The 72,089-nt window shown below is 35.1% G+C and overlaps 5 protein-coding genes, 1 non-coding gene and 2 pseudogenes across 6 annotated transcripts; 2 read left to right on the top strand and 6 right to left on the bottom strand.

Moving 5' to 3' along the window:
- Positions 1 to 4,048: 4,048 nt before the first annotated feature.
- On the bottom strand, positions 4,049 to 6,028 carry LOC143537030 (putative pentatricopeptide repeat-containing protein At3g23330 pseudogene; annotated as a pseudogene).
- Positions 6,029 to 17,622: 11,594 nt separating this feature from the next.
- Positions 17,623 to 20,628, bottom strand: LOC143537010 (pentatricopeptide repeat-containing protein At1g73710-like; annotated as a pseudogene).
- Positions 20,629 to 21,583: 955 nt separating this feature from the next.
- Positions 21,584 to 24,633, bottom strand: LOC143536979 (translocase of chloroplast 34, chloroplastic-like). The gene is made up of 8 exons (XM_077030850.1): positions 24,612 to 24,633; positions 24,041 to 24,144; positions 23,856 to 23,963; positions 23,430 to 23,554; positions 23,048 to 23,312; positions 22,892 to 22,960; positions 22,050 to 22,211; positions 21,584 to 21,860 (listed from the first exon to the last, which is right to left on the bottom strand). Exons 2-8 carry the CDS (start codon positions 24,137 to 24,139, stop codon positions 21,783 to 21,785), a joined length of 906 nt encoding a protein of 301 aa, XP_076886965.1. The 5' UTR covers positions 24,140 to 24,144; positions 24,612 to 24,633; the 3' UTR covers positions 21,584 to 21,782.
- Positions 24,634 to 26,225: 1,592 nt separating this feature from the next.
- Positions 26,226 to 27,754, bottom strand: LOC143536978 (protein WHAT'S THIS FACTOR 1, chloroplastic-like). Its single transcript, XM_077030849.1, has one exon. The coding sequence runs from the start codon at positions 27,742 to 27,744 to the stop codon at positions 26,311 to 26,313; it is 1,434 nt and encodes a 477-aa protein (XP_076886964.1). The 5' UTR covers positions 27,745 to 27,754; the 3' UTR covers positions 26,226 to 26,310.
- Positions 27,755 to 28,230: 476 nt separating this feature from the next.
- TRNAG-UCC (transfer RNA glycine (anticodon UCC)) lies at positions 28,231 to 28,302 on the bottom strand. Its single transcript has one exon. It is a non-coding gene; the product is annotated as a tRNA-Gly (tRNA).
- A 980-nt stretch (positions 28,303 to 29,282) lies between these two features.
- On the bottom strand, positions 29,283 to 34,389 carry LOC143537009 (uncharacterized). Its single transcript, XM_077030883.1, has 14 exons — positions 33,986 to 34,389; positions 33,790 to 33,878; positions 33,145 to 33,364; positions 32,861 to 33,049; positions 32,717 to 32,774; positions 32,419 to 32,598; positions 32,095 to 32,225; positions 31,815 to 31,998; positions 31,360 to 31,419; positions 31,044 to 31,280; positions 30,667 to 30,925; positions 30,235 to 30,440; positions 30,072 to 30,122; positions 29,283 to 30,008 (listed from the first exon to the last, which is right to left on the bottom strand). Exons 1-14 carry the CDS (start codon positions 34,177 to 34,179, stop codon positions 29,718 to 29,720), a joined length of 2,349 nt encoding a protein of 782 aa, XP_076886998.1. The 5' UTR covers positions 34,180 to 34,389; the 3' UTR covers positions 29,283 to 29,717.
- Positions 34,390 to 44,987: 10,598 nt separating this feature from the next.
- LOC143536977 (fanconi-associated nuclease 1 homolog) lies at positions 44,988 to 51,463 on the top strand. Its single transcript, XM_077030848.1, has 15 exons — positions 44,988 to 45,128; positions 45,243 to 45,399; positions 45,825 to 46,333; positions 46,413 to 46,517; positions 46,607 to 46,871; positions 46,964 to 47,026; positions 47,151 to 47,225; positions 47,303 to 47,421; positions 47,750 to 47,820; positions 47,901 to 47,988; positions 48,389 to 48,529; positions 48,602 to 48,798; positions 49,209 to 49,482; positions 50,004 to 50,240; positions 50,947 to 51,463. Exons 1-15 carry the CDS (start codon positions 44,988 to 44,990, stop codon positions 51,388 to 51,390), a joined length of 2,886 nt encoding a protein of 961 aa, XP_076886963.1. The 3' UTR covers positions 51,391 to 51,463.
- Positions 51,464 to 58,415: 6,952 nt separating this feature from the next.
- Positions 58,416 to 65,059, top strand: LOC143537029 (fanconi-associated nuclease 1 homolog). The gene is made up of 8 exons (XM_077030902.1): positions 58,416 to 58,511; positions 61,264 to 61,334; positions 61,415 to 61,502; positions 61,927 to 62,043; positions 62,116 to 62,312; positions 62,723 to 62,996; positions 63,518 to 63,754; positions 64,547 to 65,059. Exons 1-8 carry the CDS (start codon positions 58,416 to 58,418, stop codon positions 64,988 to 64,990), a joined length of 1,524 nt encoding a protein of 507 aa, XP_076887017.1. The 3' UTR covers positions 64,991 to 65,059.
- The last annotated feature ends 7,030 nt before the right edge of the window (positions 65,060 to 72,089 follow it).

Genomic DNA, 72,089 nt, shown 5'->3' with positions numbered 1-72,089 from the left:
TATGATGGCCTATTTAAAAAAGCAAAAATGAATAAGGTGTTGTTTGCTCTTTTAGAGATAAAATATTTGCAGTCTGTGGATCACATCTGCAAAAAAGGTGAACCAAAACTCTTTAGTTTGCAAAAGGAATACTGTTTTTTAACGTTTGCATACTTACTGCTAAAATAAACTAAACTTTCTACAAAAAAACTAATAATAATTCAACAAATCAATTTCTAAAAACTAATAAGAATTCAACAAATCAATTCTAAAGACTAATAAGAATTCAACAAATCAATTTTTACCAAAATAATAATAATAATAATAATTCAAAAATCAATTTTTAAAAACCAACAATAATTTAACAAATCAATTACCTGTAGTTGGGATGTGCGTCAGGGCGTTAGACATGAGGCGGGTGGGAATGGCGGAGGTGCGGTAGGAAGGGTGGTGGTGGCATGGGGTGGTCGGCGTTAGCGTAGGGCGCCCGACAGAGGCAGAGGAGGGGTCGGAGGTGTGACGATGGAGAGGAGAGGGGTGGAGGGGTTACTAAGGTTTCTAGAAAGTGTTTGATGAATATGATAGGATATGAGATGGGAAGAGTTTAAAAGATCTTAGAAACTTATGGTTCAAGTTTTTTAATGAAAGGTCTTTCGAAAAATAAACACATTGCAGACTTAAACGTTTGTGTGTGGTCTGCGCGATGCAAATAAAAATAGAGAACGAAGTAACTAGAAAGGTTGTTAGAATCGCCTTCTTCTAAAGGGATCATCTAGAAAGCGAGTCGTTTTGATTTGAATATATTAAATAATGATGACATTGATCTTATGGGTATCCAATTTTTTTGGTAAGATGGGTATCATTTTTTGTAAGTTGATTCACATATTAAACCTAACAATTTATCCATTTTCCATAAAGGAGCCGAATGAAACCAAACTTTCATGTTCGGTTTTGAATTATAGACATTCAAAATGATGAATCAACGTCGACTATAACCCCTAGCCTTCCAAGCTAATGATGCGGGTTCAATTCACGCTACCCGCTCTCTCTCCTTTTATTTTAGTATGTTATCTTACTATATTTTCACTATTTAATTAAAATAGAAGGCAAGGATATAACCAAGCATTGATGTTCCTCACCATATTCATTGAATCTAAAAATTCGGATTTACTTAAATGGGATATCTTTGTACGTCCAGTTTTTGTGTATATCATTGGCTCGAACTACATGCAAAGTGCGATATCTTTGTTATCCATCTAAATGTTATTACAACATTACAAATAAAATTGAATGACTTAGTCATTTTTACCTTTTTGTTAATGTCATAGATGTCTTCAATGTGGGTATTGGACTCTTCCAATGACTCATATTTGTAAACTTTAAGTTTCGTGCACCACATCAACTTACTCATATTTTTCTTTGAATAGACAATAAAACTTAAGAATATGATAAAAACTCACGTAATAGTGGTTGCCTTTAGCACAAATGGCTAATTCCTCAATCTTTATATTTACTATAATTTAACGTTCTCTAGCTTCCTCAGAAAGATGTTGGTGAACAAAATAAATTCAGTTTTGACTCGATTTTAACCCAAAACCAAAACCATTCTCATTCTTGCACACCCATACATGTTGGCACAATCATGTAACTTGTGTAACTGAGCAAAACGATCGCAAACGCCTAACTGTGGATCATACCGAGAGGCTCCTGCTTTTAACATTTTTTCCTGCATATTCAAGTTTTATATATTAGTCGTATTATATTTTTTAGTATACATATGACCATAACGAATGAGATTACCTGTATAAAGATATCATCACAGTAAACTTCCAACAGATAATAGTTGTGGTTATACAAAGAGAGCATAGATCGTCAAGAATTTACCGGCGATTGTCGATTTGCATTGTGTCAGTGGGTCATTAGTCTTTAGTTTATCGTGTTTGTAATAAAACTACTGTTCGTTATGTTTGTTTTTGTTTAGGCGAACTTGCTGTGAAGTTTTGTTATAAGCGATGTTAATAAAATGGGCGAAGTTAGGGACAACTTCGCCTAGGGATGTTAGGCGAAGTTGTCGTTCTTATATAACCTAACTTGGCCGTAGGGTTTGGGTGGTTTTTGGAGATAACTTCTAAACGCTTTGGTTTTTACGTGTTACGAGCACTGTGTTGCTAATAACATATAAGCATTTGAGTTACTTGTTTGCTCATTGTTCGTTTCCGATTCTTATATTCGTATACACTCGTAATCTTATACAAAGAAGATTCCGCACCCTTTTTCTTCGAGATATTCCTGTGAAGATCCGGCTGAGAACCTACAAAAGAGATGCTAGAAAGTGTCGGACTATAAACTCATATAACATTTGTAACAAAATATTTGTTAGCTAATTATTAACAAAATTTTCACTTACAATACAATATTGCAATATTAATACAATATTGCAATATTAGTTTACTAACAAGAACTTACTTGTTGGTCTTTATCCCATAAATGCTCTTTGGGTGGATGTTTTGTTGGATGGATTGGAGGATGTGCAACAATGATACAATATTCTAACAAATCGGATACTTCACCATCTTCCTGTATGAGTTATTTGCAATAACGATCTCAAAGGGGATTACTTTCTTGTGCTCTTAGAATATGCTAGAACCATAGAAAATATATTAGCAATAAGAATCATATCATAAGACCAAAGGACAACAATAAAAACTAAATCGCCAGCCTCCTACTTATTACTCTTGAAAAAGGACAGAAAACAAATGTTCATAATACTCAAAAACATGGAAGAAATCTTAAATAAATAAGACACCTTCCTAATAGAAAAACATTGTATTCCATATTTAAGAGATGTCCCACCCTAAATTTTATTCTTTCCCGTATTTGTTACAAGTATAACTACAAGGACCTAATATGCCAAGTATTGATTCTATAGTTTGGGTCATTTATGTAATACTTGTAAGTATGAGGACTGTTTGTGTCATGTTAATAATTTGTTAGCTGGTTAGTTGATTGTATCGGTTTAAGTAACAAAGTTGGCAATTGAATAAACTAGCTAAGAGTTTGATGATTTCTTCTCTAGACTTTCTAATTTCTGTTAGCTATCAGAATTAATCAATAGTATACAATCACACCCACAAAGAAAAGTAAGAAAAAAAGTATACAATGGCCGCTAGCTGACCCAACCTACTCGTGCGAAGCCCTAATGGGCATCCAAGTATCCCTGGCTTCGGGGAAAACCCACCCATCCGAAGGCCCACTTGTGTTAAAACCTGGACACCCTTAGGATCATCGGACTAGAGATCGCAAAGATCTCAGTCTTCCTTCACTAAGCCACTCATTTCTGGGTTTTTTTTATTTTGTTTGTAAGTTTGTTTTTTGTTACCACTTTCGAATTAGGGGCTCAATTGACCAATATTTAATCCCTAGAGTTGTTTAAAATTATCAAACCTAACAAAATATTCAATTCTTTTTTTTATTCGATTTCTTTGGGCAATAATCTTGTTTATTGCAAACTTAATCGGTCAATATTAAGTCTTAAATGAAAGTTCTTGTGGTGGAAGAATTTTTGGATTGATTTGTTTGGTGTTAATGTTATTGATTTCATTTCTTGTTTGTTATCCTATAAAGATCTCACGTCAGGAAAAAAATTGTTTGTTAATAAATGTGTTTGTTTTATATGAGTTTTTGATAACTCATATAAAAGACTCGGCACTCGGGGAGTACTCGAAGAGTACTCGGAAATGGTAACTAGAAAGAAAATTAAATTTTAGATAATTATATATATGTCAAATATCAGAAGTTTACTAATATTTATAACAAAATAAGTGAATATCAATATAAATAAAATAAACACATTTTTTAATACTAAAATCATTAGGTAAAAAAATTGATGTTCTTTTCTTAACATTATAGAAATATGAATTATGTTTTACTTTTTAAGTCAAAATCAGCCCAAGTTAACCGACTAGATGTGGTTTCGGCTGAAGTTGACAAATTTTGATCGGTCCTTAATAATTAAGCGGAGTTAAAGAAACTTTTCTCGGCACCATACCTTGTAGCGAGTACTCGGACTTGTAGACCTACTTTTACAACATTGATCTTGGTTTATGATTTGTTTTCTTTATTTTATGGTATTCTATATTTTTTTTTTAACCACGAAGAAACAGATAATTGGAGACGTAATCACTCAATGGTCATTATTAAGTTTAAACTAGAAAACAAATAAAGGAATACAAATTATAGGAATAAAAGACATGTTATAAGGTATAAACCTGTATCCAATTCATTAACTATCTACAACATAAACTTCTTTTTCAATATGTCCAAAAAAAATATTCAATACATTAACGATACCATTATAACTCGAGTGCGATTCATCTCCAACAATAAACGCATGAACGTTGTCCCCGATTCTATCCAACTACAAGCGGGTTCCTTTTTAATCATATTCTTACTCAACATGCGTCTCACATTTGCTGCATCTTTATATCTTCCAGCAGAAGAATATATGTTCGATAACAAAACATGCGCACCAACATTATCGCTATCAAACTCGCATATATGCATAACCACCTTTTCAGCCAATTCAACGTTCTTGTGGACCCCACAAGCAGCTAGCAACGGTAACCAAGCACCAACTGTTTTATTTTCTGGCATACTGCATATGAGCCCAAAAGCGCCCTCTAATCTCCCTGCCCGGCCCAAAAGATCCGCCACACAAGCATAATGCTCAAAGTCAGGTACTATTTCATAATCATTGACCATTCTGTTAAAAAAAGTCAAACCTTCATTGACCATTCCTGCATGACTACAAGCAGTCAAAACCGCCACAAAAGCCAGAGTTTGGTATAAAACCTTCCATTTCCATTTGCTTGAATAAAGAGATGGCATCATGAGCATAACCATGTGAAGCGCATCCCATTATCATGGCGGTCCACGACACCAAATCATGACGTTTCATGCCATCGAAAACACGTTCTGCAAGCTTGATGTCACCACATTTAGCATACATGTTAACAAGTGAGCTCGATATAAACATATTATCATCAAAACAATGCCTAATTATGTACCCGTGAAGTTGTTGTCCTAACGGTAAACTGGTTAAGTGTGCACAAGCAGGAATAACGGTGGAAAATAAAACTGGGTTCGGTTTAATATTATCACTCAACATTCGCCTAAACAATCTTAATCCCTCATCAAATAAACCATTTTGCACACATGCTGTAATCATAGAGCACCACGAAACACAATCCTTTTCAGGTAATGAACAAAATAACCGATACGAATGTTCCACCATATTGCACTTTGCATACACATCAGTCAATCCGCTTGTAATGAACCCGTTTCTTTCAAGCCCGTGTCTTATTCCATACCCATGGATCTCTTTTCCCTTCCAAACATCCATATGTCCCGCAACAACTGGAAGAACATTCGATAACGTAAACGCATCGGGCTTCAACGTAGCGTAATTATACATCTCCCGAATCATCATCATAGCTTCGTTGTACATATTATTTTGCGCATATCCCAAAATAAGTGTGTTATACGAAACCAAATCTTTCCCCGGCATTGTTTCGAAAACTTTTATCACACTTCGCATCTGCACGTTTCTTTGATCTTGATTGTTACTCACTTGATTCAAAGCACTTGGGTTTCGACAGTTTTCACTAACTTTGTTGTATGCTTCATAAATGTCATCATTATTATGTCCACTAAACCTCTGCACATTTCTTCGTTCTCGATCACTCATTTCATTCAAAGCACTCGGCGTTCGACAGTTCCGACTAATATCCGTACATGATTCATAACTTATATTATTATTATAACTATTATGATCCAACTTTCTCTCAGGGCTTTCATCAAACTCCTGGCGTGCACTACCTCTCTGCAACTTGGAATACATACTCAGCAACGCATTTCCAACAAAAACATCAAACTCCAAGCCGACCCGAATAACAGACCCATGAAGAGCTTCTCCAAACTTAAACCACATCAAATGGGTGCAAGCTTTTAATACGGAAGGGAAGACATTGTGGTCTGGGTGTATTCCCATGGCTCGCATTCAGACGAAACATTTTAAAGAATGGAAGAAACAAGCGTTGGATGAGTAGCATTTGATGATTGATTTCCAAGCTTCAAGTGAAGATGAGTAAGGGAGATTTTTTATTATTTGAGCATGGATTTGTTTGGCTTGTGATTCCATTGAAACAAATGTTGAAATGTGCACAGTCTTTAGTTATCCCCTGAGATGAAAATTTAAAAGTTTAATTATCGCTATTAGATCTCATAATGTCTTTCAATATTAGTATGAAAAAACTCATTGAATAATTTTAGCATTCCACCATGATATATAATCATTAATTGACTAAATTAAACTAGTAATATTCATACATGAAGCTTAGAAATACATACATCACAATGACGCTCGATTAAGGCTTCCACTGGCCTGAGTCGTCGTCTTCTTCATCTTAACATACTACACAAAAGAAACAAAGCAGACCTGCAAATATTAGTTGTAGAACACACTAGAGATGAGAGAATGAGTTTATTCTTAGCTTAAATCAACTCCGGGTAACAAACCCTCCCTTATTCCGCAGACGACCGGTGACCGAGACGGTGGTCGATCGTCAGATGAGAGAATAACGGTGGTTTTGAATTTGTGTTTTCAGTGATTTTGGAGTGAGTTGAAGGGGTAATTTATTGTGCGTGAGGAGGTTATTATTGGCCGGAGGATAAGTTAAATTGTCTCCTTGTTTTCTTTTTTACTTTACTGACCACCAACAAATACACAGCTACCAATATATCAATAATAAACTTTATTATTATAATAAGACAAAATGGCAAAACAGGTCCTTTATGTTTGCACGGTTTTTCAATTGACATCCTTTAGCAAACTTAATGGCAGAAAACGTATTTCATGTTTCAAATTCTGTTCACGTTACGTCCTTTGGTACTAACACAGTTAAGTATTTTCGTTAAACCTGGTCATGTGCAAGGCACATAAGGGCAGTGTGGTCATTTTACCCCTTTAAGGATTGTTTGTGTAATTAGACTAAAGATTTGACCTTTTGAAAAAAATACTCATCTCTCTCTCTCTCATCCCACCAATCTTCATCCTCTGACGACTATTAAATCCGACCACCTGACCACCACAATCACCGCTGCCTGACCATGCCACTGTCACAACAGGCCATCAACGCCACATCTCCGTCTATGCTTTCTTTCTCATCCACAACCAACACCAAGCATCACCGCTACCCCACCCCAACTCTTCAGCGACTGCGCAAATCTGACGTCAATAAATCACCACCACAACTTAAAGATGTCGGCGACCACCAATCACCGCCACGTTCAGACCTTCTCTATCCTCTCTCCCTCCCTCTCTCTCTCTCTTTCATCCCAAAAATCAATCAATGGCTCAGAAGATAGAGATAGAAGAAACTGAGCCGAAACCCTAACCTTATGCTCACCGTCAATCTCCGACCGTATATCCGATCTCAAATCCACCGTTACCGTTGACTTTCATCCTAACTCCGCCATCGTGCCGGAAACTGAAATCGAAACCTCAGATCTGTCCAGAACACGACGGTTTGAGGTGGCGGTTGCGAGCGCGTGCCCAGTCCTAAGCGGCGCGTGGTGAATCGATGCTTAAGTTGCAACGGAAGGTTGGATTGATTGGATTCAGGTGCCGTTGCGGCGACATGTTCTGCTCCGAGCTCCGTTACTCCGGTGGCTAGTGGTGGTTGCGCGGGAGAAAGTGATGGTGTTGGCATGTGGTGGCTGGTGGTGGTTGTTTAGTAAGTCTGTATGTTGAAGAGAGAGAGAGAGAGAGAGAGAGAGAGAGAGGGTCAAAATGTTATTTAATAAATAAATATGTAAAGTTACAAAAATACCCTCATGTGCCTTGCACATGACCAGGTTTAACGAAAATACTTAACTGGGTTAGTACCAAAGGACGTAATGTGAACAGAATTTGAAACATGAAATATGTTTTCTGCCATTAAGTTTGCTAAAGGACGTCAATTGAAAAACCGTGCAAACATAAAGGACCTGTTTTGCCATTTTGTCTTATAATAAATTCCTAAAAGTATTGTCATTTAGTGCACCGGTATTAAATTAATGTTGGTTTCATTAGGGGGGGGGGTGTGGAAATCTCCTCACACACCCCACCCAATTAAATTGTGTCACATCACCGACCCTAAATCCATCACATTTTGATGGAATTTGGTAGGAGTGGTGTGGTGTGATAGGTTTTGGTATACATATATATATATATACTAGTTTTTATCCCCCGTATTACGGGGGTTGTTTTATATTGTTGTTATAATATTTATTTATTTTTTGTATTTATATTTTTTTATTGTATGAAAGTTAATAATATACTTATGGTTTGATAATAAATTGTTTGACAAATAAATGAGATGTTATAACCCGGTTTAAAAGCTATATGGTTTTGATGAGACCCAAGACCCGTTTATTTTTTTTTACTATGAATTTGGTTTTTTAATTATAAATAATATTTATGAAAATTAATAATATATTTATGGTTTGATGAGACCCAAGACCCGTTTATTTTTTTTTACTATCAAATTGGTTTTTTAATTTAAATAATATATATATCTTTTTTAAAATAAATAAGATATTATTTTTTTATTATGTCCTATTTTATAGGATTTTTACATATATAATTTGGTGAGAATAATAATTTTTAATTTAATGAGATGTTATAACCCGTTTAAGAAATATCTGGGTTTGGTAAGACCCATACCCATGAATTCGGGTCAAATGCATGAGAAGTCTTCATTTAAAAATCAAGCAAATCCGGTGTCTCCAAAAAAAGGGGAAGCAACCACATCGCGACACGTAGGATTTTTATGTCTTCGTTTATATATATTATAGATATAGGTTTTTGTGTGAGTGAGAGGAGTGTATTTGGGGTATATATATATATATATATATAGAGAGAGAGAGAGAGAGAGAGAGAGAGAGTTCCATCACTCAAACCCACTTAACGCGTGATGGCCATCACGCGTGATGGTTTTCCTATCACGCACCACCCCCTCCCCCCCCCCCCCCCCTTACGGTACCAACACTAAACCCAAAAAATAAATAAGTAAACATATTCAGAATGGTATCGGCATTTGTATAACGTATAGATTCGTTACGATTCCGATACTAAACCCAAAACTAAATTAGTAAAAACGTTTTAATAGTAATGGAAATTAGTAAAAACGTTAATATCGTATAGATTTGTTACGGTCCTGGTATTAAACTCAAAATAAATGAGTCAACCAGTTACGTCGTTACAGGTAGAAGCATAAAAAGTCGAGTTAAACTAAAACAACGCTAAATTCGACCTTCACACGATTACATGACTCTGAAGCTCAATTGAGCTTTTATATTTTCGAATTGAGCTTGAGCTTCGAGTTTTGATTTCTACTTGCCTCGATGATCATGATTAAAACCCTAATGAGTAAGAAATGTTAGTATTCATTAAATAATTATATTTAATATTGTTATTCATTCTCTATTTTCCATATACCATAATTATATAAAACATATACCAATACTAGAGAATAGGGACAAATTTTTCCCTGGATACTTATGCATGTATTTATACCACCAATACCCGTATCAACTAAGCATATTCATTACAGATACGGATACAAGTATTTAGATATTTGTTATCCGTCTAGAATATGTTTTATTGGGAACTTTCATAGTATTGTTTACTCAAATATTATGGTTTATTGGTTTTATTTTTGGTTTTGATAGTATGTTTCGGTTAAGGTATTATGCTTTCTTGAATGTTGGTAGTGTACCATTACCCATACCGATTCAGTTTATTTGTTACTCGTTTTAATAGAAATATCATGATCATTGGAGATTTGGAAAAAAACAAAATAAAATGATACCAAAGCGGGTACCATACCGTATCAATAAATTTGGCATTATATGATACTCATAACTCTTATTGTTACATGTACATGTACAGTGCCAATATATGATACTCATTCCTAAATGATAATATACAAGGTAAAACTGTGAACCAAAACAAATCATCAAGGCTCAAAAGCCTTTACAAGCCGAGGATATCTTGTTACATTATAATAGATATATTCGTCTCCTCTCTCATAAGACCCCGTAAAATTTATTGTTCAATGAAAGTTTTATATAATTTACTATAAAACGAAAAACGATTACAATAAAGTGACAGGCAAACGGGCAACAAGTTGCGCCGCAACCCCCTTAATATGAATGCTCATTAGCTCTCCGGCGTAATATGAATGCTCTCCGGCGTATTCAAGGGCATCGTCCGTTACCAGCATTAAATCGCTCCTTCAAGAGGCCGTTCAATTCAGGCATCAGTTTCATTTGTAAACACGCCACAAACCCTACTTCCAGCCTTATTTCTATCAACCTCCCTTGGGCTACCAGCGTCCCTAATTGATATAACGTATTCATCTTCTTCCTTCTACAAAATCTCTTCATTTGCAATCATCATCTAAATCTCCAGGTTTGCTTCATCCTCTTTCATATCGTTTTTATTGTGTTCGAGTTTAATTCTGTTTTGCGAAGCTATGATTCTTAATCTGTAATTGTGATTGTAAGTTTTCAGTGAGATTTTGAATTGAATTTGCACAAGCAACTTACACACACTACTTTCATAAACTGAAATCAATGTAATTTGAGCCTTATTTGCACCGGAATCAACTAAATTTTTTATTTAAATGGATTACATTAACCATAATAACTATGAATATGTGTGTTATTTCTGTTTGTATTGATGAAGATTCAGAAAACAAGAAAGTGAAGCTTTGTCTGGTTTCAATTTCTTTGGAAATTCTGAATTATATGTTCCCTTCTAATTGATTCTTATATGAGTGTTCTTGGTTTATGGGTACATATATTTGAAAGGATAAATATGTTATCTATATCTATACTTTCTATGTCTATACTATCCTATATTATAAAGCATGACAGAGGGATGATGTAAGAACTTTCTAAAGGGCGATCTTGTCCATACAACCTTATCATTAAACATTAAGGCGGTATCATTATCATTAACCGGTTTAAATTCGTTTGCAGTTTCATGAGCTAAAAGTAGGCAATAAGTAAGAGTGTATTGGCCTCTACCATTAACACACAATTCAATTACTTTAATCATTCACCATTAACACAACAATCAATTCCGATCGGTTTCAAGGTTGGTTTTGAATTTAGATATTTGAAAATCAGGCCAATTTTATACTTTCTTGTTTGTCTGTAGGTTGTGAAACTGGCCCAAGAATTTGTGAAAATGTTTCACCTCTTCACAGGTTGTGAATACTGCCCAACTTTTTTTTACTTAATGCATAGATTCTACTACTATTTGTTTGTTATATTATTCAATGCTACTTTTGTGTTTTTGATGTGTTCATTGCAGTGAATAAGGCACGAGGATCAATAAATTGAAGGTTTCACCCTGGTTAGATCTTATTGCACTACATGTTGTTGGAACATTCATTTGGAGAATTAGAGAATTTACTTTTTTGTTAATTTATTAAACACCTATATTTATGTACTTTTATATTATGATTCCATGTTGAAATATGAATGCACTTGCAGGTTTTTGATGCAAGATTTGAATTTGAACCAAAAACTATTAAAAAATGGAGCGTCTTGCGTTAACCACGTTGAATAGAGGATGCAACCGGTTCAGTCAACTCATATTATGCTTAAAAATGGTACTTTACTGTTACACATTTTCTTATATATACTTAAGGGTGCAAACGAGCCGATCTGAGGCCGACCTTGAAAAACTATGGTATATAAAATTATGACAAAATTAACTACTATAAAAATATGTATGTATATAAGATTGTGACAAAAATAATCAAATATGATATATTATGCTATATATAACAATTATAAAGAAAATATAGATATAGGTATATTTAAAATGTATATAAAATAAGTAATGAATAATAAACGGTTCGGGCTCGAACTTATAAAACTACTCACGTGCTGAGCTCGAGATTTAGAAAAAACAGTTCAACTGAGTCGGGCTTGAGCTTAGTCAAACTTTGGGGTCGCCTCGATTATATTAGTACGCCTACTTTATATATATGTAAAGTGTTTATTATACAGACGGGGGTAAAATTATCATTGCACAATATTAGGATTAGATAATGCAGAGTATGTTTTTTAAAATATATTAAAAAGTAATTGCCCTTTGTTCCAAAAAGCATATTGCTAAACGATAAAATAAAGGATTAAAAAATTCAAGCGTGTAGTTTGTAAATGTTAAAAGTTATTTACAGTTACAGCAAAGTGCGGGTCAGATTTAATTACCTGTATGTGTTAGATATGTTTCATTTGTTCATTTGTGTTCATTCGTTTATTTTTATTTTATATTCATTAAATTGTTTTAGATCTATAACAATTTAGTTAGTTTTATAAAATTAAAATATGACTCATTTCAAACAACATTCGACTTCTTAAATCGTTTTCATCTTCATATTACTAGCATAATAATATCGTTTTTCATCAGGTACTTGTTTTTTAAACTACATCATTCTGACTTAAAATGGTGACAAAGGATACGCGATTGATGAATATAAAGAGCAATCAAATATAGAACTTTGAATCGAGGTATAATATTAATATGTATAATTTTTTTTTTCCTTTTTAACACATAGTTTATTTATAATTTCTAGAAAACTGGGACATATTTTGATTAATTCTTGTTCTTTTGTTTACGGAACTTGGCAGAAAGGATTATTGGTCATCGATGTACTGCTTCAACTTCAAAGGCGAAGCTGCTATGAGAAGTGTTGATCATGGGCTTGAACAAGTAAACTATTGGAAATTTTCTCCCAGACTAATCTCGGTTCATTGTCCCAACGACCCGTTCTACCATATTTCAAGGGACCCAACTACCCATGACAGTCATGGTTAATACCTGCAGTGAGTATGTCAAGTTTCAAATTTTACAAAAATGCCCTTCTATCCCTACACAAAGAAGCATTCTGGTTAAAGATGGCATGGTATAGTTCAGGGGAGAATTCAATTGCACTTCTTGGTTGTTAATGTTTTCCTTGTCCAAGACTCGTAGTGCAACAGGTCCACATCAATTTTCAACCTTACTAAATAACCCGTTCAACTCGTGACCAGACTCATTAACTTGCCCATCTTGCAGCCACTATTATTTACTTATTTATTGTGTAACACGATGGAGGGTCGGGTGGGCTATAGGCCAGTCTTGCATTACACCTGCCATCAGAAACATTCATACTAAAGTTTATGATTATGCTCGTGCACTGTTTCAGGAAGTTGCTTTGACTGCATTAACGAGTCCACCAGAATATTGCACATCTTTGAGAACAATAATGATTTTATATAATTTAATCGTCTCCAGGGAACTACTTTTATGTGTTTTATTTCTTACAACGGGCGTGCTGGTACCCAGGTGTATGGGTCAACGAGATTTAGTCTTTAAGTTACTTGGTGAGATGGGTTTGAAGGTTGAGTTTAAATTTTTTGGTTCTTTTGGAGTCTCTTTTATGTTATACTCAAGTTTTAGAAGAAAATGCTTATAATAATGTTGGATTTTGTAGTTTGAATTTGTGGAGGGAACTGATTAAAGTGGCTAGAGGACTTGCTGTTCCTATCCTAGATGTGGTTTTGTTCATGGGAAACATGATTATCATAATAGGTTCTTCATATTTGCTTTTTCTTGGATGATGCTACGTTGAGCTCGGCATCATGAGTTGATAAGTGTGTACCAAAATGTAACAATATTATGAATCTTTTGGTCATTTAAGAATATTTATTCAGCTTTATTGTTATTATAATTGTGTTTTGATGTAAATTGGTATCTTAACCAATCGTCATATTAAAAGATGGTATTCGATAAAACCAAATCACACGAATGGTCTAAAAGATGTGATCACCTTACGGTTTTCAACTTTTTTTTAATTTTGTTTTATGGGCATTTACATATTTCCCTTTGTGAGAAAAGATAATATTTAATTGACTTTTTTATTAAGAAAATATGTAATTGATGGTGTCTAACAAGGAGAAATATGTTAAAATCCATTATTTATAAATGTGCGTTTTTTTAGTGCTCTGCATACGTAACACGTTTGTTTATTTTCACTAATGTAAAATAATTATTATACTTCTTTAGTTAAAAAAAAAATCAACTGCCATGTATTCAGTAAGTTCATTGGATTGTATAAATTTAAGTAGATTTAACATATATAAATACAAAATCAAATTTCAAAAATACTTGTAGAGTTGGAAAGAAAAACGCTTTGTGATCCAAAAGCGGTTTTCAAACTGAACCGAATGGGTAGCAAAAATGATTTTTGGTGAGACAGATTCTATTTAAACTTGAACCTTCAATTCTGACTGGTTTAGAATCCTAGCCGTTAAAACCGGTTTGCGGGTTTTTTTTTTTTGAATTTTTGCCCTACTTTTGTTGGTATACATAGGCATTGGATATTTGGATGTGTTAGTTTAATCACATCATTTAAAAAACACAGCCGAGTCTCTTCCATTAGTGTTGGATCCTCATCATCCTACTTAAAGGTTCATGCAATTAAAATACATAAGTAAAAAAAAACATATGATTCGTTTCCATTGTCATCGCAACCGCAACCGGTACTTATTGGTGGAGATTATTTTCATCAAAATAGGTTAACCGTTGATGTTATTGAAATGTCGAGAGAGAGAGAGAGAAGGGGGGGGGGGGGGGTTACAAGTAATTGACCAAGTTAAGTGGGTAAATGCTGGTAATTTGAAGCTCAACCTGGAAGGAGTTTTTAAGTTTTGTATTGAAAAGCGCCTTCAATGGGCTTTTTCTGGGAATGATCCTTACAGCAAAAGAGACAACTCTAAGGCTACCAACAAAAGTAAGTTTCATACTTTTATCTCTTATTATATGTACGAAAAATATATCATCATTATCATCATCGTACTCAGTATATCCCACCAATAGCAAAGCTATAGTAGGGTCTGAGGAGGGTAAGATGTAGACAGCCTTACCTCTACCCCATAAGGATAGAGAGGCTGCTTCCGGTGAGACCCCCGGCTCGATAGTAGTTTTGCATCAAGCCTTGGACATAAGGCACATAGCACTCAATCATCGGGACACCGGCTGATCGGTGCATGTACCCTTGTCTTTCGGCTATCAACGCCACTACATGATGCCTGATTAACCGTCCGTCACTTTTAACGTTATTTTCACGATATTAGTAAAATAACGTCAAAATTAGTGCAATTTCACTTTTGCCCACCCGAGGGTTCACACATATATACATCATATGTGCGCACCGCAAGCAGGGCTAGTACGAAAAATATATCGAACATAAATTTTGCTATATCAAATGACAAATGGTGGTACTACAACAAACCGAATCACAACTTGATCGAACTCCCGTTGTGTCCCGCTGCGAAGCGCGGGCTCTTCTACTAGTTAAAAGTATAAGTGTATAACTCAATTATAAGTTAACAAAACTAACACTTGGTATACTAAACTAATTCTAACATAATTTTGATTAAATTTGTATAAACTTTAAAGTTGTCTCACTAGTCCTTCCATTAGTATGGCCGTTAATGTAATTTCAATTAATTTTAAAACTTAAATGACATGCAATGCCCGCATATTTGTACATTTTCAATAATACATATTTATTTGTTAAATATATAATAATAGGGGAAGCTTCACGTACATTTTGATCTTAACATGAGTACGTAGGAAATAATGTCAATTTATTTAAAAATGTGAACGTAAGAAACAATACCAACTACAATGCCAATCTACATAAACAATGACTTATAATAATAAAGAAAAGAACCTAAAAACTACAACAAAAGAATCAAAATCAAGATCTAAATAATAACAGCATATACCAACAAATACTTATAACAGCAAAAGAAAACATCTAATAATAACAAAAAAATATAAATAAGCAAATACTTATAACGTCTCATAATCGAAAATTAGCAAATACTAACAAAAAAATAGCAGCAAACACCTATAAAAATAAACCTAATCATAACAACAAATTGGTTCTCACTGTTTTCATGTTAAGAATAAAATGTATTTGATCATGTTTCTATAATAATATAACTTGTAAAATTTTATATAGTAAGCAATGTGTTATAACAAAGCCTATTACATACTGTCAATCCAAAAATACAAACAACATCAATAGAGTTGACAGTTGAAGATTTTCCAACTCCATCTTTTCCCATTACAAGGATTGTCAATTTGTTCTTATTCTGCAAAATATTATATGAACATAAATCATCAAAATTATCCAAACAAATATGAAAAATGCAAACATAACAGACAGAATATAATTTGCACCAAAATTCGGTAAAACAAACGGTTATATTATACGCCCTGCTTGCGGTGCGCGCATATAATGTATATATGTGTGAACCCTCGGGTGGGCAAAAGTAAAAGTGCACTAATTTTTACGTTATTTTACTAATCTCGTGAAAATAACGTTAAAAGTGGCGGAAGGTTAATCATGCATCATGTGGTGGCGTTGATAGCCGAAAGACAATGGCACATGCACCAATCAGCCGGTGTCCCTAATGATTGAGTGCTATGTGCCTTATGTCCAAGGCTTGATGCAAAACTACTATCGAGCCGGGGGTCTCACCGGAAGCAACCTCTCTATCCCTATGGGATAGAGGTAAGACTGTCTACATCTTACCCTCCTCAGACCCTACCTTAGCATTGCTATTGGTGGGATATACTGAGTACGATGATGATGATGATGAAACGGTTATATTATATAATGTGAATTTAACAAAAACATGAAATGATGACAGATAAGTAATAATAATAATAATGAAATGTGAGAGTAGTGTCCCGCTTGCGGTGCGCGCATATATGTGTGAACCCTCGGGTGGGCAAACGTGAAATTGCACTAATTTTGACGTTATTTTACTAATCTCGTGAAAATAATGTTAAAAGTGGCGGAAGGTTAATCAAGCATCATGTGGTGGCGTTGATAGCCGAAAGACAAGGGTGCATGCACCAATCAGTCGGTGTCCCGATGATTGAGTGCTATGTGCCCTATGTCCAAGGCCTGATGCAAAACTATTATCGAGCCGGAGGGTTTCACCGGAAGCAGCCTCTCTATCCCCATGGGGTAGAGGTAAGGTTGTCTACATCTTACCCTCCTCAGACCCTACCATAACTTTGCTATTGGTGGGATATACTGAGTAAGATGATGATGATGATGATGATGAAATGTGAGAGTAGACTTACCGGAGACCGGAAGAATAATAATAAACTCCGGTGACCAGAGACAGAGAAAGAGAGAAGGTGATAACTACCGATAAGGATAACCCTGAGCTACCAGCCCAAAAGTTAATATGGTCACTTATTTGTTCGGTTGTCAAACTAGTTGGTCCTTAAACGAGTTACCGAATGGCCATTAATGTGTCATTGTGTTGACGGTTTTGGGGCTGCATACAATGTACCTTTTAAAGTTTCAAAGCAGTAATATTTTCTGCATGTTTTGATTATTGTAACGAAGTTTCACATCGTTTAAGTTTGATATATTAGGTACCAAAACATATATCTTTCCCATGCCTATAAAAACTGGTTTATTGTAATAAACAGATAGATGATATAAACGAAATACCTTGAACAAGTTCACAGATTGCTCCTTGGGTTTTCTAGATAAATCCGGTGTATAGATTTGGTACAAATAATCATTACAGTTCTACAGATAAATCTACATATGTTTCATCAGACTCATCTTCACCCTCAGAATAACTCAAGTTTTCTCCATCAGAACTCAAATTCATCTCTTGGTTCACCAACTCTGCAAGATCATGTCTGTTCATAAACTTATACGCTTCGATAACCGCCTTAAACAACGACTCGCTTCGATCGATTTCACCATATTTCATTTTACCATACACCCGCTTCACCCCCTCCAACATACCCGCTTTCCCATAACACCCGACTAAATATATATACGTTACAATGTCCGATTCCAAACCCTCGTCTTGCATCCGCATAAACACCTTTAACGCGTCATCAATTCTCCCCGCACCCCCAAATACATAAATCGCAGCATTATAGATAAAGTTTTCTAAACCCGATTCGAATGTAATATTATTTTGAAAATAATCCAATGCATACGCGTGCATACCGATAACCGAAAACACAACCGACACAACCTCTTGTTTCGCGTACGCTTTACTTTCCCGATAACCAAATTCGAGCTGCTCAACAGCTTCAACCGGGATCCCACCTTTTCTCAACACGGTGAATAATACTTTAAATGTACCCGATGTCGGTTGTAACTTTCGGGTTATTAACATTTCGTAAAGCATTTCACCACACGCAGTTAGATTCCCGATGGTGACGTGGCACGCCATCGCTTTGTTGAAAGACGGGCAGTCAGTTAATAAACCCGAATCTTTCATTTGGTTTGCCACGTTTATGGCTTCATCAAGCATACCCATGTTTTTATAAACATACATCATTGTTGTGAATGAAACCGCGTCGGCTTGATGGCGTTTTTGTAAATCATCGAATACTGATTTCGCTTCGGTTACCATACCGAGATCTGCGTAAAGACTTAGAATGCTGTTCGATGCCACGACATCAGGCCCACCCGGGAACTCGTTTAATTTGTTGTAAACCATTCTCGCACCGTCAACGCTCCCGGTTTTGCTATAGGCCTTGATTAAAGAAGTCAACCCAATTTGGTTGACCGACACTCCCGATTCTTGCATGATTTGGAAATACCGAAGAGCTTCTTCGAGCTCGCCGGCTTCTGCGAACCCGTTTATTAACAAACCAAACACAACCTCGTTCGGTTTGACCGAAGACTTGACCATTTCGTGATAAACCTCAATCGCATCTGACACTCGGGTCAACCGAACGTAACTCGCGATAACACTAGAAAAAGTCAAACACGAGGGTTTAAAACCCGCTTCACACATTTCATTCGCAAGATCTCTCGCTTCATCAACCGAATCCGCACCCGAAAGCATCTGAATTAACGAGTTATACGTGCATTCATCGGGCCAGACGCCTCGACTCTTCATTGCTTTGAATAATAAAACCGCTTTATCATACGCGCGTGAAATCCCGTACGCTTCGATCATAACATTGTACTCAACAACATCCTTTTCCCGCTCACGATTAAACACATACTCAGCCTCGGTCAACAGACCCTTTTGACCAAACACATCAATAACCGCAGCATAACCCTTCGACGTTAACCCACCGTTCTTTTCACACTTTTCCAATATTAACCTCGCACGCTCGGTTAACCCTTCATCCACATTCATTTTAACAATTACCGGAACTGATTGTTTATCGACACAAAATCCCGACTCCTCGATTTCGCCAATCACATTTTCAACTTCATTAACCATTCTTTGCTCACACAAAATATTAATAACCGCTCTATACGTAACATCATCAGGAACAAGACCTGCCTCACGTATCTTGTTATACCAAAAAAGAGCTTGATCTATGTGGCCCACATCAGCATATAGAGAGAAAAAGATATTATAAGTTTTCGTGTCGGGTGATAAATCTCGTTCTTCCATCTTAGCTAATAACGACTCGGCTTCTGATAAACGCCCGTGGGTCCCGCACGTATAGATCATGGTGTTAAAAGTAACCGTATCCATCGGGACTCCTGACTTAAGCATTTCATCAAACACCTTACCTGCATCTTTCAACCGACCCGCTTTTCCATATAAATCGATTAAATTGTTGTAAGTTGAAGTTAACTTAGGTTTTTGAGTTTCGTGATCATATCAACCCGTGCTCGGTGTATGGTCTCTCCCCCCGGTTTTGAACAGCTCAGTTAACAAAAACTGAGTCAAATTAACGGGTTCTTGAGACGAACTAGCCGCCTCTGAATCAAACTCCAAATCATCCAAAACAACCTTCCCAACACGCCAATTCTTATAAAACCGATCAGCCCGATCATACTCGCCTCCATCTTTCAATACCCGTACCACCGTATTCATAGTAACTTCATCAGGAAACATGCCTCGAATCTTCATATGCTTAACCCACAACAACGCTTCTTTCACAAGCCCCGCTTTTCCATAAACATCAACCAGCATCCCATACGTATTATTCGTCGGTAAAACCCCCTTTTCCGCCATCTCGACCCAACACCGTCTCAAATAATCCCACTCCCGGGCCCGACCCAAAGCCCGAAGCACAACGTTGTAATGAATCACATTAGGCAAATAATCCGGGTGCAATTTCATCCAATCGAAAACCCGAACCACCCGTTCCCAGTTCCTCTGTTCTTTCAGAATCATAGTCTGCTCTTTCGGGTTCAATTTCCCATAATACAAACCTAGGGTTTTCTCAATATCGTCTTCCGAATCCAAAGATTTCAAAATTGACGGTAACAGACCGCCGTACCGCTTCTTATTTTTTGAATTATTATAACTATTTACAGGTAAAGCCTCTTTTTTTGAAGGAATTTTGGGGTTGAAGTTAAACCCTAGATAAACCCTAATGGGGAATTTGTGTCGTTTTATGTAAAATCGTTTAACAGAAATGAAATTGGAAGAATAATGAAGGGGTTGAAGCTTACAACTATTATTATTGTTGTTGTCGTGTGTGATTTCTCTGTAGCTGCAAATTTGAAGCATTATGGCGGCTTTTTAAGTTGCAGGGCGGAAGCCTCTGGTGGGGAAATGATATTATGAAAGTTGAACTTGAAAACCCTGTAATTTGTTTTATTTAAGTAGCTTCTTTAAGGTCCTTCATCTTATGCCTTGTTGCTATTTTAGCCTTAGTGGTGAGTAGAAATCGGGTCTCGCGGCTTTGACTCATTCTCTCTACATAAATCGGGTAAGACCCGTGAAGACATGTTGCTATTTTACTCAAATATAATGGTTTATTGGTTTTGGTAGTATGTTTTGGTTAAGGTATTATGGTTTATTGAATGTTGGTAGTCTACCGGTACTCGTACCAATTCAGTTTATTTGTTACCCGTATCAGTAGAAATATCAAGGTCACTGTAGATTTGGAGAAAAATAAAACAAAATGGTATCAAAGCGGGTACCGTACCGAACTTTTATCGATACATGTACACGTACCATACCAATAAATTTGGCACGATATGATACTAATAACTCTTATTGATACCCATACACATACCGTGCCAAATTATTGGCACGATATGATACTTATTCTTAACTGGTATACATACAAGGTAAAACTGTGAACCAAAACAACTCATCAAGACTCAAAAGACCATACAAGCGAGACAAAATTGATACTTGATATGCTAAACTAGTTCTAACAAAATTTTGGTGAACTCTGTATAACCTTTTAAATTTCTGTCTTTAGTCATTTTATTAATATGAAAGACGAGTGTATCCCGATGCAGTTAGTTTAACCAGTAACCCATTTGGAAGATCCGTTGACCGTTAAAAAGGAAATTGGGCGTTAAGGTCTTTTTTAATTAACTTTAAAACTTAAATGATGTGCATTGCCCCCATATTTGTAAATCTTCGATCATACATATTTATTTAGATTGATATTTTTTTATTTTATAAGATAATTTGATTACTTGTAAAATTTTATATATAGTAAGCAATGTGTTATAACACAGCCTATTACATACTGTCAATCCAAAAATACAAACAACATCAATTTAAGTTCAAAAAGGGTAAAGTTTTCAATCAAACAAAGCTTGCTCTCTCAAATTATGAACTAAAAGAAAAAAACTCAACACGGATCATCGTTGTTCGATGCGGCTAGTAGCATGGTCGAGGGTATCATCGTAATTTCACAGCGATCATGCCCATTGAGGCTTTTCCTCTTTGTTAATATCATTCTTGATCCACCTTTGAATAGGCTTTAAGACAAAGAAGTACTGTCCAAATACATAATTCAGATATTAGAATAACATAAGTTAATAATGTGAGTTGAGTTTTATTTCAAACGCGTCAAATCAAAACAAGACAGGCTGAAAGTAAGCTCCTTAATCGTTTTTTAACTCAAAATTTTATAAATTTTATTTTAATAAAAAATAACATAGTAATTAGTATTTTTAAAAACTTACTTGAAATGCTAAGATCAGAGGAATGAATATCTTTCCTCTGTCATTCGGGTTGGGCCCATCAATCAACTTCTGGTCAACCAATATGCTTTTGCTTTCAGTCAACGCAACTTTCGTGATTGTTTCAACTATACCGGGTATCCAAGCAGTACCATTTGGAAGAATCTGCAATAATGAATCGACAATGGAAGTTAGAGATGGTAAAAGAGGCGGGTTAACTAACAGTCAAACGGGCCAGGTTGGGTTGGGTAGACCTGAAACACTTTTTGGCTAATGTTTTCATATATTTTCGTAAATAATTAGTATGTTAAATATGATTACCGAAAGTATATTATTTCAGTCACTATGAGCAATTTTCAACCCCTTGCAATTTTTTTACTTGACCCAATCGGGTCCATAGACATACAAACACACCGGACATTTAGTGAATCGCTCGTAAAACTGTTCGGCGGGAAGTTCGTTTATGTTCACTTAATTAATAAAACATGAACAAAGAATTTTGTTCTTTTAGTTAAACAAACGATCATGATCACATGTCTCGCTCGTGAACCTCCGTTCGTTAATTTATATTCATTTAAATTGGTTTTAGCTCAGTTATGTTTGTTCGTTTACGTTCATGAACCGTTCATTTATATTGTTAACAAACGAATATAAACGAACACATTCATTTTCTTAATAAACGAACATGGACAAGAAAACTATGTTCGTTTGATTATTCATGTTCGATCATTTGTTCCGTTAACATTAAACAAACAAATACGAACATGTCCGTGCTTGTTCATTTACAGGCCTACGGGTCAACCAATTGATAAGTAAACGCGCCTAATGGAAGTCAAGTGACCAACCTTTTCATCTTTCCCATTTTTATTGCATCTTCCACTGTTTTCAACCAAGCCAACAGGAATACAAATGCCCTGCAAACACATAACAAATTTAGTATAATATGTTTGTATATGTATTGTTTGTGTGAGGGAGAGAGTAATTTTAACGAGATGATGCACCTCGTTATCTTGTTTTTTGAACCGAGCACCAAGATATACAACATCAAGAAGAGCCTCGGATCTTTTTGACAAAAACTCGTTGTAAGTTAGACTATCTGGAGGTGAAACTTGAGCATGTGTGAGCACTAATATTGCTCTATGCCATATTTCTTGACCAAAAATATTACTTATGGCTTTCACAACCTGTCTGTCTAATGTGTCAACCCTATACGCGTCTAGTCGGTCCACATAAAGCAAAACATCTATTGTCTTGTTCAGAAGAAACCTGCTCAGATAACCATATAGAAAACTTAGTGTCATTATTATTATTGTTGAAATTATATCACTTTGATCTGAAACTATTTTGACCCGTTTACTTAAAACCAGGGAAAACAAAGATGACCTTTTGATGATTTCAATGGCTTGGTCATTGACGTATCCTCCCTCGACAATGCCTGGTGTGTCGATTATGTTTAACGTAAACCTTGAACGCTCACGTGAAACCATTACGGGTCTTGGTGCTTCCGACTACAATATCATTTTAGTGAATAAATAAGCAAATCAACATATAAATAAGTATCAAGTAAGGGCTTGGTTAAAGAAACACCACTAACACACTATACAATCACCCTTTGACGTTTCATACAGGCTGCATGACATGCAAAAACTATCATACGGGTCGTATGACAAGTGAAAAATGTCATATGACTAACACAAAAAATGACTGATGTGACTACTAACAAAGTCATACGGTGAGTATGACCATTTTTCACCCTAACATACGGCCTATATGATGTGACAGACACACTAGTGTTCAGTTACTAGGTACCTGGAAGGCGCTAACGGTAACTGCTCTCTCACCAATGATAGAGTTGACAGTTGAAGATTTTCCAACTCCACCTTTTCCCATTACAAGGATTGTCAATTTGTTCTTATTCTGCAAAATATTATATGAACATAAATCATCAAAAAATTATAGACAAATTCTTCAACTTTCTTGAACTTTAACTTCACCTTTTCCTTTAACCTTCCCAACAATTCAAGCAACTTGTCTTGCGTAGCTGGCGGGAACTGCTGAATCCCACTCCATTCCCGGGTCAACTGAGACGCCATTAAAACTGCAGTTTTCCCAAATTTCCTTATTTTAGCTAAATATTTTAAAATTATAAAAACTTGTGAATCTTGTATTTTCATTAATTTACTAGTTTTTTGGCCATATAAATTTCATTTTCAAAGTCAGAATTCCACTAATTCAAACAACATAAGTTAATAAGTCATAAATAATATCATGAATTCCTGACTTAACTTATGACTTACAATATCCTGACTTCCCAAACACCTTATTAACTTTTCTGAAAAGTTAATAAGTTAAAACAAAACAAACCTCTAATCCAGATTCATAAGTTAATCATTTCAATAGTCTAACCAAATAACAAAAATGTAAGCTCAACAGACAGAATTTGCACCAAAATTCGGTTAAAGAAACGGTTATATAATGTGAATTTAACAAAAACATGAAATGGTGACAGATAAGTAACAATGAAATGTGAGAAGAAGATAAGATAAGAGGAGACTTGCCGGAGACCGGAAGAATAATAATAAACTCCGGTGACCGGAGGCAGAGGGAAGAGTGATATGATAATGGATAACCCTCTATGAAGTTGTTGAGTTATCAACTAGATATAAACTTCTTTTTGTATTTTAAATTGTGGGAAAGGGTATTTTGGGTAATACACTGAAATTACACGAAACAAATAACGAAAATTGATTTTTGTTTGTCCCAACTATCGTCTTTTGATCACTGCCGGTCCCAACTAACGAATCGGCTGCTGACGGTTCCAACTTTTAACGTATTTGTTCCTAACGGTCCATGACTAACAGAATTCTAACGTCGTTAGTTTCAGATAGCCGGAAAAACGTTTTTGGCCGGAAAACACGCATTTTTTCCCGAAAACTTAAAATTTTGTCCCAAACATCATGGTAACTTTGTATCGTACATTTAGAAACATTTTTCTAGTAAAAGCCTTAATTATTGAGGTCGTCTGAACCTAGAACCATCGTCAAAATCAGTTGATGGCGCTTAAGTGATGGTGGTTGGTTGGTAGTGGTGCCGGTGTTCATGTGGTGTTTTCCGGAAAAAAATTAACTTTCCCAGCTAAAAATGTTTTTCCGGCGACCTGAAATTAACGACATTAGGATTCTGTTAGCCGCAGACCGTTAGAAACAAATACATTAAAAGTTTGGACCATCAGTGACCAATGCGTTAGTTGGGCCCGGCAATGATCAAAAGATAATAGTTGAGACTAATAAAAACCAATTTTCTAAAAAAATAATGATAAAGAAAAACACATAAGTATGCTTTAATAAAAACAAAATGGACCTCATGTGCTATTAACATTAAGCTCTTTCAAAATAACTTATTTATGGAAGAAAAAATATGTATCCTCCTTAGGTGTGTATACTGTACAGTTTAGTTTGATTGTGAATATGTGATCACACAATTTAAAGAAAATCCAAGTAATATTGATAGGTTAATACATGTTTTTACTTTCGTTTTTTTTAAACGACAAACTAATCTAATCATAATAATACTGCATCAATATCAACAACATAACATGAACCCTCGACCTCTAAAGAAATATCTCATAACACACCAAGATACCATTAGACCAAATTCTCAGGGGCATTTTTTCCCCCTTTGATAGTCATTCTACATTCCTTTTTTTTTAAATAACATTTTCAAAATCTCAAAATATTTGAATAAAACTTAAACAATAGTATTATTATCAACTTGGGTTTTTTAGTACTTATGTCAAGCTCAACTTGAAAAACAAAAAAAAAGCGGCTTTAATAAAATTATACTATTGGGAAACTCGTAAGACTATGCGTTAACAGTTATTTATAAAAATCATTTAAAACGAATATGAACAATAAGTGTTTCGGTAACCATGACAGGCCCCTTCTTGTTTCATGTTTCAATCCATGCAAAATTAATCAGCTTTTGGATCTAAACACATTTTGATAGACCATAGACAGTCATCTAATACCAAACCAATTTTAATTAAAGAACTTTAATAACCACATAAGCACTTCTACAACTTTCTTTAACTAATACTATATAAGACGATTATGTAACTATGTTACAGTCTCTCTCCCCCACTATATCTTACACGCACAACGTGAACGTCATACATACCGAATATGGTCATATAAGTAGCGACTACTGGTAATATTAACCAATTACAACATAATGAACCACATAATTACAAGATCAGCAGCTATTATCACCAAGGTTCTAACCATTCACTGTTGGTAGACCAAAACTCTCCTTCCACGGCTTCTTCTTCTTCTTCATCATCACTTACCTCTAAATCAAAATCATCAAACTCAAACAAGTCATCCAAACCCTCCATATCATCATCATCATCATCATCAATCTCATTATAAGTACTATACTCCTCAACATTTACATCATTCCCATAACCAAAATCATTCTTAAAACCAACCCGTCTCTCCCGCCTCATCCTTTTACCTTCCTGAACCAAATCGAACAACCGTTCCTTCATTATAAAAGATTCATCTTTCTTCAAAAGTTTGCCTTTTTCATCATAAGCTTCGACCAGAAAAACCGAGTCCCTTTGACCCTTCAAACTCACGTAAAACAACTCTGGGTGCCTCAACAACATAGCTCTCAACTTATGTGACAAACCAAATTCTTTTCGAAAATGAGTCAAATGGTCAACTAATGTCCTTTTGTCAACCATCATACTTAATACCTCCCTCACAACTTCACAAGCCCTTTTTTCAGCTTCTAAACTTTCTTTTGCAAACTCATCTACTTTCGTACGATACGGACACACATCCGTTATCTCACGAAACTTAATCAAAAACTGTTCATGATGGCGTCTCACGTTTAACCCCTTACGCAGCCTCAAACGGTTAAACTTTAACGGAAGGTCAACTATCAATCCGACCGGTTTGACTTCAGGAACCGGTAACGGTTTAGCTAGATTAATATCGCACGACACAAGCTCGAGTGCACGCCCATAAGACGTGTCAACAGTTTTAAACTTGTCTGGATACTCGTTACATAACCGGGCTCGGAAGTTCGCAGGGAGGCCCAGATCAGGCCCGATATGGACCAACTTTGACAAAAGGAGACGATGATGAGTGGCTAGCATAAGAAGCTTTTGAAGCTTGTTGGCTAACGAGTCTGACATGGCGGTTTTGAGGGCTGACTCTTGACTTGCAAGCAATGCTGCAGCTGGAGTGAGTCTAACACATAACTGGGGAAGCGTTTTTACTGCATTGAACGGTGTTGGCGGAAACGGGATGGTGAAAAGTTCAAATATGGTTGGATAACGATGAATCATGGATACGAGTGAGCGAGGTTTCGAAAGTGTTAAATAAGATCGGCATTTGCCTAATATACGAAGTGGCATGAAGTGTTTTGGTTTGGATAAAAGTAAAGTTTTTAGCTTTTGTACAAACCGGATTTTGTTCTGTTTTACCACGTGTTTGTCGAGCGACGGGTCACGAACGTGTTTGATGGATGCAGTGATTCTAAAAGAGGGGTTTTGTGGTTTTGATAATTTGGTGTGATTGTTTTTATAGGGTTTGGGATTCAAGAAAGACGGTGAACGAAGGAAATCCGATTTGGGAAAAGTTAGGGATTTGTTACCTGTGAATGAGACGGGACGAGGAAGAGATAATTCCATGTTGAGAGAACTTCAATCCTGCGAAAATGATTCAAATTTTAATGGGTTCATGATTGCAAATTTAGAAGAATTAAGCTGCAAAAATGTTTAAAATGTTAATGGGTTCATAGAGGACTTTCATCAAACAGTTGGTGGGCATTAACCTAACCCAAATACCCAATTACACACATAACAAAAAACGATCAACTAAATCATCAAGATTCAAGATAAGATTGTGGTTTAAGTTATAACCCTGAAGGCAAGCTCATTGAGAAACAAGAAGTGAGTGTGTAATTTCATCAAACAGATGGTGTGCAGTTAAAAAATTAGACCCATAACGTAAAAAACAGCATCAAGAAACAATTTACAGTTGTTGAGCTTACTTACCGGAGGTGATGAGAGCCTCGCTAAACCTCAGACGGTCCAGTGTTTGCCCAAAAAAGATAAAGATAATTTCAATTTTAAAGAGATTATATATACATTTTGTATACTAGGGTTATTTAAAAATGCGTTTGCCGGGAGTCGAACCCGGGTCTATTGCTTGGAAGGCAATTATCCTAACCGTTGGACTACAAACGCTAAGTGCTGTACTGGTAGCTTGAAAATATTTTATTTGTGTATGTCAAAAATATTTGATTAAGCTAAGGCTACCGTAAAATATAACCATGGTAATAAAATAGACAAATACTTAACACAAAAGCAGAATACACAAATTAGTCAGTTATTTATTTAAGAAAAGAATCAGCCACTTTTTCAAGTAAAAGTATTCACTTATCGAGGTTATATTATGTTTCGATAGCAATGTTCTTATAACTTGGGTGAGTTAAACATGACAAGTTGAAGTGTTGAAGGATTTTGTGGTATTAGAGCATTCTCAACCTATTCCCCATCCATATCTCTATAATTACACTAAAAAACACTACATTTCTCTCTTCTGCTTAATTAAATAATATATATTATACATTTATCATTACAGTTTTCTCTCTCCTCTGCTCACAACCAATAAAACAAATATTAAAAAATAAATAGGGGCAAACAATGTTTCCCCAAATTTACAAAAAATCACTACATTTCCCTCTCCACCCTATAATTTACACTCACAATCACTCACCACCTCACCCTATAATTTGCAAACTCTCCTCACATAATTATAGAGAATGGGATGAGAATGCTATTAGACACTTCAAATCATGTTGTGTTTGTGTTGTATTTATCTCATGATTCAGGTCAACCCGTTTAATGTCAATTTACAATGATACGGTAATACCTAACTTATTAACAATTTAAACAAATAATGACTCCACCTCAAATGAACCCTTTTTTTATTTGTTAATTCATAAATGGTTTTGTTTTGTTATCTAGCATGCCAAATTAACAAACTTGGTTTTATAAACTCAACTCAAGATTTAAGACAAGGAAAGAATTAAAGAATGAGTAGTTAAAAGTTAAAACTAAATGAGAGTTAATTTCACTTCTAGAAATGAATAGTTGAGGTGGATATGATTTTGTGTTGGTTATGGGTCAACAATCTGTTACCTGTTCATTTTATTATAAACACTACACTCTTGTACCAAAAAAATTTAAAATCATGATCACTTTGACCAACAAAATTAATTCATCTCCAACCAAAAAATATAAAGAATGCCAGATATACTAGAAAATTAAGAGGAAAACACATGATTTCATCTATTGTCATCCTTTTCCATAAACTACATAAAATACAGTGTCCTGGATACCTAAAACTTCTACCCCAGTAGAATTAATTATAACTGAAAATCTACAATATAAACTAAATATAAAGTGAATCATAAACTTATAATCACCTACCTTAAAGCCACCTTGCACCTTTCTAACATCATAATATACAAACATCATGCTTAGGCACACGTGTTTTCTTGACCAACTCATCTTTGACCCACCCTCGTACAACAGAACTTGGCGTTGACCATCTTTAACCATCTCGTGGATGTGTGAGCATTTATTTTCCATACGGATCAACGAAACAGTTCGGGGAAAGACCACATTATAAATTTTGCAAAAATGTCGGTTTCCAAGAACTCGATATGAGCAGCTCGTCCGATTATTGTATTTAAGTTTCTTCCTTGCAATGACGTGTCAAAATTAACATCACATCTCATAAACATGCGTTGCTCAGAGGATGGTGCGCGTATTTGTTCCAAGCAGTTGTTGAGCATTTCTTGGAATATTTTGCCTCGTTTTGAGTAGTCACCTGATGATGACTGGCACATCTCGATTCGAGCAGAATGATAAGGAACATAGCCATCCTGAAAAGGACCAATCGTGTTACTCCAAGTTTTCATAAACGAGAATATTATACATATATATACCTGAGGAGACGATAACAGGATTATGTTCTTGAAACTTTCCAACGTCTTTTGCTGAAAATACAAAAGCAAGGAACGAGATTTTAAACAAAGAGTTTGCTAAAAAAATGTACCCTGAAATGATTGTTCATTGTTTATTGTTTAGGTTGAGAAGGATAAAATGTACCTTGGAAAGATTGTAGAAGAAGGTGTTCTCTATATCTATATCATCAGTGAAAGTCAACTGATGAATACAACGTGTGTTCTTAAGCTTCTTCAGCAACCATAATCCAGAATTAAAAAGAGAATTTGAACTGTAAAGATAACCTAAATGTGGGCCCGATACAGACACGTATGTATGCAGGTACCTATGATATGGCTCCATTATGCTCTCTGCAATTTCAAATTATAGAATCAATTATAAATCAAGAGAACCTTAACTGGTAAATGTGTAGATCTAAAAAAACTTGGTTTTAGAATGAAATGTGTCAAATGTTTAAATTTTTTAACTTGGTTAAAAGGAAACGGGCCAAATGGATAAAATTTAACGGGTCAACCCAAGCAGGCCCATTTAGACGTGTAAAAAAACTAGTGACCCGAAACAATTTCAATATGTTACCTGCCAACGCAGTTCTAATAATCACATTTCCAATAGAGTGTCCGACAAAGCTAAGCTTCACATTTTTTAAGGTACCGGATCTCGAGGCTTTATCCATCTTTTTTTTAACAAAAGCAATAACTTCTTTAGCAAGTCTTAACCCCATATCCCTAAAGTCCTCAGAAGTCTTGTCTTCGTTAACTTCCGACATTAAAAACTCGACTTTTGGATCTATTAAAAGCCACTGATTCCTCACGAGGCGTAAATCCAGATGATGCCCCTGCTTATTTCATCAAGAATTAATTTTTCATGTTAGCCTTTTCTAATGTTTGGCGATTTAACCCGTTCGCCTATAAATGGTAAAATTGAATTGGGAATATGTAAATGGCTTAACGTGCCTGGAAACCGTGAACGAAAACAGCAATCTTCAAAATACGGCTCTTTTGCTTGGTACTAGAAAAACTTGGGTCAATACGTGTGATCGTGCCATTTGAATCTTTTGGGTCTGTGTTTCTGAAATAAGTATTTCCACTCGGTGAAAGCAATGGTGCGTTTACTACTCGTTCCACGATTATAATAGGTATACGTGAGGGGTCTCCAAATATCTGAAGGTCTTGCAGTGAACAATTATTTATCTGCTTACAATTTAAAAAAGGTTAAAAACCCACATAAGGTAAATAGCATAATGAAGCCTTTTAAAGAATGCCAGCTCACCCTCATCTGTGCAATACTACGACGGTGGAGCTCGGCCCGCGTTGCTGCAGCTTGGGCAGGCTGAAAAAGAAAATAATTTCATAAATTCAGGTCTGTAAAAAGATGATAAAAAAAGACACTTTTAGATAGTGTCAAGATATTTAAACTTTTAAACATATCAATCTACATCTATCAACTATAATAATATTTTTTTTTTAAATTTACATGCTGATAATATTCAGGAAAAAAAATCACATGTAATTCCAACAAATGTCTTTATATCACGATAGGATTAAAAAATGAGAAACGTGATTTTTAACATGGGTTACATTAATACTTTTAGTTTTCTTTAAAAGATTAGTTTATTATTAGAACCCTAAGTAACCATAATCAGAATCATTTCATCCAAATACTAAACACTGACTATCTAGATGATCGGTGTCATAACACATATCAATGAAAGGTAACAAACTTACATCTTCGGTTATCTTCCGGTGAGCAGGCACTTTTCCACGTAAGCCATGGTATGCTGAGTCATCAATGTCAGTAGATTGATGTGGCATCTCAACCTTAGAGTATACCATCCATATTGACCATTCAGCTTTCCGATCGATAGCCCATGCATTGCGTAAATGATCCAAAATCTTTGTTTTATTTGCCCTGATGTGAGGTATAATATAAAATTATGATAACGACAATATACACAATATGTAGCATTCACCTTATTAAGATATGCAAAATTCAATAGGTGCAAACCTGTGAAACTTTAGAAATGTACTCCATAAGTATAAAATTTGATCTCCAAGTGAATGAAAAAGACGGTTGAGTTCATCACTTTGTAGGGAATACAGGTACTCACTCGAGAAATCAACTGTACTGTGTGGAATCTGTCCATCATGCAATTATGATATGTTGTTTAAAATGTACCAGAAAAACAGTATAGTAACTAAATTGACAGAAAAAATTGCATTGCATATAATTGAAAATCAAATTGATATCATTAATCCTTACATACAAATAATATATATACGTTGTTAAAATAGCTGAACTAAGAAGCAACTCGAATAATAAGTGAACAACCTTAGCAACATTTTGCATGTTTTCAGATACGTGTGAGTCAGCATTAGCAGCCTCCGTGTCCACTTCATATTGGGAAGTCAAACCAGTCAAATCAACCGTTTCATTAATCGCCTTACTAAGATTCTTTAGCTCTTGAAGTAGAACAGCACGAGAAGTTGAAAACGCCTTCACAAGCGAGACCTGTTTCAGCAAGACGTGTTTAAAACTCAAAACAGATTATAAGAAACGAAACTATTAAAGTTGAAGCTAATATTCAAAATTAATATATGAAAATAATATATGAAAAAGAAATGCATACTTGAGTTTTCTTGTCATACTTCTCACTGGAAGCTTCTTCATTGCTATGAGAATTGCTGCTAGAAAAGCGATACAGTAAACGGTCTAGAAGTCAACATACAGTTAGAATAAATTATTGACTGACGCGACAAAACTAGAAACAAACCTGTGTTTCTTCATAGTATGAACACCTCCTTTCAATAAGCTGATGTGGACACTAGCATCAACAAGCACAGAATGAAACGCATCAAAATGAACAGGACAGTAAGAATGCAATCCAAGAAGAGCCTTCGGCGGGATTCTGAATTCATGAACAGCAGCAGGGGAAACATCTGACGAGTCCTGCATATTGGAGCTGCAGATGGAGCATTAAAAACACTATATCTAATAACTATTTATTAACATTCAACACGGTATAACTATATGAATCATTAAATACTGTCTACTAACCCGTTTTCCAAAACAGGCGCATACAAAAGCTCGAATTTCAGAATTACAGCAGACGTTATCGGACCCTCGAATTTACCAAGCGATAAGTTGAAAGATATCATAACCGATAACAGAATATCTTGTCTTGCGTATCGAATCCGAAAAGGTTGCGATGAAAAACTATTGTCTGTGTCATCAATCTTCCAAACTCCCAATACATCATCAGAACCAAGATCAGGAGCTGCAATTCATACAAAAAAATGTTGCAAGATACTCGTATATTTGTATCACGTGACATGATATTAATAGCAGATTCAAACTTTCTGATTTAAATCATTAATGGCTTTTTCATTTTTCATTGCTAAACTCAAATACTAAAATAAAGTGGCAGGTAAAAAGGGCAACAAGCTGCACCGCAACACCCTTTAAACAGCAAACCCGATCCTACTAAAAACGAAGCTTTGGGTCTTAGGGGCCGAAAGATTACTATTCAAACTTGTATTGTATAAGGTCTACACATGTGTTACCATTCATGTACTAAATGTATCCCTCCCAGTAGTCCTATACCTAGCTCCAAGTTAGACATAATAAAACACATTGGAAACTAGATGAAAACTGGATAATAATATTATTAATATGTGAATAGTTCAGTAAAGAAGAATGTACCATCATACTGAATGACTCTTGAAGGAGTACCAACAGAAGAAGCATACTCAGTATCTTCCCATCTCATGGTGATCTTGATCTGATACCACCTGTAGATATAATATAATATAATATAAAAGATGATGCATTAATGGTTTAATAATACTCATCTAGGGTTACAAGATCCAATATAATAATAATATTATTATTAAGTTACCCTTGTTGAAAGAGGTCTAGGTTATGAAACCTATGGATATAAATAGCAACTTCGTGAAGAGCCTCCAACATTGACTTGCGATTAGTAATATAACGGTGTCTGGGCAACGATAAGCGTTTGGCATCGGTTTTAGGTTTAGGTGTTTTATGGTGTTGATTGAGACCAGCTATGAACCATTTAAGACGACGGAACATATCTGACGATTATGATGTCTACGCTGTGGAGTGTGATTAGCATCCCTTCGATCAATACGCCGATAATAATAATGATAATAAGAAAGAAACCCTAAATTAATTGAAGGCTGGGGGAATGATTTAGGAGGTGGGTGGGTTTGTGAGAGTGTTAGGTATGAGATCGTGACGGTGACGGCGCCGGCGAGAAACGAGGAGTCCGGCCGGCGAAGATGGGAGGACCTTGGTGGAACTTATTTGATCAAATCTGATTACATTACATTACAAGTTTACAACAATAATAATATTAATTTGTTTATGTGTTTTGGAAATTATTATTATTATTATTATTATTATTATTATTATTGTTAGAGTTAATGGCCATTTTCGTCCCTGTGGTTTGCTATTTTCGCCACTTCAGTCTAAAGTTTGAAATTTTGTCAATTTCGTCCTCACGGTTTTAAAAATTGGCCAATTACGTCCCACCGTCTAACGGCATCCAAATATGTTGTTAGTTTCAGGGGTATTTTCGTCTATTACACATTTTAATAATTAAAACTTTATTTATATATATACCTTATACATACATACATACATATATATATATAACACCTAAAATAATATAAACTCTCTCTCTCTCTCAATCGGAAGTCCGGCAGCCACCACCAACCCCGTGTACAGCGGCACCGGCGGAACCATCGAACGAACCGTCCTTGTCTTTGAGACGTCCGGTAGTCATCTTCTCACCTTCCATTTCACGATACTTGGATAAATACGTCTTCAACGGTTCAATATACTCCTCAAACCCTAACGTCGTCATTTCCCAAAGCAAATCCGTTAATCGTCTTCCGTTTCTCTCGTTGACACTTATCGGAAGCTTCACCGGTGATGAAGCTTATAAACTTCGATACACACTCCTGGCCAATCATGGTCGTTGGTTGTGGTGGTCATAAGTGGTCGTGGGTTGGTGGTGGCTGCCGGACTTCCGGTTGTGTGAGAGAGAGAGAGAAAGAGAGTTTATATTATTTTAGGTTATATATATATATATATATATATATATATGTATAAGGTATATATATAAATTAAGTTTTAATTATTAAAATGTGTAATAGACGAAAATACCCCTGAAACTAACGACATATTTGGATGCCGTTAGACGGTGGGACGTAATTGGCCAATTTTTAAAACCGTGAGGACGAAATTGACAAAATTTCAAACTTTGGACTGAAGTGGCGAAAACAGCAAACCACAGGAACGAAAATGGCCATTAACTCTTATTGTTATTATTATTATTTCGGTGTGTTTTTTGTTTTTTTAATTTAATAAGTAAATGTAATAATCATCATTGTGGTTTGAAAATAACCTGCCATCATAAATGATACTTCAGAAGAAATCAAGAAAGTTTAAAAGTATTGTAGACTGTAAAGGGAGTTTTATTGCTTTAAAGCCCACTTTAGACTTTACGATGTGGATATCATTTTGCTTCTTATTTTACAGTGTCACGTTAACGTCACTCGTATTCCATTTTATTTCACTCTACTATGGTCATCAATTCACCACTTATCTTCTTTTTTAAATAAAACTACTATTAATATAACTAAAATTAATATGTTATGACTAACATAAAAAATTATGTAAATTTAAAATTCATTCATTCAAAATATAAAAAAATAACAAGAATACAATTTACTTAATTTAAAACCTGTTTGAAACTTAAAATAAAAAAATACCTGATAAGTATAAACGTAGTTTAAAACAAAATTAGAGTACCTATCCATATGTTGTGTCCGTACCAAACACTCCCTTCCTTTGTCCCAATATTTTTTAAATCTCACCATTCCTGAAACTATCATCCTCATCAAGAATACAAAGCATGAAAAATATTTATTTACTTTAGCTTATCAAGTCAGCGGCATTTTCACCGACTGACGGCACCAAGAAGGGAGGGTGGAGTTGGGCGACAAATCGATATCCACAATCCACTCCGCATAGTCCAGGGCTAAGTCGTTAATCACGTGGTATCTGGGGCTTTAAAATCTTTAGGTCATGAAGCTCTGTTGTGATTTGAAGTTTCATGGGGCTTTAATTTATTACTATTTTTTAATTAAACAAAATAATAGAATGAAAATATAACACTAGTAGGATCGTTATTGTTTGAAAGCATAAATAAAAAATAGTTAATGTAAACTTAAATAGTTATTAATATTCAGTTATTTATTGTTAATTCTTAATTATTAAACACCACAAGTACAGCCGGTCATCTACATTTAAAAGGAAAATGAACATACAAACAAATTCCCGTTGTCAAGTTTAAAGTAGCACACCGAATGCCCATTCGATTTTTTTTCTCGCACTCTTTTGAACTTGTACAAATTTTGTTACACTTTTACCGATGGGAACCACAAACGATTTAATAAACACAACCCACTCGGGGGGGGGGGGGGGGATACCATCAAAAACATAGTACTCGTGTTGGGAACGACTTGGTAGTAACTTGGTTTATTATAAGTGACTACTCAAGAACATGGATGTCGTTATTTGAACCTGCATGCGACATGTATATAGTTGTTGGGGTTAAATATATATAGGTTAGAATGTTACCTGGATCTTGACTTCCTCTTTGCCCAGCTTGTTTAGGCCCACTGACTTAAACGAACTGTGTATAGAAAGGTCATACACCTTAGCTATATGAGCTACATTTGACGCTAAACTCGACTTGTTTACTTATTCGATTATTCGTTGACTCCCCAAGATATGCATACTATAAACCTCATGTGCATTATCATAGCAAAAAATCACACCACTAAACATCTTTAAAACAACATCAAACATTCATGACGTGTTATCAATAATCCTAGGGCTGGCATATTGTGATTTGTGGATACCAGTACACGATAAGACAGAACACGAGATGTGTTGGTGTACACGACACAAACACTTATCGTGTACTTGTATCCCAAACACGAATGTGAACCTGTTACTACCTGGTATACACAATAATACACGATAAGAGTTTGTTAGAAACACATAGTTGACAACCTGTTTAGTGAAACAAAAGTCGGGAAGGAATGTTTGTGAGTGGTGACAGCTGAGAAACAGAGAGTGAGAATGTTTTAAGAATTTAGGGTTTATGATAACTTATAATTATATATATATATTTAATTATAAAAATATAACCAGGTACTAAACATGGATTTTACCTATTTAGACACGAAAATTAACAGGTAAATTCATGTCTACTTGTTTAGTACACTTAACATGTTAAGACCTTACATGTTACATGTTACAGTCGTGTAGATATGTATTATGTATTTGTATCTCGTATATAAATTATCAGCCTACATAATCCAAACAGTGGATCAACCCATGATTTAAGGCATAAACGCCTATTTATGTCTAGATTGTCAAATACAGGCAATCACGCATGATGAATCATGTGACATTGTTTAATCCAATAATTGTATCACCTTTTAGCAAAAGAATAATGATTGAAACATCTCAACATTTTAAATTATTTCATTTATGTTTTCTAACACCCTGAAAGCGTGTGTATGCTTAGTTAATCTATATATCTATCTATCTATCTATCTATCTATCAATCTATAACATGTATAAACGAATACATAAAAAACTTACGTGTCGCGATGTGGTTGCTCTCCTTTTTTTGGAGTCATCAGATTTACTTGATTTTTAAATGAAGATTTCTTATGCATTTGACCCGAATTCACGGGTATGGGTCTTACCAAACCCATATATTCCATCTCATTAAATTAGAAATTATTTTTACCAAATTATTGATGTGAAAATCCTACAAAATAGAATATACTAAAAATTATTATATGATTTTTTTTAAAAAAAATATTATTTATAATTAAGAAACAATTTTATAGTAAAAATATAAGCGGGTCTTGGGTCTTACCAAACCCAGATAACTTTTAAATCGTGTTATTTGTGAAACAATTTATCATCAAACCATAAGTATATTATTAACTTTCATACAATAAAAAAAATAAAAATTCAAAAAATAAATAAATATTAGAAACGAGCAATGTAAAATAGCCCCCGTAATACGGGGGATAAACACTAGTAATATATATAAACGAAAACATAAAAATCCTACGTGTCGCGACGTGGTCGCTCCCCCTTTTTTGGAGTCATCAGATTTTTTTGATTTTTAAATGGAAGCTTCTCATTTATTTGAACCGAATTCACGGGTACGGGTCTTATCAAACCCAAATATTTCTTAAACAAGTTATAATATCTCATTAAATTAAAAATTATTCTCACCAAATTATTGATCTGAAAATTCTATAAAATAGGATATACTAAAAATTATTATATATGATTTTTTTTAAAAAAATATTATTTATAATTAAGAAACAATTTTATAATAAAAAAAACCGGGTCTTGGGTCTTACCAAACCCATATAACTTTTAAACCGGGTTATAACATCTTAGTTATTTGTGAAATCTTTTTATCATCAAACTCTAAGTATATTATAAATTTCATTACAATAAATAAAACTAAACCCAAAAAAGTATATAAATATTAAAAACGAGTAATGTAAAACAGTCTTCATAATACGGGGGATAAAAACTAATAATAGTATAATATTTAATCTCTTAGGATTTAAAACACGAAACGAAACATTTGTGCAAAGTATTTCAGGGAATAATTTCATAAACAACCTTTACAACTATACGTTTTCATAATTAATTGATAATTATTCCTTGATACCAGCTTCGAGTGACTTATTCATTTGATTATAAACAGAAGCCACTATTAATTAAGTAATATTTTGTTCATTAATTATTCTAAATTATTTTAATTCCATGTAAAGATCATTTCCTTCACCTATTAATTTAAAAACCTGCATAAAAAGATACATGAAAGTTTAAATCAGGAAAAAATGAATGTTGTATAGTAGTCATGTTATAAGTTTCATTAAGAAAAATTAATATGTATATAATTTTAAAATTTTTAATGATTATACTTTGACATTAGTTTTTACCATATATAATAAATCTAATAATATACAATTTTTCATGGGTATAATTAAGTCGTATTTTTATCTTAAAACATTTGTTAATTTAGCTTATATATTTAAATTTGCAATTGGTTCGGCTTCCCTTTTCTACTCCGTTATTCAAGTTAACGATAGGTAAATTATTAATATTTTATGGCTCGTTTACAAAATCTTATAAGCAACAAAAACAAGCTAGAAGGCAATTTCGTAAAGATTTTAGCACTTATCCAAGGATGTTTTCAAGGCATGTGAAGAGGTAGGTCCCAGCAGAGCCCAGTTGGACCCGCAAGACTCACCTTGAAGAGGGACGTCTGCGCAAGGACCAACTGGTTCCGCAGGACCCACCATGCTCAGAGATGAAGACCTTACGCGCAGTACGCCAGCTGTTCCCGCAGGGAAAGCCTCCCAATGGTGAAGTACCCCGCCTGTCCCCGCAGCTGCGGATACAAGCCATCAGGGAAGGCTACCCGCACTAATAGCAAGGCTACACGCACAAGGCACTAACTCTCAATAATTCAGTGTCACCTGAAGGAATGAGCAAGGCGGGAATACTCCCGCCCAAATGAGCCGGTCCGTATGCTTCTGGAAGATCTTTTGTACTATACATGCCAATGTATGGACAAAATAGACAAGATCTGACCAAAGCAGCCCATGAACCAATCACAGGGTGACAGCTCACCGACAACAGTACGAGGAGGAGCATGCTCTAGTACTGTTTGTCACTATTAGCCGCTGCCTACTCACCAACCCTTGTCGTGGCACGCACATAGCCTGCAGTTGGTGGAAAGGGAACAATACACAGCCGACCTTGTCACTATCAGCCGCTGCCTACCCACCAACCAGCATGGCACGTGCGTAGCCCATAGTTGGTAGAACAGGAATATTATACAGCTGGCTGTACCTGCTTGGAAACCTACCTTCGGCTATAAATACTCCAACACCTTGGAACGGTATCATCATCTTGTATTTTACCTTCACTAGCTATTTCTCTCAATATACACTTATATTCAGAGCAATCTAGTCTGATTCTCACGCCGGATGGTGGTCACAAGGAGGAACCCCCCCTTCTCAGTGACGAGCTCACGGTGTCTGTTTTGCAGGTCATCTGAAGAACATCCTTCTTTGCCGGACCTAACCCTCGTGGGAAACATTACTTAACCCTCAGATTATCCATAATCTACTCGGGGTCGCCTAGTGTTTCTTCAGCATGACATGACACTGCCATGCGATTACTAAGCATAAATAAAATCGAGCAATATGTTGTCAAAGCATGTTAGTGATGAATGTTTCAAAGAGATTTATAGTATGTTGCATGAAACCTAACAACATAAGAAGAATCGCCCAACAAATGTTGTGGGATTGATGTGTGATAAATAAATTAAATTAATATTAACATGAATGCATGGGAAATAAATAAAGTTAATATCAATAATTTAATTATGATATACTTTATAAACGAAAAAAAAAACCGGAAAGATTTAAATGTAGAAATAAATAATAAGAATAAATGATTCAAACGAAACAAGTAGATGTAAATCCGATAAACCATGTATTGCAATAGAGTAATGATGTGCGTGTATTTATAAAAGATGTAATTTTTTTCTCAATATAAATATGTTAGTTCTAGTCACAACTCACTTACCTAAACAAAATAACAAGGCTGGCATGATTCAACCCGGTTAACTCGATTGAACGAATTAGATTAGTTAAGGGTCTTGTAAGCTTCGTTGGTTGGGTTAATTAGCAATTACTTATGTAACAGTTAGCCAAACTCAATTGACAAAGGGTTTCACTGCTAATTCAAGATGCAACATGATCAAGCCATCCAAGTGAACCTAAAGATACCAATGGAATTTGTGTTGATTCGCCGTCATAACGTCCGGATTTTTGTTTTAAGAATTTTATATTAACGGAACTACTTTTTGGGTTTAGTTCCGAATCGTAACAAGTATATCCGATACTGATCAAATTCACGTCGACTCGCCGCTGCAATAACCATGTTTTACTGACTGAATAAACATTGTTTTCAATATTTTTTTTTGTAAAATATGCCTTAAGAGTCGCTGCTATTTTAAGTGTCTACTAATTTGTGTTTTGTGTTTAATGTATGTATCATTACGAACCTAACTGGTAACAACCGAATTCATGTCCGACGCCGCAACGCATCAAGTTGCCACCTAGTTTATTATCCAAATTCAAAAGTAACTAAACAAATTAACCAAATTTATGATGGAAAGTTTTATAGGGTTGCGATACTACATGTAACATATTGTTAGGCTATTAAGGCTATCTGTAGTGGGCGTGAGTTAGGGGCGAAAAGGGGCGAATTTGGGCGCGAACACCGCCCCATGCGATATGTGGGCGATTTGGGGCGGGGGCGGGGTTTAATTATCGCCTAGAGGATATGAAGGTTATTATTATATTATATATTATTATATTACTATTGTATATATATGTATATGTATATGTATATATGTTGTGATATATATATATATATATGTATGTGTTGTGTGTGTGTGTGTATATATATGTATATGTATATGCATATGTATATGTATATGTATATGTATACATGTTGTGTGATATATATATATAGGTTTAAGTTCAAGAAAGAAATCAAATTATTGCAAGAAATTAAAGAAATGAATATGAGCCACTAGTTTTATTTTAGGTTTTAAATATTTAAAAATAAATAAAAAAATGTAAATGCAACAATAAATGCACTATCTATCTTCAATTAATACAAGTAATATAACCATAATAAATCTCTCTCTAATTAATATATATCTAACTAATTTAACTATAATAATTAAAAAGATAAAAACATTACTTTAGTTCTGTTTTTTATTTACACATTATTCATTTTATTCAACATAAATACAATTTATTCATATAATAATATTCTTTATATTAAAAAATGATTTTCACTCAATTTATTAGCATGTTTTTTAACACTAAATATCAAAACATAATATATATTTTTTTCAATTAGTATGTCTATAAAAAATTATTGTCATAAATAATAATAAAAAAATATCATACAAATGTGTCCATTAAATGTAAACAATAAATATACAACTTACACAAAGTTATATAACCTATACTTGTTTTGAGCCATAAAAACGTACAACATACAAAAAGCATACAACTTACATATGTAATTCGACATCAACAGTTATATAAACTACACAAAATAGACATATCTTACACGGCTACACATGCGTAGGTTATATGTTTTTCGTATGTAGGTTATATGTTTTTTATTCTTATAACAAGTGTAAGTTATATGTTTTTTTGTAAGTTGTATATTTTTTATTGACATTTAATTCAAACAAGTGTATGATAGTTTTTTGTATTATCTATCACAATGTAACTACGTGCTAATGAATATTGATATGTTGAGTTTCAAGAAATTGGTTTTGAATTAAAATAAATTAATATATGAATAAATTGTATTTGTGTAAGATAAAATTTTCATGTGTAGGTTATATGTTTTCGTGTGCGTGTGTATTTCATTGATGATAAATTTTGTGTGTAGGTTATATGTTTTTCTTGTGTAGGTTATATGTTGTCTTATTCTTATAACAAGTGTAGATTATACGTTTTTGTGTAGGTTGTATGTTTTTTGTTAATTTTTAATGCAAACACATGTAAAATAGCTTTTTGGTATTATTCATTATAATATAAGTATGTTTTGATAGATATTAATATATTGAGATAGAAGAAATTAGTTTTGGATAAAAAGAAATTTTAATGTATGAATAAACCTATACTTGTGTAGGATATAAATTAAAGACACAAAAAATAAGTTATAAAAATAAATGAGTTCTTAATATTTTCTAATTATAATAATTTAATTAGTTATATTAATTAAATAAATAAATATTATGGTTTATTAGTTATATTAATTGAAGAAAGAGAATAATTAATATTTTATTTATTTAACTTTAAGCATTTAAAACTTAAAACAAAACTAGTGATTCATATTCATTTCTCACATTTCTTGCAATAATATAATTTCTTTCTTGAACCATCCCCTATGTATATGTATATGTATATGTATATGTACATGTATATGTATATATGTTGTGTGTGTATATATATATATGTATATGCAAAATGAATCCTATAAACAACCCGAACCAACCGAACCACCCATTCCGTCCTTTCGGTCAACACCATGGTTCGCAAAACCAACTGAACGTGAACTTACAATGGAACCCGATGAACCTAAACCAACCGAGCTATATGTTTTATTATATTTTTAGTTATGTATTTTTTTGTATTTCTTTTTAATTTGAATGCATTTTTATTTAATTATTTGAAGAAATTGATTTTATTCGATTAGTTTAATTATAAAAAGAAAATAATAAAAAAAGACACCATGGGCCCAATTTGTAGCCCTACACCATTACACCCCAAAAACAAATTCGCCCATTTTGATGACTAGGCGCCACGTGTCACAATTCGCACCTATTTGTAGCCCCTCCACTACACATAGCCTAAGAAGACATATACACGTACTTTAAAGTTTAAAGGTAGTAAAGATGATAATGTTAAAATGGATGTGTGGGTACGATAGGTTGTACCGACTAAGAAACAACATTTTTTCAGAAGAGATTAAAAGCGACTTAACATATCCGATAAAAAAATGGAAGAGAGACTAGGGGTATGTTTGACAAAAAGCTTTTAGGAGCTTTAAGCTACAAGCTTTTAAAAAAAACTCAAATTTATTGAAAAGTCTTGTTTGGTTATAGTAGCTTGAAGCTTCTAGGTTAGAAGAAAAAACTTGAAGCTAAAAGCTCCAACTAGTAGCGTTTACAAAAGGATACAAGCTTTTCATATTTCAAATGTTACAATTTTGGTACTTGAACTTCCATAACATTTTGTTAATTCATATAATAGTTACATATTTAACCCATATTCAAAACCAACTACCCTTGACTTTTTAAAATACCATAACCTTTTCACATGTTAATATTTATTTTTAAAAATTGCATCATAAAAACAAGATTTTTATTTTCTTTAATTTGATTATCATATTATTATACTTCTTTAACTTTAAAAGATTAACATATTATGTGATTATTGGTTAGGATCGGTAACAAGTCGAGTCAGGCAAGCTCGAGTCATATGTAAGACCAAATTAGGGTCGGAACGAGTCGATGTAAAAATGGCTAATTTAGTCTGGTTCATGTTGGTACGATTTTGAGTCGAAAGGGGTCAAGTCAAAATAGGTTTCGGATTAGAACGATGCACCGCGCGAGCACCCAACTAGTTTTATTAAAAGTTCAAGCTAATCTACCAAACACCTAAATATTTCTAAAAAGCTACAGCTTCTAGCTACAGCTATCAGCCAGTTTTGCTACTGCTACAGCTACAGCTACAGCTGGTAGCTGTAACTTTTTAAATATATTTAGAAATTTGGCAGAGTAGCTGGAACTTTTAATAAAATGTATAAAATTACTAAAATGGGCATAACTATAAACAAAAATAGTAAATGCATTTCTTTTAGAAGGTTATTTCAGTAAATTAACATACTAAAAGCTTGTAGCTCTTTCTAAACACTACTAGTAGAAACTTTAAGCTTTAAGCCTTTTCTTCTGAACTAAAAGCTTCAAGCTTTTTGAACCAAACAAGGCTTTTAATTGAGCAGAAGTTTTTTCTTAAAAGCTTAAACCATATGCTTAAGATAATAAGGGAATATATACAAGCACACGCCTTAGCTTCCTTTTTTTTGGCGGGATAAATAAATACGCCGCTAATATCATATCAGTACCCGAGAAAAAAGGAGGGAAGAGGAAGATGAAAATTAGGGCAAAATCAAACCCAAAATCAAGCAGTAATCGGACGATGCTCACCGGACGCGAAAGCCTAATCAGATTAATCGGAAAACGCCGACGGTTCCTCCCCAATCGTCAATCTGTCATGTCCGATCCCATTCAGGTTATTATTATTATTAGTTCTTCTATTTTTATCCATTTCTAGTCATAAAATGATTCATTACAGTCGATTAGTTATCTGATAATAAGATCAGATCTCGTTTGTTTTGATTTATAGATATCTTCGAGTATTGTGAAAGTTGAAAATGAATCAGACCAGGCGTTAGAGGAACGTAGTGGTGATTTGGCTGTGAGTTCGAGTTCGGACATGGTTACTTGTCCGGTTTGCGGGATTAAGGTTTGTGGCGAAAGTTACATGATCAACTCACATTTAGGTATACCTAGAGTCCAAGTTGCATTTGAGTATTTTTGAATTTTGTAAAGTTTGATTTTGTTGTGAATGGTTGTTTGTTCCTTACAATCATATTTATTTCAATAGCTGTTGTTGACATGTTGGTTGTACTTGTATCTGACAGACTGACAAGTTAATTAGTTATTAGTCATCATGAGTAGTTGCAGTTCATTAGCTTGTATCTAGATGTGTTGTTAATTCACTTTATAGGAATATATTGCAAGCAATGAAGTTTGAGTAGTGGTTTAAATGGTCCTTGCATTATATTGTTTGTTGGTTGGTTTTCTGTATTGTTATTAATAGCTCATCATGGTTTATAACTGGAAAAATTATGTCTTGATAGGGTTTTTAGGTAGTTTTATAATATTTTTGCACATTAATATATATTATGGAATCATTTTGATTTAGATGCATGTTTGACAAGAGGGACCAAGAGGAAATTGAGCCAGCAGACTCTTCTTCAGTTCAATTTCAGCTCAAGATCGAAAGCCAAAATTGACCAGACTAATTTGGACAATACAAGGTCTAACTCTGCTTGTCATGATAAGGAGGTGTCAGATTTGAGTGGGATAGGTACCGAGGAAACTAATAGTGTTACATACAAGTCATCTTCAAGTTCAGACAATGTTTCATACGCTTATACTGATGGTTCAGCAGAAACCTTGAAGAACGAGGGCAGAATCATCAAGGATGATTCAACTGTAAATAGTGATACAAATGTTAGCTCCCCTTCCAATCTTTCTGGGATTGAGGTCACTGATAATGACAGTGTCAGTTCAGACGATGACATTTCAGGAAAATTGCTTGCAACCTTTATTGTTGGCCGGTGGTATAGTGAAGAAGATGAATTGCAAGCAGGAGAAAATATCTTTCTCTGTAGAGATCCTAAAAATATTAAGGACCCTAATGCCATTAAGGTTAACCTTTTAATGCTAGTTTACATTTCGAGTTTAACTGTTTTACTGATATTAAAGGATTACTTGGACTTGGATTCAGGTTCTTTCTGCAGATTCTAAACACAGTAAAGTGCTTGGTTATATACCTCGGGAGCTAGCTGAACATCTGTCAAAGTTAATGGACACATTCAACATAAGCTTCGAGGTATAATAACACTTTTCAGCATGACGTTCTTGACACAAATCCCCTTAAAATAATGTTTTACATGATACTTTACAGTGATTTTATTGCAGGGTCGTATAACGTTGGTTCCTGAACAATCTCGTGCGGTTGTCCCAATTCAAATTTGGTGTCAAGAGAATATTTCTTTTACCGAACTAGAAGACGAAAAGATTCAAATATTACAGCTGTTATGTCGACGTGTTATAAATGCTGTTAATGTAAGTGAGACAGTGCCTCTTGGCATGGTGAAGTACCAACAGAACTTTTGTCTGTTGCTACAAGAGGTTTTGAAGACGACTCCTCATGTTTTCACACATGATGAAAAGACCTTCTTAGGTGCGTATATTGAACTTTGTGCTGTTTATGTATTTTCTTGTTTATGTAGAGTTTTATACTAATATTATTCTTATGTATGTTTTTCTTTGCAGAAAAGTTTTTTTTGCTTTCTAATGATAGTCAAAGGCTCTTTATTCGCCTTTATACACGAAAAGGTATACATCATGTACCTTTTAAACATTTATTATTCTCAGTTTTTTTATATGCCATCTCTTTGATATTTTTTCAATGATTTATAAACCTTGCATAAATTATATAAGTGTGTGCTCTTTAATTCAGGTCCATGGTTTCGAATGTCTAATATATACTATCCTGAAATATTGGACAATCAACTTGCAGTTAAGGAACTCTCTGGTAATTTAGTTTCTTTTACACAATTAATATTCACAATGTATATAACGTCAATAAGCTTGTATCTTGTCATATTGCAGAAGCAGGTTATGTTTGTTCTACTGAAACCACAGGTGAATTACACAAAGATGATTTGGAAGGAATCTTGAACATTCTTAACGTTGGTGAGCTGCGGGAAATATTAAGTGTGACTAATAAGGTCTGCATTGCATGAGATTTATCAATTTTCATATTTGCTTTTTTAAAAAGTTAAGGCTGTTCATTATATACTTAACTTAGTATGGGCTGTTGGAGCATGCTGGAAGGTTCCTCCTAAATTTGGTTGAAACTGTAGTTGTGCTCCTAAAGTTACATATTGGCTTCTGATGACCACACATGACAAGAACTACTGTGTGGACAGATACGGGCCATAAATTGTTAATAATCTAATAGTATGTATACTAGACTTCTTCAAGATATCAGATTTATAGATATTGATTACATGGATCTTAAATTAAAAATCTCACATAAATTTGATCATTATTCAGAAATGTAGTTATGGTTCACGCAAGCAGGAGTCCCTTTTTTCCCTTCTTTCTGCATACGGGAATGGATCAAGGTCTTATGATTATTCCAATTTATGTACTCCATTTGCCTTTAGTTTATTTCTTCAATTAATTATAATCATTTATGTTGCAGCTCATTGATATATAAAATGGTTCTTGAGAAAACTGGCTCTTGCATACGTATATCTTCAGCAGCCGATTCCCTAGTTTGGCGTGTTGAGGTAATTGTATTAGGACTTTGTAGACGAATTGAACGGACGCTAACGGTGCATGTTCGTGTTCGTTTTTTAATTTTAACGAACAAGGTTTTCTTGTCCGTTCATTAAGAAAATGAGTGTGATTGCGTTCATTGTGTTCATTTGTTAATAGAATAAATGAATGGTTCACGAATGTAAATGAGCATTATTGAATAAACATAAATAAATGAACAAAAAGTTTGTGTTCATGTTTGCTGGTTTAACTAAATGAACAAAAAGTTTGTTCATGCTTGTTTGTTTTAAATAAATGGATTTTTTTCATTTTCATTCTCTTATTACCAAACCTTTTTATAATTCATACTCAAGATACATACATCTGATATATCTAATTATCAAAATATATCGTTTCTTACTTTCTTTACAGAGGCTTTTCTTTTGTAATGGGGAGCAAGATCTATCAGCATTTTTACTTGTGGATTTGGGAATCATGAAGTATCCAACTTACAACTGTATTGTAACTGACCAGATGTTTTCTAGTAGAGATGATTTACTATTGTATGAAGAGGTAATGTTGAAAATTGGGATATAATATATTTTAGCATGTAGTTTTTACCAGTCTAATATAAGCTATCAATAGGCACTTGAAGTAGCACAAATTATGGATGAATCTCTTGAACAAGATGACTCGTCAATGGTCTTGAGATGTGTTGCAATATCCTTGCCCCGCACATCCAGTTATGCTGCAAAAACAGTTAAATTTTCATGTTTTTCAGCACCGTGGGTCTACTCCAAGGTGCTTCTTTTAGGCGTTTCGTTTCTTGAATCTGAACGTAGGTATGGGCTATCGTACACTTTCTCGTAGATGATTATTTTGACAATTTGACCTGCTAATGGGCTGATCCGGGTTATGTTTCATTCTCAACTAAGGGTGTGCATGGGCTGGTTTTGGGCTAAAGCTGAAAATGGGTTAAAATCGGTTGAAAATTGAAAGTCACCCAGAATGTATTTTTATTGCATAAGGCTTTTTAAATCATGTACTTGATAAATTATACATTGCTGAAGTAAAATAAATGTCGTAATCATATTTGTCAGTGTCACTCTAAGGATTTATTAAAAAAATATTAACAATCTTGGGCGCAAGACCCGACTAGAGAATTAATGATTATTGTCAAATAGAAACAGTTGTATATTTTGTTATTTTTCATACGTGATTGTAATGGATTAGATACATTATAACTTTACAGGTATACCGATGCAATTGATTTACTTAAGCATCTATTACATAGTTTTGACAAAGATAAAAGAAGAGGTTATTGGACATTGAGACTGTCAATCGATTTGGAACACCTGGGTCGGGTCAACGAGAGCCTATCTGTTGCTGAAAGTGGAATAGATGATCCATGGGTTCGTGCTGGTTCAAGAATATCATTGCAAAGACGTGTACTTCGATTAGGAAAACCACCAAGACGGTGGAAGATTCCTAGTTTTTCGGAATCTGTCAATAGAAAGATTCCCGAGGTTGTTACTTGTTGGTTTTAGGCTTGTAAATGAACTGAACGAACACGAACTGAGCATGTTTGTGTTTAATCATTTAACTTTAACCAAACAAACGATTGAATGTGAACAGTAAACGGCTACCTTTTTCGTGTTTGTGTCCTTTTGATAAGAAAATAAACATGCTTGTGTTCGTTTATGTTCATTTGTTAGTAGTATAAACGAACGGTTCACGAACGTAAACAAATGAGAATAAGTGAACGCATATTAACATACATAAGCGAATATAATTGAGCGAACACCATCAATTTATTGGGCCTAACATAAATGAATGAATGAGACATGTGTTCATGTTCGTTCGTTTAACTAAATGAACAAAAACAATCGTTCATGCTGGTTTTTTATTAAATAGACTTTGGTTTTGTTTTGGCCCAAAAAAATCAGTTAATATGTAGACATGAAGTTATGACATCTATTAGATTTAAGATTTAATGTTTGCTCTATATTTTCATTTAACAAACTCTTTGTTTGGAGCTATTGTTTAGGTTCATGTTCAAGGTAGGCCACTTAACTGTAAAACCGGGACAAAGAGCAGGTTTTATGGTGAAGATGGAGAACAATGTGGGGTGGAGGAGCTTGCTCTTCTGTATTATGCCGGAGAAGATGGAGGTGGATGGGAAGGGGTTCATTCAGAAAGTGGAATTTGGTTGACCGTTTTTGGGCTGCTTATGTGGGATGCCATCTTTTCTGATGTGCCAAATGTCTTTCTTACCAGATTTCAGGTATACTCAAATTCATTTACTCTTTGCGCCAAATGTATTATATCGTGTCGGACACTTTATGCACACACGCTATTTTAATTTTAAGTATCCAATTGTTTTAGCTAAACTTGGAAAAACGGGTGGGTCGGGTTGGGTAATGGGTCAAAACAGGTTTTGTAAAAAATAGGTTCGGGTGAAGGCGGGTTGCTAAAAAATTTTGTCAATTTGGTTTGGGTCAAAATGGGTTCTAACCAAACCTTTGGATTATTTTAAACGTGTCAAATGGATAAAACAAAGTTGAGATGAAAATGGGTCATATATAGGTCAAACGGGTTGAAAGATGACCAAATATTTTTAATGTATGCAACCTGCTAAATTTCTGGGGGTGTTTGGGATTGCTTCTTAAGATTGCTTCTTAAAATTGTTTTTTGCTTTTTGGAGCGGCAAAATGTCCAAAAAACAAAAAGCAATTTTAAGAAGCAATCCCAAACACCCCCTCTATATCTGAATAAAGGTTAGATTATTATTTTAACAAGATCACTTTTGTAATCATAAATTAACAAGTTAACTACTTAAATGAGCACCCTTCTCTCTCTCTAGGCAAGAAGTAAAAGTGCATTATGTGATTCTTGCAGTTTTCAGCATATTTCTTGGTTCTGATCTAAACACTTTTATATATATGTATGTATATATATTTATCTGATTTTTTGTATCCATTATATTGCAGACTTCACCCTTAGATTTAGACACAGATTACTTTTATGAATCTAGAAAAAACATCATAGAACCACTATTATCAAAGATTCAGGAAGGCATGGCAGAGGAAATCCTCATAACATCATGGGAATCCCATTTTGGAACATCATGTCGAGGCGTTAACTGGAACCGACATTCCTTAACTGAGCTTCGAGCGGTTGTGACTTGCATAGGTAGTGGTTGCATGGCAACCATTTGCCGACACCTGGCACAAGATTACAGGAGTTGGTCTAGTGGCATGCCGGATCTATTATTGTGGCGGTTTCATTCAGATTATAGCGGTGAGGCAAAGCTTGCTGAAGTTAAAGGGCCTCGCGATCGGCTTTCTGAACAACAACGTGCGTGGCTTCTGTTTTTTATGGATTCCGGGTTCAATGCTGAGGTTTGTAGGGTCAATCCTCCTGTTTCTAAGTAAGAATGGTGAGTTGTTTGATTTGTACAGATTTGATTTGTAAAACTTTGAAAAATATTAACAAGTTAATATATAAATACAAAAAACATTCAAAAGGGTTATTCAAATATTTGTGAAGTAAATAGTTTCATGACTAATCATTCATAATCTTTCTTTACTTAGTAAAAAAATAACAAATTTTGGGGGTGTGTTACAACTTTGACATTATTGTCACATTGTAGCATATCTTTTTAATCTTGTTATGAACCTATACTCAATATTTGTATTCATGAGTTGGCATGAACACAGCACAATGACTACAATTTCGTTTCTTGTATAGGTACTCTTAATTTACAAAAAAACATAGATGTCAATAAAAAAATTGTTTCAAAACTCAACCCGGTTATATTTTAGCATAGTATCCGCAAATAATATAAATGTTAACATAAATAGCTCCATAAATCCTATAAACATAAACAAGTCGAGTAATGAATACGCTAGGTTGACACGATACAACCCATTTAGCTAATCGTGTTACGCATTTGATTTGAAATTGACCCAAAACTGTTGCTGAACTGCTAAACTCAAACCTTTAATTTTCTGTTACATTCATCTTGTGTAAAAAGTTGACAACCTTAATAAATTGTGGGATGTCGGGTGATGCTAGTAACATGTTTGAGATAAATGCTTGTTTCACCTACCACGTAAGTCATTTAATTGTGTATTTACCACACTCAACTATGTTCCTAAACTAGGTTAAAAACTCTATTTGTACCAGTCCCACTTTAATCATCCTTTGTATCATGTTTGTCTACACAAAAGCAGGAAGGAACGTGGCTTTTGATGATTTCTTAAACGACGTCCAAGTCTATGATGTTAGAAATTTTAAATCTGAAATTCTATGAGAATTCTCTTTATGTTAAATCTATAATTTTTTTCTTGGTTTAACTAACACATAGATGAACTACGATTTTTTTTATAAAAAATACAATTATTTATAAATTATTATCTTTAAACACTTAGTGAGAAAAATATAATAATAATATCATGCAAGGGCAAATAAAATGACCATATAAGACGTCAAAGTTTAGGGTGCAACCTAATAAAACGTCAAATGAATAGCTATTATGTGAGAGGAAAACATTTTGCTAAATAAAATATATATAAAATATGTTTTTGACTTCTTTTATAACTTTAATAATATTGTTTTATATAAATTCAAGAAACCATTACGATTCTCAACTTTCGTATCTATACCATACCACTAGGGGTGTGCATGGGTCGGTTTGGAGCGGGTTTGAGCCAAACCCATAACCATAACCGATATGTCGGTTAGTGGATAACCATAACCATAACCGATCCGTTATGGCGGTTTCGGTTAACCGGTTTTGAAGGTTAAAGCGGTTCGGTTATGGGTCGGATAACCTTAACCAAAACAATTTAATTGAGCCTACAAGTTTGATACCAAATATTAGAAAAAATGACTTGACATAATTCAACAAAATATATTAACATCAATATCAAATGTTGAAAAAATGGCATTATAGAATCTAACAATGAAATTTAAGTTAATTTGATAACAAAAGTTGAACCGAACACATCAAAATGGTATAATCCGACAATATGTTTGTTGAAAATAAATCCCAAACATAAAAATAAATGGGTCGGTTCGGTTATGGCGGGCTTGGAAGTATCTATAACCAAAACCGACTCACATTTGGTGGTTTTAAAACTTCATTAAAACCGACCCACCGGTTATGACGGTTATCGGTTAAAATCGGGTTGGCTATGGCCGTTATGGTTTGGTTAACGGTTATGACGGTTAAATTGCTCACCCCTACATACCACTATATAAAGCATATTAGAGGGAGAACAATGTAATTTATATAATAACAAAAGTGGGAGTATTGTGTTTCTAAATTTGTTCTTCATGCATATATTGTTGTACTCTCCATCTTTGTTGTGATGTTTTTTTTTTGGTTTTATATTTTAGCACCAACAATTTTCATAGATTACAAACATGTCATAATTTTATTTAGTTTTAATCCTTAACTTTTTTCACTTTCCACTTTGGTCTCACATACTTTTCATCTTTTACAATTTTTTGTTAACATTTCAGTCTAAATTTAACGAGTTAACACATTGCAACGCAGGTGCGTGGTTCATCATTTTTATGTCCATTTTTACCGTTTAATGGTCACGTCACAACGCGTAAATGGTTACGTCAATTCGTGGAAGACATTCCACAATGACCAAAGCCGTTGTCGGCAATTTGCATACACTGTGACAGTGAGTCTGCAATTGGTATATCTCAACGTTCAATGTATAATGGCAAATCAAGGCATATGAGACGTAGACATAACACGATACGACAACTACTGTCAACGGGTGTTATCACGATTGACCATGTGAGGTCAGAAGATAACATTGCAGACCCGTTAACAAAAGGCTTAAGCACGGATAAATTTTATAAGTTGTCGAGAGGAATGGGACTAAAGCCCGCGATAAAGGAAGTATGAGGGAAACCTAACTTAGCAGACTGGAGATCCCAAGAGCTAAGTTCAATAGGCAAACTTAATCATATGACCAGAGGCAGTCACTGTGGGGGAGTACCCCAAAACCAAAGGGAGTCTTGAACTTCCTAGTCCTTTCTCCTATGGGAGTACCCTAAAACCAGTGACATTTGGGAGAGGTTAAACATATTAAGGTTAAGTGAAATAACCATGTTGCTTTTAATGATTCATGGGAATCACCTATGTTAGAGAGAAGTGTGGTCGCTTCGAATGGAATTGTGGGGAGGCGCAATTTCCTAGAGCTCTCGTAGAACCAGGACCGTGATCCATGACCATAACGGACACAAGAATGAGGGGTTGACCAAACCAGGGAGAGTATCGTGTGAAGGCATATTGTCGTCTACACAAATGGGGGTCTGTTCAAAGTCATCGCGACTACAAACCGCTAGGAGGCTAAGTATGCTTCACAACGGAAGGTTCAAAGGGTAACACCTACCTATCCGGCAATACTCAACTGCTGAAACTTACTTCGAAGAATCGATTTCCATTCATGTGGGGGATTGTTGAAAAATTTGTTACGTGTGCATTAGTAGGTTGTTATGACACAACAAATGCACACTAATAGACATTGATGAATGAGATATCGATGTGTGATTGTGTGTATTTGAAAGAAAATACTATAGTGGTGTATCCCACATTGGTGGGATGAAAAGCTTGTGCCTTGTTATTCCTCTATAAATAGAGAGGCAAACTAAGTTGCAACACACACCAAACCTTACACACAACACAAGCATTGTTACAAGGTTTTTCCAACTTCTTCTTCTTCTTCTACATTTCTGGTTTCTTTTATTCGAACCTTTTTTAGGTTTACGGTTAACTCCGGCAGTACTACTGCTCCGGCTGTTGTACCCTGGGAAACAGCGAGTTCTCTTGGGAGACTCGAAATATTGTTTTAAGGGCCCCGTGTTCAACACGATCCTCAGCCAACCTGTTTACATTTTTTTTGTATTGTATTTGGTTTATTTCTTTGATTCTGTATTGTATTTCAGATTCTTGTATTATATTGTATAAGTAATAAAACTATTTGTTAATTTTCTGTTTATTTACTCAATTCACGAATTCGGTTCCTACAATCTTAAAACAATATTTTTAAAACCGTTTCGTGAAAACTTTGTTTAAATTTTCAGAAACTATTCTGTTTTGATCCAAACCAGTTTTGTTTCAAAATAGTATATGTTTTAAAAACAGTTTTTTCATTTCTGTTTGGTCTCAGAATCAAGAATTGGATCCTCAAAGTTGGACTTAGACAGATTCGTTCTTGGTTTAACATTCTGAAATCAGAAAAGGCTCATTTTTGGGCTGTTTTTGGCTATCTAGCATGAGATAGCTTATCGTAAAACTTTGTTTAAATTTTCAGAAACTATTCTATTTTGATCCAAACCAGTTTGTTTCAAAATAGTATATGTTTTAAAAACAATTTTTCTTTTCTGTTTTGGTCTCAGAATCAAGAATTGGATCTTCAAAGTTGGACTTAGATAGATTCGTTCTTGGTTTAGCATTCTGAAATCAGAAAAGCCTCCTTTTTTGGGTTGGTTTTGTTATCTTGCACGGGATAAATTTATCTGGCAAATTTCAGAATTTTCTGAATTTTTTTTTCTAAGTTACTAACTTGGTCTGTTTTCTGTGTGCAAGAATGACAGGACCAACCCCAAACACTTCTAATGCTACCTCTGTTGTCCATTTGACCACCCCAGCCAATGTGGGAGCGACAACAATGGCTAACCATGCTGAAAAACCCGAAAAGTTCACGGGTGTCCACTTTAAGAGGTGGCAGCAGAAAATGTTTTTTTACTTGTCAACCTTGAACTTAGCACAGTTCTTGGAAAAAACAACCCCCATACCCACTGCCCAAGATGATGCCCAAAGTGTGAGTGCTTTGGACGTTTGGAAACATTCTGAATTTCTATGTCGCAATTACGTGCTCAATGGTTTGGCGGATCCATTGTATAACGTCTATTGTGGGATAAAGACTGCCAAAGAACTATGGGAGTCTTTAGACAAGAAGTATAAAACCGAAGATGCGGGAACAAAGAAATTTGTTGTGGCCCGTTTTTTGGACTTTAAAATGGTTGACTCCAAGACTGTGATCACCCAAGTCCAAGAACTACAAGTTATAATTCATGAAATTCATGCCGAGGGTATGACAATTAGTGAAACGTTCCAAGTTGCAGCCATAATTGAAAATTTGCCTCCTAGTTGGGTTGAGTTTAAGAATTATCTTAAGCACAAACGAAAGGAGATGACTATTGATGAATTAATTGTTCGTCTTCGAATTGAGGAAGACAATAAAATGGCTCAAAAATCAGCTCGTGTGGAGCCAATGGCTAAGGCCAACATGGTTGAACTTGGACAATCTTCTAAGGGGGGGGGGGGGGGCATAAGGGTAAGGGTAAAATGAATAAGGGAAAGGGAAAGGTGAACCTTGGACCGAAGAAGGAGGTTGTGAAAAAGAAACCTCAATCTTCAAATTTCCAAGGTGTTTGTTACAATTGTAATGAGAATGGTCATCATGCGAACCAATGCAAGAAGCCTAGGCGTGAGCGTGCGCATATGGTGGATGAAAATGGTGAACCGTTGGTGGCAATGATCACCGAGATCTCGGCAATGATTGAAGAAATCAATCTTGTGGGGGACAAACCGCAAGGATTGTTCATTGATACGGGTGCGACCCGTCATGTGTGTGGTGACAAGACCCTTTTTAGCACCTTTAAGGAGGCTGCTAGTGATGCTAAGTAGTTTATGGGGAATCAAGCAACGGCCGACATCAAGGGTGTAGGGAATGTGATCTTGAAGATGACTTCGGGAAAAGAGCTTACTTTGAGCAACACTTTGTATGTACCCGAAATTCGTAAGAATTTGGTTTCGGGTTGGTTGCTTAATAAGTTTGGTTTTCGTTTAGTGTTTGAGTCGGACAAGTTTGTCTTGACTAAGCATGGAATGTATGTTGGTAAGGGCTATGCCCTCAATGGTATGTTTAAACTTGATGTAACCGTGATTGGAAATGAAATGAATAAGGCATCTACTTCTGCTTATATTATTGAGTCTTTAAATTCAAATGTTTGGCATGGTAGATTAGGACATGTAAATTTCAATTCACTTCGTCGTTTAATTAAATTAAAAGGCATACCAACATTCCACATTGATACAAACTCGAAATGCGAATCATGTGTTGAATCCAAACTTACAAGATCATCCTTCAAATCGGTTGAAAGAATAACCAAAACACTTGATTTAATTCACACCGATGTGTGCAATTTAAAAATGTGCCCAACAAGAGGGGGAAACAAATATTTCATCACGTTTATTGATGATTGCTCAAAATATTGCTATGTATATTTACTTAAAAGTAAAGATGAAGCAATAGAAAAATTTATCTTGTTTAAAAATGAAGTTGAGTTACAACTTAACAAGAAAATTAAACGTGTGAGAAGCGATCGAGGAGGTTAATACGTTTCACCATTTGCGGATTTATGCGCACAAAGTGGCATAATACATGAATTAACCCCTCCTTATTCTCCACAATCAAATGGCATTGCGGAACGAAAGAACCGTACATTGAAAGAGATGATGAATGCCATGTTGGTTAGTTCTGGGGTGAGCCATGACATGTGGGGGGGGGGGGGGGTGCCATTTTAAAGGCAAATTATCTTTTAAATAAGATACCTCTCAAGAATAGGGACGAGACTCCTTATAAGTTATGGAAGGGAAGAGAACCTTCGTACAAATACATGAAAGTGTGGGGGGTGCCTAGCTAAAGTCACCGTACCACCTCCTAAAGCTCCTAGGATTGGTCCCAAAACTGTTGATTGCATTTTCATTGGATATGCTCACAATAGTAGTGCACATCGGTTTTTGGTACATGAATCCAAAAATCCAAATGTACACGTAAACACTTTCATGGAGGCGAGCCCCAATACTGTCTCGTATTTTGAGCACGTGTTTCCTAAGTTAGGACACACACATGAGGCCTCATCATCACGAGCGAATGATGTAGGTGCAATCTCGTCAACACAAAATGACGACTTGGTTCATGAAGGAACACATGAACGGCCCGAGACCGAGGATGGTGATTTAAGACGAAGCAAAAGACAAAAGGTTGCAAAATCCTTTGGTCCTAACTTCGTAAGCTTTATGGTTGAAGGTGAACCTAATACCTACCATGAAGCGGTGACCTCACCTGAAGGACCTCAATGGAAAGAAGCAATCAAGAATGAAATTGATTCAATCTTACAAAATCATACTTGGGAATTGGTAGATCTTCCAGTTGGTTGCAAACCACTTGGATATCGTTGGATATTCAAAAAGAAGATGAAAGCCGATGGAAGTATTGATAAATACAAGGCGAGGCTAGTGATCAAAGGTTTTAAACAAAAGGAAGGTCTAGACTATTTTGATACTTACTTACCTGTAACACGTATAACCTCTATAAGGTTGGTGCTTGCAATCGCGTCTTTACGAAGTTTGGAAGTGCACCAAATGGATGTAAAAACGGCTTTTCTAAATGGTGATTTGGAAGAAGAGATATACATGGAGCAACCTGAGGGTTGCTCCGCCCCTGGTCAAAAGGGCAAAGTATGCAAACTCATCAAGTCTTTTTATGGCTTGAAGCAAGCTCCAAAACAATGGCACCAAAAGTTTGACCAAGTCATGATTAGCAGTGGTTTCAAAATTAATGAGTGTGATAAATGTGTTTATGTTAAACACACAAATGGAGGTTATGTTATTTTATGCCTTTATGTGGATGACATGCTTATCATTGGGAGTAATGATAAAATGGTTCAATCTACAAAAGACATGTTAAAGACACGATTTGACATGAAAGACATGGGTTTAGTTGATACTATTCTTGAAATAAAAATCATTAAAACCAAAGAAGGTCTTACTTTGAGTCAAGCACACTATGTCGACAAGATTCTTGAAAAATTCAACAAGGAAGACAAGCGAGTGGCTCATTCTCCTGTTGACACTACTCTACATCTATGTAAAAATAGAGCTGAGCCGGTTGCTCAATTAGAGTATTCAAGAATCATTGGAAGTCTAATGTCTCTCATGACATGTACGAGACCCTATTTAGCATACACGGTGAGTAGGCTAAGTAGATATACTAGCAATCCAAGTGTTCAACATTGGAAAGCTATTATAAGGGTGCTTAGGTACACAAGATACACAAGAGACTATGGTTTGCATTATACCAACCATCCAGCTGTGATCGAAGGGTATACTGATGCGAACTGGATTTCGGATATGAAAGATTCCAAATCAACAAGTGGGTACGTGTTCCTACTTGGTGGGGCAGCAATATCTTGGAAATCATCCAAACAAACTGTAATTGCTAGATCCACAATGGAGTCTGAATTCATTGCCTTAGACAAATCTGGGGAAGGCAGAATGGTTACGTCAATTCGTGGAAGACATTCAACAATGGCCAAAGCCGTTGTCGGCAATTTGCATACACTGTGACAGTGAGTCTGCAATTGGTATATCTCAACGTTCAATGTATAATGGCAAATCAAGGCATATGAGACGTAGACATAACACGATACGACAACTACTGTCAACGGGTGTTATCACGATTGACCATGTGAGGTCAGAAGATAACATTGCAGACCCATTAACAAAAGGCTTAAGCACGGATAAATTTTATAAGTTGTCGAGAGGAATGGGACTAAAGCCCGCGATAAAGGAAGTATGAGGGAAACCTAACTTAGCAGACTGGAGATCCCAAGAGCTAAGTTCAATAGGCAAACTTAATCATATGACCAGAGGCAGTCACTGTGGGGGAGTACCCCAAAACCAAAGGGAGTCTTGAACTTCCTAGTCCTTTCTCCTATGGGAGTACCCTAAAACCAGTGACATTTGGGAGAGGTTAAACATATTAAGGTTAAGTGAAATAACCATGTTGCTTTTAATGATTCATGGGAATCACCTATGTTAGAGAGAAGTGTGGTCGCTTCGAATGGAATTGTGGGGAGGCGCAATTTCCTAGAGCTCTCGTAGAACCAGGACCGTGATCCATGACCATAACGGACACAAGAATGAGGGGTTGACCAAACCAGGGAGAGTATCGTGTGAAGGCATATTGTCGTCTACACAAATGGGGGTCTGTTCAAAGTCATCGCGACTACAAACCGCTAGGAGGCTAAGTATGCTTCACAACGGAAGGTTCAAAGGGTAACACCTACCTATCCGGCAATACTCAACTGCTGAAACTTACTTCGAAGAATCGATTTCCATTCATGTGGGGGATTGTTGGAAAATTTGTTACGTGTACATTAGTAGGTTGTTATGACACAACAAATGCACACTAATAGACATTGATGAATGAGATATCGATGTGTGATTGTGTGTATTTGAAAGAAAATACTATAGTGGTGTATCCCACATTGGTGGGATGAAAAGCTTGTGCCTTGTTATTCCTCTATAAATAGAGAGGCAAACTAAGTTGCAACACACACCAAACCTTACACACAACACAAGCATTGTTACAAGGTTTTTCCAACTTCTTCTTCTTCTACATTTCTGGTTTCTTTTATTCGAACCTTTTTCAGGTTTACGGTTAACTCCGGCAGTACTACTGCTCCGGCTGTTGTACCCTGGGAAACAGCGAGTTCTCTTGGGAGACTCGAAATATTGTTTTAAGGGCCCCGTGTTCAACACGATCCTCAGCCAAACCGTTTACATTTTTTTTTGTATTGTATTTGGTTTATTTCTTTGATTCTGTATTGTATTGTATAAGTAATAAAACTATTTGTTAATTTTCTGTTTATTTACTCAATTCACGAATTCGGTTCCTACATACTTTAAAGTTATTAGATACAACTAACATTATATATCATGCTAAATATCTAATGTGTGACCTATAAAGCCAAAAATATGACTTACTATATCAAAAGAACAAAACCCGTTAAATATATTATGGTCAAGTTAATAATAAAAGTGGGCGGGAATCCGGATAAAAGACGAGAGCTGCGGGAAATATTAAGTGTGACTAATAAGGTCTGCATTGCATGAGATTTATCAATTTTCATATTTGCTTTTTTAAAAAGTTAAGGCTGTTCATTATATACTTAACTTAGTATGGGCTGTTGGAGCATGCTGGAAGGTTTCTCCTAAATTTGGTTGAAACTGTAGCTGTGCTCCTAAAGTTACATATTGGCTTCTGATGACCACACATGACAAGAACTACTGTGTGGACAGATACGGGCCATAAATTGTTAATAATCTAATAGTATGTATACTAGACTTCTTCAAGATATCAGATTTATAGATATTGATTACATGGATCTTAAATTAAAAATCTCACATAAATTTGATCATTATTCAGAAATGTAGTTATGGTTCACGCAAGCAGGAGTCCCTTTTTTCCCTTCTTTCTGCATACGGGAATGGATCAAGGTCTTATGATTATTCCAATTTATGTACTCCATTTGCCTTTAGTTTATTTCTTCAATTAATTATAATCATTTATGTTGCAGCTCATTGATATATAAAATGGTTCTTGAGAAAACTGGCTCTTGCATACGTATATCTTCAGCAGTCGATTCCCTAGTTTGGCGTGTTGAGGTAATTGTATTAGGACTTTGTAGACGAATTGAACGGACGCTAACGGTGCATGTTCGTGTTCGTTTTTTAATTTTAACGAACAAGGTTTTCTTGTCCGTTCATTAAGAAAATGAGCGTGATTGCGTTCATTGTGTTCATTTGTTAATAGAATAAATGAATGGTTCACGAATGTAAATGAGCATTATTGAATAAACATAAATAAATGAACAAAAAGTTTGTGTTCATGTTTGCTGGTTTAACTAAATGAACAAAAAGTTTGTTCATGCTTGTTTGTTTTAAATAAATGGATTTTTTTCATTTTCATTCTCTTATTACCAAACCTTTTTATAATTCATACTCAAGATACATACATCTGATATATCTAATTATCAAAATATATCGTTTCTTACTTTCTTTACAGAGGCTTTTCTTTTGTAATGGGTAGCAAGATCTATCAGCATTTTTACTTGTGGATTTGGGAATCATGAAGTATCCAACTTACAACTGTATTGTAACTGACCAGATGTTTTCTAGTAGAGATGATTTACTATTGTATGAAGAGGTAATGTTGAAAATTGGGATATAATATATTTTAGCATGTAGTTTTTACCAGTCTAATATAAGCTATCAATAGGCACTTGAAGTAGCACAAATTATGGATGAATCTCTTGAACAAGATGACTCGTCAATGGTCTTGAGATGTGTTGCAATATCCTTGCCCCGCACATCCAGTTATGCTGCAAAAACAGTTAAATTTTCATGTTTTTCAGCACCGTGGGTCTACTCCAAGGTGCTTCTTTTAGGCGTTTCGTTTCTTGAATCTGAACGTAGGTATGGGCTATCGTACACTTTCTCGTAGATGATTATTTTGACAATTTGACCTGCTAATGGGCTGATCCGGGTTATGTTTCATTCTCAACTAAGGGTGTGCATGGGCTGGTTTTGGGCTAAAGCTGATAACGGGTTAAAATCGGTTGAAAATTGAAAGTCACCCAGAATGTATTTTTATTGCATAAGGCTTTTTAAATCATGTACTTGATAAATTATACATTGCTGAAGTAAAATAAATGTCGTAATCATATTTGTCAGTGTCACTCTAAGGATTTATTAAAAAAATATTAACAATCTTGGGCGCAAGACCCGACTAGAGAATTAATGATTATTGTCAAATAGAAACAGTTGTATATTTTGTTATTTTTCATACGTGATTGTAATGGATTAGATACATTATAACTTTACAGGTATACCGATGCAATTGATTTACTTAAGCATCTATTACATAGTTTTGACAAAGATAGAAGAAGAGGTTATTGGACATTGAGACTGTCAATCGATTTGGAACACCTGGGTCGGGTCAACGAGAGCCTATCTGTTGCTGAAAGTGGAATAGATGATCCATGGGTTCGTGCTGGTTCAAGAATATCATTGCAAAGACGTGTACTTCGATTAGGAAAACCACCAAGACGGTGGAAGATTCCTAGTTTTTCGGAATCTGTCAATAGAAAGATTCCCGAGGTTGTTACTTGTTGGTTTTAGGCTTGTAAATGAACTGAACGAACACGAACTGAGCATGTTTGTGTTTAATCATTTAACTTTAACCAAACAAACGATTGAATGTGAACAGTAAGCGGCTACCTTTTTCGTGTTTGTGTCCTTTTGATAAGAAAATAAACATGCTTGTGTTCGTTTATGTTCATTTGTTAGTAGTATAAACGAACGGTTCACGAACGTAAACAAATGAGAATAAGTGAACGCATATTAACATACATAAGCGAATATAATTGAGCGAACACCATCAATTTATTGGGCCTAACATAAATGAATGAATGAGACATGTGTTCATGTTCGTTCGTTTAACTAAATGAACAAAAACAATCGTTCATGCTGGTTTTTTATTAAATAGACTTTGGTTTTGTTTTGGCCCAAAAAAATCAGTTAATATGTAGACATGAAGTTATGACATCTATTAGATTTAAGATTTAATGTTTGCTCTATATTTTCATTTAACAAACTCTTTGTTTGGAGCTATTGTTTAGGTTCATGTTCAAGGTAGGCCACTTAACTGTAAAACCGGGACAAAGAGCAGGTTTTATGGTGAAGATGGAGAACAATGTGGGGTGGAGGAGCTTGCTCTTCTGTATTATGCCGGAGAAGATGGAGGTGGATGGGAAGGGGTTCATTCAGAAAGTGGAATTTGGTTGACCGTTTTTGGGCTGCTTATGTGGGATGCCATCTTTTCTGATGTGCCAAATGTCTTTCTTACCAGATTTCAGGTATACTCAAATTCATTTACTCTTTGCGCCAAATGTATTATATCGTGTCGGACACTTTATGCACACACGCTATTTTAATTTTAAGTATCCAATTGTTTTAGCTAAACTTGGAAAAACGGGTGGGTCGGGTTGGGTAATGGGTCAAAACAGGTTTTGTAAAAAATAGGTTCGGGTGAAGGCGGGTTGCTAAAAAATTTTGTCAATTTGGTTTGGGTCAAAATGGGTTCTAACCAAACCTTTGGATTATTTTAAACGTGTCAAATGGATAAAACAAAGTTGAGATGAAAATGGGTCATATATAGGTCAAACTGGTTGAAAGATGACCAAATATTTTTAATGTATGCAACCTGCTAAATTTCTGGGGGTGTTTGGGATTGCTTCTTAAGATTGCTTCTTAAAATTGTTTTTTGCTTTTTGGAGCGGCAAAATGTCCAAAATGCCCCTCCAAAAGCACCTAAAAGCATCAAATTGGTGCTTTTAGGTGCTTTTGGAGGGGCATTTTGGACATTTTGTATGTCCAAAAAACAAAAAGCAATTTTAAGAAGCAATCCCAAACACCCCCTCTATATCTGAATAAAGGTTAGATTATTATTTTAACAAGATCACTTTTGTAATCATAAATTAACAAGTTAACTACTTAAATGAGCACCCTTCTCTCTCTCTAGGCAAGAAGTAAAAGTGCATTATGTGATTCTTGCAGTTTTCAGCATATTTCTTGGTTCTGATCTAAACACTTTTATATATATGTATGTATATATATTTATCTGATTTTTTGTATCCATTATATTGCAGACTTCACCCTTAGATTTAGACACAGATTACTTTTATGAATCTAGAAAAAACATCATAGAACCACTATTATCAAAGATTCAGGAAGGCATGGCAGAGGAAATCCTCATAACATCATGGGAATCCCATTTTGGAACATCATGTCGAGGCGTTAACTGGAACCGACATTCCTTAACTGAGCTTCGAGCGGTTGTGACTTGCATAGGTAGTGGTTGCATGGCAACCATTTGCCGACACCTGGCACAAGATTACAGGAGTTGGTCTAGTGGCATGCCGGATCTATTATTGTGGCGGTTTCATTCAGATTATAGCGGTGAGGCAAAGCTTGCTGAAGTTAAAGGGCCTCGCGATCGGCTTTCTGAACAACAACGTGCGTGGCTTCTGTTTTTTATGGATTCCGGGTTCAATGCTGAGGTTTGTAGGGTCAATCCTCCTGTTTCTAAGTAAGAATGGTGAGTTGTTTGATTTGTACAGATTTGATTTGTAAAACTTTGAAAAATATTAACAAGTTAATATATAAATACAAAAAACATTCAAAAGGGTTATTCAAATATTTGTGAAGTAAATAGTTTCATGACTAATCATTCATAATCTTTCTTTACTTAGTAAAAAAATAACAAATTTTGGGGGTGTGTTACAACTTTGACATTATTGTCACATTGTAGCATATCTTTTTAATCTTGTTATGAACCTATACTCAATATTTGTATTCATGAGTTGGCATGAACACAGCACAATGACTACAATTTCGTTTCTTGTATAGGTACTCTTAATTTACAAAAAAACATAGATGTCAATAAAAAAATTGTTTCAAAACTCAACCCGGTTATATTTTAGCATAGTATCCGCAAATAGTATAAATGTTAACATAAATAGCTCCATAAATCCTATAAACATAAACAAGTCGAGTAATGAATACGCTAGGTTGACACGATACAACCCATTTAGCTAATCGTGTTACGCATTTGATTTGAAATTGACCCAAAACCTTTAATTTTCTGTTACATTCATCTTGTGTAAAAAGTTGACAACCTTAATAAATTGTGGGATGTCGGGTGATGCTAGTAACATGTTTGAGATAAATGCTTGTTTCACCTACCACGTAAGTCATTTAATTGTGTATTTACCACATTCAACTATGTTCCTAAACTAGGTTAAAAACTCTATTTGTACCAGTCCCACTTTAATCATCCTTTGTATCATGTTTGTCTACACAAAAGCAGGAAGGAACGTGGCTTTTGATGATTTCTTAAACGACGTCCAAGTCTATGATGTTAGAAATTTTAAATGTGAAATTCTATGAGAATTCTCTTTATGTTAAATCTATAATTTTTTTCTTGGTTTAACTAACACATAGATGAACTACGATTTTTTTTATAAAAAATACAATTATTTATAAATTATTATCTTTAAACACTTAGTGAGAAAAATATAATAATAATATCATGCGAGGGCAAATAAAATGACCATATAAGACGTCAAAGTTTAGGGTGCAACCTAATAAAACGTCAAATGAATAGCTATTATGTGAGAGGAAAACATTTTGCTAAATAAAATATATATAAAATATGTTTTTGACTTCTTTTATAACTTTAATAATATTGTTTTATATAAATTCAAGAAACCATTACGATTCTCAACTTTCGTATCTATACCATACCACTAGGGGTGTGCATGGGTCGGTTTGGAGCGGGTTTGAGCCAAACCCATAACCATAACCGATATGTCGGTTAGTGGATAACCATAACCATAACCGATCCGTTATGGCGGTTTCGGTTAACCGGTTTTGAAGGTTAAAGCGGTTCGGTTATGGGTCGGATAACCTTAACCAAAACAATTTAATTGAGCCTACAAGTTTGATACCAAATATTAAAAAAAATGACTTGACATAATTCAACAAAATATATTAACATCAATATCAAATGTTGAAAAAATGGCATTATAGAATCTAACAATGAAATTTAAGTTAATTTGATAACAAAAGTTGAACCGAACACATCAAAATGGTATAATCCGACAATATGTTTGTTGAAAATAAATCCCAAACATAAAAATAAATGGGTCGGTTCGGTTATGGCGGGCTTGGAAGTATCTATAACCAAAACCGACTCGCATTTGGTGGTTTTTAAAACTTCATTAAAACCGACCCACCGGTTATGACGGTTATCGGTTAAAATCGGGTTAGCTATGGCCGTTATGGTTCGGTTAACGGTTATGACGGTTAAATTGCTCACCCCTACATACCACTATATAAAGCATATTAGAGGGAGAACAATGTAATTTATATAATAACAAAAGTGGGAGTATTGTGTTTCTAAATTTGTTCTTCATGCATATATTGTTGTACTCTCCATCTTTGTTGTGATGTTTTTTTTTTGGTTTTATATTTTAGCACCAACAATTTTCATAGATTACAAACATGTCATAATTTTATTTAGTTTTAATCCTTAAACTTTTTTCACTTTCCACTTTGGTCTCACATACTTTTCATCTTTTACAATTTTTTGTTAACATTTAAGTCTAAATTTAACGAGTTAACACATTGCAACGCATGTGTGTGGTTCATCATTTTTATGTCCATTTTTACCGTTTAATGGTCACGTCACAACGCGTAAATGGTTACGTCAATTCGTGGAAGACATTCCACAATGGCCAAAGCCGTTGTCGGCAATTTGCATACACTGTGACAGTGAGTCTGCAATTGGTATATCTCAACGTTCAATGTATAATGGCAAATCAAGGCATATGAGACGTAGACATAACACGATACGACAACTACTGTCAACGGGTGTTATCACGATTGACCATGTGAGGTCAGAAGATAACATTGCAGACCCGTTAACAAAAGGCTTAAGCACGGATAAATTTTATAAGTTGTCGAGAGGAATGGGACTAAAGCCCGCGATAAAGGAAGTATGAGGGAAACCTAACTTAGCAGACTGGAGATCCCAAGAGCTAAGTTCAATAGGCAAACTTAATCATATGACCAGAGGCAGTCACTGTGGGGGAGTACCCCAAAACCAAAGGGAGTCTTGAACTTCCTAGTCCTTTCTCCTATGGGAGTACCCTAAAACCAGTGACATTTGGGAGAGGTTAAACATATTAAGGTTAAGTGAAATAACCATGTTGCTTTTAATGATTCATGGGAATCACCTATGTTAGAGAGAAGTGTGGTCGCTTCGAATGGAATTGTGGGGAGGCGCAATTTCCTAGAGCTCTCGCAGAACCAGGACCGTGATCCATGACCATAACGGACACAAGAATGAGGGGTTGACCAAACCAGGGAGAGTATTGTGTGAAGGCATATTGTCGTCTACACAAATGGGGGTCTGTTCAAAGTCATCGCGACTACAAACCGCTAGGAGGCTAAGTATGCTTCACAACGGAATGTTCAAAGGGTAACACCTACCTATCCGGCAATACTCAACTGCTGAAACTTACTTCGAAGAATCGATTTCCATTCATGTGGGGGATTGTTGGAAAATTTGTTACGTGTGCATTAGTAGGTTGTTATGACACAACAAATGCACACTAATAGACATTGATGAATGAGATATCGATGTGTGATTGTGTGTATTTGAAAGAAAATACTATAGTGGTGTATCCCACATTGGTGGGATGAAAAGCTTGTGCCTTGTTTTTCCTCTATAAATAGAGAGGTAAACTAAGTTGCAACACACACCAAACCTTACACACAACACAATCATTGTTGCAAGGTTTTTCCAACTTTTTCTTCTTCTTCTTCTTCTTCTTCTTCTTCTTCTACATTTCTGGTTTCTTTTATTCGAACCTTTTTCAGGTTTACGGTTAACTCCGGCAGTACTACTGCTCCGGCTGTTGTACCCTGGGAAACAACGAGTTCTCTTGGGATGCTCGAAATATTGTTTTAAGGGCCCCGTGTTCAACACGATCCTCAGCCAAACCGTTTACATTTTTTTTTGTATTGTATTTGGTTTATTTCTTTGATTTTGTATTGTATTTCAGATTCTTGTATTGTATTGTATAAGTAATAAAACTATTTGTTAATTTTCTGTTTATTTACTCAATTCACGAATTCGGTTCCTACAATCTTAAAACAATATTTTTAAAACCGTTTCGTGAAAACTTTGTTTAAATTTTCAGAAACTATTCTGTTTTGATCCAAACCAGTTTTGTTTCAAAATAGTATATGTTTTAAAAACAGTTTTTCTTTTCTGTTTTGGTCTCAGAATCAAGAATTGGATCCTCAAAGTTGGACTTAGACAGATTCGTTCTTGGTTTAACATTCTGAAATCAGAAAATGCTCCTTTTTGGGCTGTTTTTGGCTATCTAGCATGAGATAGCTTATCGTAAAACTTTGTTTAAATTTTCAGAAACTATTCTATTTTGATCCAAACCAGTTTTGTTTCAAAATAGTATATGTTTTAAAAACAATTTTTCTTTTCTGTTTTGGTCTCAGAATCAAGAATTGGATCTTCAAAGTTGGACTTAGATAGATTCGTTCTTGGTTTAGCATTCTGAAATCAGAAAAGCCTCCTTTTTTGGGCTGGTTTTGTTATCTCGCATGGGATAAATTTATCTGGCAAATTTCAGAATTTTCTGAATTTTTTTTTCTAAGTTACTAACTTGGTCTGTTTTCTGTGTGCAAGAATGACAGGACCAACCCCAAACACTTCTAATGCTACCTCTGTTGTCCATTTGACCACCCCAGCCAATGTGGGAGCGACCACAACAGCTAACCATGCTGAAAAACCCGAAAAGTTCACGGGTGTCCACTTTAAGAGGTGGCAGCAGAAAATGTTTTTTTACTTGTCAACCTTGAACTTAGCACAGTTCTTGGAGAAAACAACCCCCATACCCACTGCCCAAGATGATGCCCAAAGTGTGAGTGCTTTGGACGTTTGGAAACATTCTGAATTTCTATGTCTCAATTACGTGCTCAATGGTTTGGCGGATCCATTGTATAACGTCTATTGTGGGATAAAGACTGCCAAAGAACTATGGGAGTCTTTAGACAAGAAGTATAAAACCGAAGATGCGGGAACAAAGAAATTTGTTGTGGCCCGTTTTTTGGACTTTAAAATGGTTGACTCCAAGACTGTGATCACCCAAGTCCAAGAACTACAAGTTATAATTCATGAAATTCATGCCGAGGGTATGACACTTAGTGAAACGTTCCAAGTTGCAGCCATAATTGAAAATTTGCCTCCTAGTTGGGTTGAGTTTAAGAATTATCTTAAGCACAAACGAAAGGAGATGACTATTGATGAATTAATTGTTCGTCTTCGAATTGAGGAAGACAATAAAACGGCTCAAAAATCAGCTCGTGTGGAGCCAATGGCTAAGGCCAACATGGTTGAACTTGGACAATCTTCTAGGGGGGGCATAAGGGTAAGGGTAAAATGAATAAGGGAAAGGGAAAGGTGAACCTTGGACCGAAGAAGGAGGTTGTGAAAAAGAAACCTCAATCTTCAAATTTCCAAGGTGTTTGTTACAATTGTAATGAGAATGGTCATCATGCGAACCAATGCAAGAAGCCTAGGCGTGAGCGTGCGCATATGGTGGATGAAAATGGTGAACGTTGGTGGCAATGATCACCGAGATCTCGACAATGATTGAAGAAATCAATCTTGTGGGGGGACAAACCGCAAGGATTGTTCATTGATACGGGTGCGACCCGTCATGTGTGTGGTGACAAGACCCTTTTTAGCACCTTTAAGGAGGCTGCTAGTGATGCTAAGTAGTTTATGGGGAATCAAGCAACGGCCGACATCAAGGGTGTAGGGAATGTGATCTTGAAGATGACTTCGGGAAAAGAGCTTACTTTGAGCAACACTTTGTATGTGCCCGAAATTCGTAAGAATTTGGTTTCGGGTTGGTTGCTTAATAAGTTTGGTTTTCGTTTAGTGTTTGAGTCGGACAAGTTTGTCTTGACTAAGCATGGAATGTATGTTGGTAAGGGCTATGCCCTCAATGGTATGTTTAAACTTGATGTAACCGTGATTGGAAATGAAATGAATAAGGCATCTACTTCTGCTTATATTATTGAGTCTTTAAATTCAAATGTTTGGCATGGTAGATTAGGACATGTAAATTTCAATTCACTTCGTCGTTTAATTAAATTAAAAGGCATACCAACATTCCACATTGATACAAACTCGAAATGCGAATCATGTGTTGAATCCAAACTTACAAGATCATCCTTCAAATCGGTTGAAAGAATAACCAAAACACTTGATTTAATTCACACAGATGTGTGCAATTTAAAAATGTGCCCAACAAGAGGGGGAAACAAATATTTCATCACGTTTATTGATGATTGCTCAAAATATTGCTATGTATATTTCCTTAAAAGTAAAGATGAAGCAATAGAAAAATTTATCTTGTTTAAAAATGAAGTTGAGTTACAACTTAACAAGAAAATTAAACGTGTGAGAAGCGATCGAGGAGGTGAATACGTTTCACCATTTGCGGATTTATGCGCACAAAGTGGCATAATACATGAATTAACCCCTCCTTATTCTCCACAATCAAATGGCATTGCGGAACGAAAGAACCGTACATTGAAAGAGATGATGAATGCCATGTTGGTTAGTTCTGGGGTGAGCCATGACATGTGGGGGGTGCCATTTTAAAGGCAAATTATCTTTTAAATAAGATACCTCTCAAGAATAGGGACGAGACTACTTATAAGTTATGGAAGGGAAGAGAACCTTCGTACAAATACATGAAAGTGTGGGGGTGCCTAGCTAAAGTCACCGTACCACCTCCTAAAGCTCCTAGGATTGGTCCCAAAACTGTTGATTGCATTTTCATTGGATATGCTCACAATAGTAGTGCACATCGGTTTTTGGTACATGAATCCAAAAATCCAAATGTACAAGTAAACACTTTCATGGAGGCGAGCCCCACTACTGTCTCGTATTTTGAGCACGTGTTTCCTAAGTTAGGACACACACATGAGGCCTCATCATCACGAGCGAATGATGTAGGTGCAATCTCGTCAACACAAAATGACGACTTGGTTCATGAAGGAACACATGAACGGCCCGAGACCGAGGATGGTGATTTAAGACGAAGCAAAAGACAAAAGGTTGCAAAATCCTTTGGTCCTAACTTCGTAAGCTTTATGGTTGAAGGTGAACCTAATACCTACCATGAAGCGGTGACCTCACCTGAAGGACCTCAATGGAAAGAAGCAATCAAGAATGAAATTGATTCAATCTTACAAAATCATACTTGGGAATTGGTAGATCTTCCAGTTGGTTGCAAACCACTTGGATATCGTTGGATATTCAAAAAGAAGATGAAAGCCGATGGAAGTATTGATAAATACAAGGCGAGGCTAGTGATCAAAGGTTTTAGACAAAAGGAAGGTCTAGACTATTTTGATACTTACTTACCTGTAACACGTATAACCTCTATAAGGTTGGTGCTTGCAATCGCGTCTTTACGAAGTTTGGAAGTGCACCAAATGGATGTAAAAACGGCTTTTCTAAATGGTGATTTGGAAGAAGAGATATACATGGAGCAACCTGAGGGTTGCTCCGCCCCTGGTCAAAAGGGC

Source organism: Bidens hawaiensis, unplaced genomic scaffold, assembly GCF_021521415.1.
Source record: "Bidens hawaiensis isolate Kalapana, Puna unplaced genomic scaffold, B.hawaiensis_p1.1 tig00011076_1, whole genome shotgun sequence".
Lineage (NCBI taxonomy): Eukaryota > Viridiplantae > Streptophyta > Magnoliopsida > Asterales > Asteraceae > Bidens > Bidens hawaiensis.
This window is presented reverse-complemented; position numbering and strand designations above follow the sequence as displayed.

Excerpts from the sequence above, each read along its gene's own strand:
- LOC143536979 (XM_077030850.1), bottom strand. The coding sequence starts at position 24,139 with ATGGCGTCTCAGTTGACCCGGGAATGGAGTGGGATTCAGCAGTTCCCG. Across the intron at positions 23,313-23,429 it reads GCCATTGAAATCATCAAAAG|GTTTCTTCTGAACAAGACAA; the intron begins GTCATCTTTGTT and ends TTATCTGAGCAG. Across the intron at positions 21,861-22,049 it reads CTCTGATCTTAGCATTTCAA|TACTTCTTTGTCTTAAAGCC; the intron begins GTAAGTTTTTAA and ends GTATTTGGACAG.
- LOC143536978 (XM_077030849.1), bottom strand. The coding sequence starts at position 27,744 with ATGGAATTATCTCTTCCTCGTCCCGTCTCATTCACAGGTAACAAATCC.
- LOC143537009 (XM_077030883.1), bottom strand. The coding sequence starts at position 34,179 with ATGTTCCGTCGTCTTAAATGGTTCATAGCTGGTCTCAATCAACACCAT. Across the intron at positions 31,420-31,814 it reads ACCGGAAGATAACCGAAGAT|CCTGCCCAAGCTGCAGCAAC; the intron begins GTAAGTTTGTTA and ends TTTCTTTTTCAG. Across the intron at positions 30,123-30,234 it reads TCTTCTACAATCTTTCCAAG|CAAAAGACGTTGGAAAGTTT; the intron begins GTACATTTTATC and ends TTGTATTTTCAG.
- LOC143536977 (XM_077030848.1), top strand. The coding sequence starts at position 44,988 with ATGAAAATTAGGGCAAAATCAAACCCAAAATCAAGCAGTAATCGGACG. Across the intron at positions 47,422-47,749 it reads TATTAAGTGTGACTAATAAG|AAATGTAGTTATGGTTCACG; the intron begins GTCTGCATTGCA and ends ATCATTATTCAG. Across the intron at positions 50,241-50,946 it reads TCTTTCTTACCAGATTTCAG|ACTTCACCCTTAGATTTAGA; the intron begins GTATACTCAAAT and ends ATTATATTGCAG.
- LOC143537029 (XM_077030902.1), top strand. The coding sequence starts at position 58,416 with ATGGATGTAAAAACGGCTTTTCTAAATGGTGATTTGGAAGAAGAGATA. Across the intron at positions 58,512-61,263 it reads CCCCTGGTCAAAAGGGCAAA|AAATGTAGTTATGGTTCACG; the intron begins GTATGCAAACTC and ends ATCATTATTCAG. Across the intron at positions 61,503-61,926 it reads CCCTAGTTTGGCGTGTTGAG|CAAGATCTATCAGCATTTTT; the intron begins GTAATTGTATTA and ends TGTAATGGGTAG.